At 40.4% G+C, this 72,089-nt stretch overlaps 1 long non-coding RNA gene across 1 annotated transcript; it reads left to right on the plus strand.

The window, feature by feature from the left end:
• The first annotated feature begins 11,518 nt into the window (after positions 1-11,518).
• On the plus strand, positions 11,519-40,211 carry LOC137614779 (uncharacterized). Its single transcript, XR_011039155.1, has 3 exons — positions 11,519-11,650; positions 26,867-26,971; positions 39,959-40,211. It is a non-coding gene; the product is annotated as an uncharacterized lncRNA (long non-coding RNA).
• Positions 40,212-72,089: the final 31,878 nt, after the last annotated feature.

Genomic DNA, 72,089 nt, shown 5'->3' on the forward strand with positions numbered 1-72,089 from the left:
GAAGGGGGAGGGTGAATTCTGGATTTAATTGATGATAACAAAAGATATATGAGGTATGATATTTCAGAAATATATGTAGATACAAAACACACACACAGACACACACACACACACATATATATATATATATATATATATATATATATATATATATATATATATATATATATATGCACAGTATACTGTCTGTTGACTTAAAAGTGCTTCACTAAAGCATTGTTTTTTCTTGCAGGAGCATTAAATACAATTTTAAGTCAATTTCATTTTGGATGTTTTAAGCTCAGATATTTTCTGTATTTATGATGGTAATATAATTAAAAAAGCTTGAGTGATGAGTCTGTGATTACTGCAAAGAGAGAGAGAGAGAGAGAGAGAGAGAGAGAGAGAGAGAGAGAGAGAGAGAGAGAGAGAGAGAGAGAGAGAGAGATTTAACTAATAAGAAATTTTAATTCAATGCTCTATGAAAACAAAACTTGTATTCAAGAAACATGCTTTTTGATGTACTAAAATAATCAAAGATGTCATTCACACAACTTCAACTGAAAAATTGTCAAAAATTGTATAAACGACCAAAAACAGAAAATATTTACCCCCCCCCCCTCCCCCCCAAATTGACCTCTTTATCAACGCCCTGTTCCAAACAGAATGATCTTGGATGAGATATGTGATTCAATAGGTTGTTAATTGTTGTTAAAATGGTGGCGTACATGTGCATATACTTGTCTTAATATACTGTACATGGAAAGCATGTCATTATTAATTGTACTCCACCGAAGAATGGTTGACCTATCTTGAATTCGAGATGCAAGGTCATTGTAAATAAATAAATGGTGTTTATTAAATTAGCTTGTTTACTTTCCTTTTAGGTTTTTTATTTATCTGTTTAATATGATTTCCTCGCAATTCTTCAAAATGATTTAAAATGTGTATTAAATCGGCCTGTTTACTTTCCTTTTTAGATTTTTTATTTATCTGTTTAATATGAGTTTCTCTTAGTCCTTCAAAATGATTTCAAATGTGTATTAAATTGGCCTGTTTAATTTCCTTTTAGGTTTTTTATTTATCTGTTTAATATGATTTCCTCGTAATTCTTCAAAATTATTTAAAATGTGTATTAAATCAACCTGTTTACTTTCCTTTTAGGTTTTTTATTTATCTGTTTAATATGAGTTTCTCTTAGTCCTTCAAAATGATTTCAAATGTGTATTAAATCGACCTGTTTAGTTTCCTTTCAGGTTTTTAACGTATTTCTTTTTTAATGGGAGTTTTTCTTAGTCCTTAAATATTTCAAATGCATATACATCATCGAGGTACTTTAAAGAGTACCAGGAAATTATTTTTTCACTCAAATCTTTAAAGTCCTGAAAGTCCTCGATAATGGCATTCAAATCATCTCCATCTGCATTAACATTAGTCCAATAAAACACTTTTTAAAGGAGATATTGTAAGGTAAATTTATTTACTTCTCATTAAAAATTAAAAACAAACTGTGCTATAATGGCTAATTTTATGTAAGTTTATTCATCCGTCCAGGGGTGAAGTCTTGAATTTTATAACTAATTATAAATTAATATAAACATTTTTTCAATATATCTCAAATAGTCATTAATGTTGCTTGCTGAGGACGTGCCCCATATGGAAAAATGCTGAATAACGTTCTAGTTAGTGACGTATTCTACACAGGTAATGTTTTAAGTATCGTCAGGTAAGTACCAAGTACTTCACAAGTTTTTATATTCTTATATTTTTTCTCTAGTTACGTAGGTTTGTCTGGAGTCTTATTCTCTTTCTTTAGAGCTAAGATTTTCCCCTTAATCCTAAATGTTGTAATATAACATCCAGTTTCACTAGTTCGGGTTGAATAACGCCACCTTTTACCATTGACGTCAGACAAGATCTCAGCAATACTTTCTTTATAATTCTACTTACTAAATATTGTATATCTGTAGGCCTTCAAATCTGTAGTTGATTCATCTCTTACTCACTTTGAGGCCATGGTCCCACAGCAAGCTTTGTGTTTCTTTTACCCAGAAGCCTTACCAAAATGCTTGATTCTTAATTCTGGGTGAAGGAGAAGAAGAAGAAGAATCAGTGAGGTTGATCAGTGTGGGGATCTGTGTTTAACTTGTGGTTTAATCAGTCACTGGCCTGACGAATCTGTGTTTATTTAGTGGTTTACTCAGTCTCTAACCTGGCGAATCTGTGTTTAACTAATGTTTTACTCTGTCACTGACATGGCCAATCTGTGTTTGACTAATGGTTTACTCAGTCACCGACCTTGCGAATTTGTGTTTAACTAGTGGTTTACTCAGACACTAACCTTGCGAATCTTTTAACTAATGGTTTACTCAGTCATTGACGTGGCCAATCTGTTCATACAGTAGCTTACTCAGTCACTGTCTTGCCCAATCTGTGTTTAACTAGTGGTTTACTCAGTCACTAACCTTGCGCATCTGTCTGGTTTACTCAGACACTAACTTTGCGAATCTTTTAACTAGTGGTTTATTCAGTCAATGATGTGGCCAATCTGTGTTTATATAGTAGCTTACTCAGTCACTGTCTTGCCCAATCTGTGTTTAACTATTGGTTTACTCAGTCACTGTCTTGCCCAATCTGTGTTTAACTATTGCTTAAGGCTGCGTTTACACCAAGCGAATCGAATCGATTCAATTCATGGAGAATCATTTGACTCGAGTCATTTTGAATCGGTATAGTTCCAACCTACCGAATCTAATTAACGCATCATTCAGTACCAAGGCAGCCTTCGAGGAGTATGGACGTCTTTACTGTTGCAGAAATAGCATTGTTGCTGTGGCTGAGAAAGCGTAGTCGGAGGCGGAAACAACGAATATGGGTGCATCCAATAAATTCCAGAAGACTTGAATTTGGGAGCTTTGGACATTTGTTCCCAGATTTGGTCAATACTCCGGAGAAGTTTTATGACTTCTTTAGGATGACCACAGAACAATTTAAGATGTTGGTTGAGTTGATGGGACCCTCCATCAAGAAGCAGAATACCAATTACCGTCTTGCAATTCGACCTGACTCGCCTTGACTGATGAAAAAATGGAACCGCACGCATCAGTGATTCTGAATCGCCATGAATCTCCATGATTTGAATTGACTCGATTCGCTTGGTGTAAACGATTCCATTGAATTTAACGTGGCGAATCATGACGAATCATGAATTGGGATGATTCTTCATGAATTGAATCGATTCGATTCGCTTGGTGTAAACGCAGCCTTACTCAGACACTAACCTTGCAAATCTTTTAACTAATGGTTTACTCGGTCAATGACGTGGCCAATCTGTGTTCATATAGTAGCTTACTCAGTCACTGTATTGCCCAATTTGTTTATCTAAAGGTTTACTCAGTCACTGTCTTGCCCAATCTGTGTTTAACTAGGGATTTACTCAGTCACTGACTCACAAGTCTGTCAGCCACTTCGTTACTACACTATAGTCCATTTCTTTTAGCGATGCATATTTGCACCGACTCGCAGCGGTGCCCTTTTAGCTCGGAAAAGTTTCGTGATCGCTGATTGGTTGGAATTATCTCGTCCAACCAATCAGCGATCACGAAACTTTTCCGAGCTAAAAGGGCACCGCTGCGAGTCGGTGCAAATATGCATCGCTAAAAGAAATGGACTATAGTGGTTTATTCAGTCAATGACGTGGCCAATCTGTGTTCATATAGTAGCTTACTCAGCCACTGGCTTGCCCAATCTGTGTTTAACTAGAGGTTTACTCAGTCACTGGCTTGCCCAATCTGTGTTTAACTAAGGATTTACTCAGTCACTGACTCACAAGTCTGTCAGCCACTTCATCACTACACTAGTACAGGCTTTCTGTCCAAGAGGTGAGTATACTTAGATGTTGGTTATCAATTTACTGTTGTCTTTCTGCACAGCTAAAAATTACCCCCATTCGTCCTAAGCACTGGAATATGACATTGTTTTATCAGATCCAATTTATTAACTCTACTTTTTACTATTTACGTCAGACGGGGTCCAAGCAATGCTATCTTTATAATTTTACTTGTCTAAAGTTTTTTCGTCGTCATTTTCGCGTCTAGGCGAAAGTTTTTTAATAAACAGGAGTTGGAAATTTTGTCATGGCATAACTTTCACTCGGGCATATTAATGTAAAGTATACAGTGAAGGTTATTTTAAGCAGAAATTTCCCATCCTTATTTTTTTATACTTAGAAAAGGTTAGTTATACTGCAAATATATGTTGAATAAATTCAGATCTCATGATGAAATAAAATGAAAACTAAATTAACAAAAGCCTTGTACGATGTATATTGATTTTTAAAGTAGAAAATCATCTTTAGTCCATCGCATTTTACATTTGAATAACTCGTTTTCTTTAGTCTGTGTAATAAAACAGATCTCATAATAAAATAGAATAATCAAACAAAAGCCTTGTACGATACATATTTTTTTTCTTTTTTGAAGTAGTTAAGTACGTAGGCCTTTGCAACGGCGCCTCCAAAGATTATCTCCTTATACTGTCTTATCTTTTCCTCCACATCGGGTTTCATACTTCTTTTTTTTATATTTGTATCACTAAATAAGAATAATCCTACTATTTTCTTTAGGTCTTCCTCATGGGGTTGTTGAAGTAGCAAATCATCTTTAGTCCCTCATATTATACAATTGAATAAACCGTTTTCTTTATTTCATGTAATAAAAAGAAAACTTTTTAAGGGGTAACTTTAGTATTTGTTTGATATTGTACACAAACCAAGGTATAGTTTTCCTGTGTGGTATCGTTGTATAACTAGACAAATGTTTAATTCACATTTTTTACGGTTTTTAGATTAAGATATGAAACTGAATTATTTATGAATGTGTGTTCTGCATGTCAAGGTATTATATAAAGCAGGAGCAGTCTATGCTGTAGCCATAGGTACAGTTGAGGTACAGTTCCGGTCTGGAGGAAATGTTACTACATCGTTCAACTTATATATATCGAATTATAGACTGTTCAGATAACCTTATCTAAGAGATAACCTAGCCTACGTTTTTATTTTTATCTCTGACATAATTATATGGTATATATATGTATGCTTACCTCATTATCATTTATAGATACAAATAGTATTTTATTAACACCTCTGTTTTTATCATTCGAGTTTATACTATCAACCTTCCCCAGGAAACACCATTTTTCCTAAAGGTAGTTAAACAAAAAATAATTCAATGATACTTAAAGGCTAGAAGTGTCACAGCCCATGGTTGGGTTAGGTTAGGTCTGAGTGCCTTAGATTGGTAGGCTACATATCTTCTTAATATCCTTAAAACAACGTAAAATTTCCTTAACGGCAGTTACCATAGAAAACAGGATTGTAAGAAATATGGCAATACTGTTTATATTTACCTTTATTTAGGTCAGCATACTTTTTTGTAATACTGTAGTTTGCTTAGCCAAGATATAGGTGACCCGTCTTACTATCTACTCATAGGTATGGTGGATGGAAAATGTTATTTGTTTGAAGCTCACTCCTGCTTTGGAATTTTTTTTTTTCTGTATAATTGAGTTTTGCTTAAAATCATGTTTACCGTAAACATACTGTAGTTTCTTTGATACTCTTTGCTCCAAAGAGGATTAGTTTTGTCAGTGCACCTCATATGGGACAAGGTAGTCCTAACTTAGGATCTTTGCCTCACTCACTGAATATCCTTCTACCTATATTGTACTTTACTTCTATTCCTATTTCCTTTCATCCTTTCTTACTTCTTGCTCTCCAAGGGTTGTGGTGGCCAGTGTGGTAACGTCCCTGACTGGTGAACGCCAGACTGCGGTTCGAGTCCCTCTCAGACGCGTTGGTTTCTTTGGTCGCTGCAACGTCACCATCCTTGTGAGCTAAGGAGTGGGTTTGGGGGCCTATAGGTCTATCTGCTGAGTCATCAGCAGCCATTTCCTGACCCTACTTGGTCCTAGCTTGGGTGGAGAGGGGGGCCTTGGGCGCTGATCATATGTATATATGGTCAGTCTCTAGGGTATTATCCTGCTTTATAAGGCAATGCCACTGTCTCTTGCCTCTGCCACTCATGAGTCACGAGTAGCCTTTAAAACATTAAACCGCATCAAGTTTTTGCTTTATAGTGCAACTACTGGGTTTTCTCCCAGAATTGCACTTAGGCGTTAAATGGAGTCGCACGCCCCGGCACCAGGCTATGTAACCTAAGTTCATAAATCCAGTCCAATTTGCCTCACTGAATGGCTTCATAGCGCCCAGTAGTTGACTATTGTACAATAGCACTATAATAATTACATAATTTGTTCCTTCACAAATACAAACCTTCATTCTTTACTAAGAGATTGATTCAATCCCAAAAGGAACTCGGGAAGTTAAAAACTATATTAAGGTGTTGGCAATAACCAGTACAATTACCGGCCAGCAGCGGGGAAGCCTCACCCCTTCTGCCGGTACAATAAACAGTCACTTTGATTTCTGCTGCCAAATAACACAGATGGATTATCAGCTTCTCTTCAAACTTGGCTAAAATGTTCTTTCTTTAGCTCGAGGACACTTGTTCCTGTTGACAATGCTGCGCTGCGCCTTTGGACTTCATCCCTCAAAAGGGAATAAACTTCAGCATTGTATGACATTATCATTGGGTTTGAGCTTGAGCAACCGGCTAATATCCCAACTTAATGGCTATCTGATTGGAAATAATCAAATCTTGAAAAAGAGAAGTTTTAATAGCCTTTGGCAGCAAATTAAAGACCCCACCTCTTTGGCCATGCATAGGATGTAATAGCCTACTACATGATAATTTTCTTTATTGATGGACAAAATTAGTTTCTACTTGTACCAAGCCTAATGTATGTTTGGTGGCACTCTTAGTCGATGATATATGAGGAATTTGCCAAGATGTCTTATACTTTTGAAAATGTCTAATTCGAGCATTGAAGAATAATTCTAAACAAAAAGCCCTTTTAATTCTTTCCATATACAGTATACCTTTAAATAAATTTCAGCCGTTTCATATTTCATAGTCTCCCAAGTTGCCTCTTAGTATTTTATGTCCACATCATGAATTAAAAAATTTTATATTTGTTTGGCAGTAGGATAAGTAATCTATGAATGCTCTTAAGATCCACTACAGCCCATTCTGCCTTAGGACTTTCTTAATCCAAATATAGTGGAGAGTAATTAGCCTGGAGATGACATCATATACTTGGATATAAAAGAAAACATACAGAATTGTAAGCAAATAGTCCTCGTGACCAAAACGTAAAATAAAGTATGTTAATTATGTCCATGTTACATAGTGTAACTAACAAAGGAATAAAGAAACTGGAAATTTAATTAGAAAGTTGAATAAACTTCATACACAGTTACATCAACAAATGACCGATCTTCGTATGTTTAATGGTGATATACTGTAGGTCATATTGGATTGGATTGATCAGGGAGGTTATTCGCCACTTGTATGTAATGGGGGAAAGCCACAAAGTTAGTGTGAATATCAGGAGGAGAGTGATAGAAATGAAGGTACGGGGAACGAGAAGGAGAGGGAGACCAAAGCGAAGGTGGATGGACTGTATCAAGGATGACCTTCGATCAAAGGGATTAACCGGTGATGAAGTGTGGGACAGAGGTAGATGGAGAACGCTGGCCAGAAACATCGACCCCACGTTGGAAAAGATGCAAACAAAGAAGAAGTATAATGATGACAAGGGGAAGATAATATAAAGGAACCATATTAAGAAAGATGGCCTAAAATTATACAAAGATTTTAAGTCATACCTATAGTTCACAATTTGAGATGGCACAGCATGTATTTGTTGTATCACTTATTTACTCACAGAACAAGAAAGGCAATAAATAAGACCACTAAGACCTATCCATGCTACACCATAGGTAAGTAGGCTACTGCTACAATATTGCCTGTCAAATTACCATAATTATATCAATAATTTTACTGCGACATGAGATTAATTATTTAATAGAGCAAGCTTGTTATAGTTCCCACCAAGTTACTTCTAATAGAGAGGGTAGATTTTTATACCTAGACTATAACTTTACGGAGTTAAGGCATGCCAATTCACCCTGTCCAAGAAGGCAAGTTGGATCAACTTCCCAAACGTCTTGGATAGTCTACTTACAGTAACATTAATCTTACTACCTTAAATAATTTGACTATTATATAATTGCATGACAAAATATGCTCTTTAGAACGAGTTATTATTTTAGATAACCAGAGATCCAGATATTCCCGAACGATTTATCAGGAAGGAGATTAATTGTGACTGTAAGTCAACTCATTTGTTTGTTTACATTTTCAATAACTGAAAGAAAGGTTGCCTGAAGTATCTAAGGCTTTGGTTAAGTCACTTGTAAACAAGCTTGGTGGTGCAAATCAGTACTGCCAGTGAAGTCGTTGGACGAAGGTCGATGGAGATACTCAAAAATAGCAAGTTAAGTGAGCTACATTTCCATGAGGTCAGTGTTGTGAGTAGGACAATTTTCTGTTTCAAACGGTGGAGTTATATTTTGTCTACGATATCTGCATTTTCAGTCTTATATGGAAATTGTTAAAAATAATGAATTACGGGCTGCAAATTTTTAGGAGTCGGTGTCAGGATTTGAAGGGCCAGGTAATGAAAATGAAAATGTAGGAAATAATTTATAACATATAAGTTATTCTTTACTAACTAATGCGGTGTTATGCTGTGTCGGGAATGTGAAATTATTGATAAATCTGTCAGCGAAGGTGATCGTAATATTCCCTTATATGATGAGACAATAGGGATGGAGTCAAATATACTACAGATAGATGTGGAGGGTGCAATTGTGTGGATAAGAAACAACCGTTTTGCAATAATTGCTTTAAAGTTTCGATGCTCTTCACCTAGCTTCAAAAGTATACCAGCTTCGGTATTGTGTTTGTCTTGTAAATGATGAGAAACCAACGAATTAGATTATCAAGTGAAAAATGGTTGGCAGTGGTTTCTAATGTGAAAATGCGCTGTTATGAATAGACTTTATACATGAATATGATCAAATATAGAGACAAATTTTCTCACTAGGTGTGTTTCTTTAAATTTTCTAGTTTGTATATGAAAGATCTAATTTAATTTTGTTACTGTTCATAAAATTCATTATCTTAATTGTCCATTACTTCTCTCGTAGTTTATTTATTTCCTTCCCTTCCTGGACTAGTAGAAGCCCATGGGCGTATAACATTTTACCCATCCAACTAGGGTTGTAGCTAAGATAGTAATAATAATGATAACAATTGGCATCGTAGCTGCCACATAAAATCGTTCATGTATTTGTCTTCTTGAATTAATCTATCAACCTATCTATCTAGGTGCCATGTCCTCAGTGTTGGCTGTCAATTGCCTCCACCTGGTCCTGTCTTTAGCTTTCTGTATAAGTTATCCAGCTGTTACATTCTCATTTATATCTTCCATTAAGCTGTCAAAAAAAAAAAATCCTTTGCTGGCATCTTGCTCTTCTCCCCTCTATCTTTCCCGTAAGGCACAAAAGTTCGATATTTTTCTCCTCTTATTACATGTTCCAAAAGTTCGATCTTTTCTCTTCTTATTACATGTCCAAAAAGTTCGATCTTTTATCTTATTACATGTCCCAAAAGTTCGATCTTTTCTCTTCTTATTATATGTCCCAAAAGTTCTATATTTTCGCTTCTTATTACATGTCCCAAAAGTTTGATCTTTCCTCTTATTACATGTCTCAAAAGTTCGATCTTTTATCTTATTGCATGTCCCAAAAGTTCGATCTTTTCTCTTCTTATTATATGTCCCAAAAGTTCTATATTTTCGCTTCTTATTACATGTCCCAAAAGTTCGATATTTTCTCTTCTCATTACATGTCCCAAAAGTTCGATCTTTTATCGTATTACATGTTCAAAAAGTTCGATATTTTCTCTTCTCATTACATGTCCCAAAAGTTCGACCTTTTCTCTTATTACATGTCCCAAATGGTCGATCTTTTATTTTATTACATGTCCCAAAAGTTCGACCTTTTATCGTATTACATGTCCCAAAAAATTCAATCTTTTATCTTCTTATTACATGGTCCAAAAGTTCGATCTTTTATCTTATTACATGTCCCAAAAGTTCGATCTTTCCTCTTATTACATGTCTCAAAAGTTTGATCTTTTCTCTTATTACATGTCCCAAAAATTCGATCTTTTCTCTTATTACATGTCCCAAAAATTCGATCTTTTCTCTTCTTATTACAGTTACCAAAAGTTCGATCTTTTCTCTTATTACATGTCCCAAAAGTTCGATCTTTCATCTTATTACATGTCCCAAAAGTTCGATCTTTTATCGTATTACATGATCAAAAAGCTCGACCTTTTCTCTTCTTATTACATGTCCCAAAAGTTCGATCTTTTATTTTATTGCATGTCTCAAAAGTTCGATCTTTTCTCTTCATATTACATGTCCCAGAAATTCCATCTGCCTCTTCCTTATCACTCTTAGAAGTGATCTCTCCTGATTCGCTCTTCTCGATACTTCCCCGTTTGTTAGAAAATAAAATATAGACATTAAATAATTTCAGCTCATTTCAGGGATATTCCTCAGCATAGAAATAGGACAGTATAGACAAGATCACTACTTCATGGCTATAATTACTTGAAGTATTGCTCACTTTGGCTAAAATTAGGCTATATTCATTCGAAAGCTTAGCTCACTGAATGTCATTTTTAGTTATATATAAAGAAAATAGCTTTTCTATTTAATATTAATACCAAAGTAGTTTCTTTTATAAAATTAAACAATCATAAAAGGAATAAAATATCAGACTGATTTTTGTTTTTACACAAAATTTAATCCTAAGTCAAATCCAATGTAGGCAGTCGAAGAAAATGCATTTCCTTTTGGCCAATAGGAGAGTCTAGTACAAAGCGTTTTAGTCAGTGGATACGTTTTTGACCAATCAGAGAAGGTAATACATTTCCCTCTGTCAGTGGATGTCCATAGTGTTTCTGTGCTACGATTTTCTAAAAATAAAAGATGCTATTAAAAATCATGGAATTCCCATTAAATTGTTGTATATATTATATTGATTATATACTCAAACTACAAATGTGTAAAGGGAGGTGATGTAAAAGCCAAAAAGAGTTTCTTAATTTTGTATTTATAATTGGAATTGATCAGAATATTACTGGAACCGCTGTGTTGATCCAAATCAGAGACAGGCAGACAGCTACTCAGGGGTGCCATTCGTACGATAAATATCATACATGTACATTACTTTAGGTCCAGTACGATGTTCGATACATACCTTAGGTATATACAAATGTGTGTATGTTTGATTAAATAATTTTTGCTAAAATACCTTGAAATAAGTTATATATGTTACTTAATCATGTTGAAAGTGTGTAGATAATTTTGGTTTAAAAAACGATAATTTTAAGGTTCATGTACGATAATCCAGTGGAAATAATCTGGTAACCCTGGTACAGACTGTCATTACAGAGTTGGACAGTCACCTGTTAACACCTCTCTGACAAAGTTCGGGTTTTATTGACAGCCAAGTAACACCGGACCGGTGACTTCTACCATTCCCCGCTCTCAAGCATCGAAGTTTTTTATGCATTTTCCTCCAAAATTCTGGAAGAAATTCCTTTGTAGAAGGAGAATGCTTCTCATATGGAACGTGAGTAAAATAGGTTTAAAGTGTAGAGAATATATTTTTAAAAAATTCCGGCTGCATTGGTGTGCTACCATCCTACTACCAAGATGGCCGCGAGTCCTTGACTTATAACTTATGTCCGGTGGGTTAACTAGTTGTTTTATTATTCATGTACTCGTTACAACGTTGGTGCATTTTGACATTACTTTGAATTATTCTTAGAGTTCATTGGTACCTAAATTTTCCTACGCCATGAGTCGTGACGTATATAGGCTTGGGTACCAGGTTCCATGGTGTGGTCGTACTTTAGATTTAAATTTGATGTAAGCCTTTGAGGTCATGGGTCCCAAGGTGGATTAGGAATGGTATTCCAGCATGTATAGTTACTAGGACATAGTAATATGTATTTGACATATTGGATAAAATTGTATGGTATTACGGTTTCATAGTAGAACAGCGCAATATTAGTTAGAACATTGGAACTCTCTTAATTGATCAGATCCTTGCAAATGCACTATTTTGAATCCCATATACTACTGAAGGAAACCTTTATTGATAAAGTTACGGCACTTGGCTAATTTTGTCTCTGCATGGGCCATAGGAGTCGCCTCCTGCCCAGCAGCTCGGAAAAAAAAAAAAAAAAAAAAAAAAACGCTTGATAGCTGGTGCTTCTGTTGTAAGTTACTTGTTTTAACAAAATAAATGGCCCAACATGCTAGGTAAAATTAGTTTCAACCAAACTCGGATACCTGATATGAAAATATAGCCTACATTTTTAGCTTAGTGTTTTCAATGTATTTGACCTTTATTTCTGCCGCAAATAATCAGATTTTGAGATTTTGTAACAATACGGTCTAAACATTAGAGGTTTTGTATGCCAGACATCCGGACGCATAGAAAACAGGATTTCCCATATCATTTTCTATGGTGTCGAGTCGTTCATAGCAGACTTCATTATATTGATTTTACAAATATGTCGTTACTTAGGCTAATTGAGCTAATTATTGAAGGGTTTTTGCTCTGCCGTGTGATAACTTTTCTCGCGATTAAACATTGTCTCGCTGCTCTTAAGTTCTTGGTAGCGGATTTTGTTTCGCTATGCGTTTTTCCCAGGGACTAGCATTTCATTGTTAATTATCAATTATATACGATTCCTCAACAAATATTTATACAATCCTTAATTTTTTGGAAATCGTCACTTTTTCGTATGAATCGTTCAAAAAATTTATATAAAAAAAGTAGATATCCGAATTTGGCTGAAATTGTAATAGTACCACATTTTACATTTATACCTCTATTTGTTTTCAATATTGGAATGTATAGTGCAATTTTAACCCTTATTTTATGTAACATGTTAATACTATAAGCCGAGGGCAGAAACGTATTTGATATATTTAGCCTGATAATGGGATACATGGAAGTAAAATCGTTGTTCAAATAGAGGCTGGAACGTGAAGCTACGACTTGCCCCATTGTTAAGATTATATAATTGATAACGCGGAAATACTAGTCCGTGGGGCCTAGATGCACAGCAAAATATGTTCTGCTTGCCAGAATACGGGAGCTATGAGATGTTTAATTGCAAGTAAAACAAGCTAAATCATTAGCTCAATTAGGTGTGGAGGTATTTTGTTGTTATATGATCAACTCTGCCACGAAGGACTCCCTGGAAAATGGGATGGAAAATCGCGTTTTCATACGTCTGGGAGTCCTGGCAAACAAAAGCTCATGTTTTGACCATTTCTCATTACAACTACTCTAGTTGGTTCTAATTACAGTAAGATTTTTTTTTATTATGTTGACTGGTCATTATGATTATGACTGGTAGAAACACCAAATTTTAAAAAAGTTAATTTAAATAGCATGCCATTAGACTGGCACAGTATATTTTAAGGAGTTGTTAACTTAATCCCTTCAACCCCAAAGGACGTACCGGTACGTTCTTGCAAAACACTTATTTACATGTGTTTGCATATTTTTGATAACTTTGAGAAACTTCGGGCATTTTCCACAAGAATGAGACCAACCTGACCTCTGACAAAAATTAAGGCTGTTAGAGCAATTTAAAAAAAAATATATAGCAAAATGTGCTCGAAATTTAACCTTATCTTGGAGGTAAAAGGCATAATAACGATGCCTAGCGCAAACCCATAACATGGTAGTTAACCTACCATAACTTCAAAACTAGGGATTTCCTCCAGAAATCATTATAAAAGAAAGTTCAAAATGACATAAAATGAATTGGAAAATATTCTTCAAACCTTTTGTTCTTTAATTTTACTCATATCAATTTTTTTTTTTATGCCAACAATGGTGGTAGATGCATTGAAATATATGCCTCAACTAATGTGACTTCAAGCTGCTCTTTCCTTATTTGGGCCAGAGGCCCTCTCCCTCAGGAAACCTACCCCTTTCCCTTTCGCTCTGATTCTGGGTTCCATTATTAAGGGGAAGATTAAGTCAATTATTCTGGATAGTATACTTTAATTTCTGGAATTTGTTCTAGGAACTGAAAAAGTTCTGGGTATTCTGGCATTTTGCTCTCTAAGTCGTCGGCGCCCACTCGTGTCCGAGTATTGGGTTTTGTCATTAGCCATCAGCCTCCTATCTTTGGGGTGGGTGCTTATGTCTGATGTGGCTGTTAAGTCCTAGTCTGTGGTGGAAGAGTCGCGGACAGTGTTCACAAGGGAGGGTAGGTGGTGGGCGGGGCTGTTCTAATCGCTCTATCCTTCTCCTCCTAGCCTCCTCATTTTGTCTCCTCCTCTCCTCGAAGTCCACGGTGCCATGGTGTACTGTACTCCTCCAGGTTTTCCTGCCCCTGGCTGTTTCTTTCCATGAGGAAGGATCGATGTCAGTTAGAGCCAGGGTGTGCTTTAGTTGATCTTTATAGCTCATTTTTGGGGCTCCTCGTGGTCTGGTGCCCTGGGTCAGTTCTCCGTAGAATATCTTCTTTGGGAGCCTAGATGGATCCATCCTATGCACGTGTCCTATCCAGCGGAGGCGGTGGTGGATAATGGTGGCCTCCACGCTGGTCAGCGAGGCATGTTAAGACTTCAATGTTGGTGGTGTGGCTCTCCTAGGGGATTTTCAAGATATGCCTGTTTAATTTGCTGGAAGCGTTCTAGGTTTTTAATATCGCTTCTATATAGCGTCCATGTTTCACATGCATACAGGGGCATGGAGAGGACTACTGCCCTGAACACCATTATTTTGGTCATTGTCAGTGCGTGGTTGTAAAATACGCGGCAGTTGAGGCGACCAAAGGTGGAGTGGGCTGCCCTGATCCTGTTCTCCACGTCCTTTTTGCTTGTGGGAGCTGATGTTAGGATTCTCCCAAGGTAGGAGAACTGGTCCACATGTTCTAACGGTTGGTCATTCACTGTGGTATTGAAGTTGGGGAGCATCAGTCCTGGTGGATGTTGGACGACGGTCTTGGTTTTGTCTGTGTTGACTTGCATCCCAAAACGTTCGTAGGCAGAGTTGTATGCATCAGCTAACGACTGCAGGTCCTCTGCCGTCTGACCTGGGGTGGCATTGTCGTCGGCATACTGCAGTTCTCGCACTGCACACAAGGTGGCCTTGGTTCTGGCGCGGAGTCTAGCGAGGTTGAAAACGCCTCCATCCATGCGGAAACGTAGGTCGACTGAGGGTGTGTCTGGGGGAATCTCGTTGAGCATTGCTGCGGTGTATAGCGAGAAACACGTTGGGGCCAGAACACAGCTCTGCTTCAGGCCGCTGTTGATGGGGAATGGGCCTGAAAGAGAGTTCTGGTGCCAGACTCTCCCAACCATTCTGTCATGGAGGGCATGTTAAGACTTCACTGTTGGTGGTGTGGCTCTCCTAGGGGATTTTCAAGATATGCCTGTTTAATTTGCTGGAAGCGTTCTAGGTTTTTAATATCGCCTCTATATAGGTCCATGTTTCACATGCATACAGGGGCATGGAGAGGACTACTGCCCTGAACACCATTATTTTGGTCATTGTCAGTGCGTGGTTGTTAAATACGCGGCAGTTGAGTCGACCAAAGGTGGAGTGGGCTGCCCTGATCCTGTTCTCCACGTCCTTTTTGCTTGTGGGAGCTGATGTTAGGATGCTCCCAAGGTAGGAGAACTGGTCCACATGTTCTAACGGTTGGTCATTCACTGTGGTATTGAAGTTGGGGAGCATCAGTCCTGGTGGATGTTGGATGACGGTCTTGGTTTTGTCTGTGTTGACTTGCATCCCAAAACGTTCGTAGGCAGAGTTGTATGCATCAGCTAACGACTGCAGGTCCTCTGCCGTCTGACCTGGGGTGGCATTGTCGTCGGCATACTGCAGTTCTTGCACTGCACACAAGGTGGCCTTGGTTCTGGCGCGGAGTCTAGCGAGGTTGAAAATGCCTCCATCCATGCGGAAACGTAGGTCGACTGAGGGTGTGTCTGGGGGAATCTCGTTGAGCATTGCTGCGGTGTATAGCGAGAAACACGTTGGGGCCAGAACACAGCTCTGCTTCAGGCCGCTGATGATGGGGAATGGGCCTGAAAGAGAGTTCTGGTGCCAGACTCTCCCAACCATTCCGTCATGGAGGGCACGCACCAGCTTGACAAAATCGGGTGGGCAGCCCTATCTTTTGAGGACAGCCCACATGGCAGGTCGAGGTACGTACTTTGTCGAAGGCTTTTTCAAATCCCAGAAGATGAACATATGGGCTGTTGTTGTTAGAGGCTCTTCTCTTGTAGTTGTCGCACGCAGATAATGTCTATGGTCCCGCGGGAAGGTCGAAAGCCGCACTGGGACTCTGGCAGGACGTCTTCTGCGAGAATAAGGAGGCGGTCAAGGAGAATCCGAGCGAAAATCTTGCTCGCGATGCTTAGTAGTGATATTCCCCGGTAGTTGTTACAGTTCTCCCTGTCTCCCTTCTTGAAGATGGTAATGATGTTTGCATCGCGGAAGTCACTGGGGAGGGTCTTGGTCTCCCATATTTTCAGTATAAGGAGCATCAAACGGTTCCTCAACCCAGGGCCACCGTGACTGAGGAGCTCCAACGGGATGTTGTGTGGCCCTGGGGCTTTGCCGGGCTTCATGCGCTGCAGGGCCTTGTTGAAGTCCTGGATGGAGGGTGGTAGTGCCATCCAGTGACGGACGGGATGCTGCGGGGTCATTCGCAGGAGATCGTCTGGGGTGTCTTCTTGGTCATTGAGGAGGTTCTCAAAGTGAGACCTCCACCTGGCCAGGATGCCTTTGCTGTCGGTGATGGTCGTGGCCCCATCCGCGTCCTTCAGGACGCCCACTGATGACCGTGTGGGACCGAAATTTCATTTGTTGCTGCATAGGAGCTGCGCAGGTCATGTTTGTCAGTGAAACTATTTCTGCAGCTTTTCTTTGCCACCAGGTGTTCTGGGCTTCACGGATCCCTCTTTGGCAACCAGCTTCAGCCACCTTGTGAGCACATTTGTTAGCTGCTGTTGGTTGGTTTTCCAAAGTCAGGCGTGCTTGTTGTTTGGTTTCAATGAGAAGAGAGATGGTAGCATCATTCTCATCAAACCATTCCTGCCGTTTCTTGGTGGTGTAGCCTAGTGTTTTCTCCGCGGCATGGGCCATGGCGTTTCTGAAGGTGGTCCAGTGGTGCCGAAGGTGTCGTTCGCAGGCCTCCTTGTAGTTCTGTGCCACCTGTGGGTTGCGGAGCTTGCTACAATCAAAGCGTTGGTGTGGTACGCTGTCAGGTGCCCTTCTTGGTGGTCGTAGGGTCGTCACGGAGAGTCGGGAGATGAGGAGTCTGTGGTCCGTCCAGCAGTCGTCCGCTCCGGGCATGGATCGGGTGATGCGGACGTCTCCTCGGTCTCTGGCTCTGGTCAGGACGTAGTCCAGGGTGTGCCAATGTTTAGACCGTCGGTGCCTCCATGTGGCCTTTTGTCGCTTTGGTAACTGGAAGATGGTGTTGGTTACCACAAGTTGGTGTTCTGCACACAGACCCAGGAGGAGTTGGCCATTGGCGTTGCAATTTCCAATGCCATGGCGGCCGATGATTCCCTCCCTCAGGCGATGGTCTTTGCCTACTCGGGCATTAAAGTCGCCAAGCACAACGAGTTTGTCGTTGGCAGGCACTGCCTGGATGGTGCGGTCGAGCTGGGTGTAGAAGGCAGCTTTGTCATCATCGGTTGAGGTCATAGTCGGGCCGTAGACAGAGATCAGGGTGAGGTGTCTGTCCCGCGTCATGGGGATGCGGGCAGTCATCAGGCGCTCACTGATGGCCTTGGGTGCGAGGTTGTGCTGCTGCCCTAGCTGGGAACGGATGGCGAACCGACACCGTGGATGCGAGGCTCCTCTAGGGCCTTGCCTTTCCAGAAGATGGTGTATCCTGTTCCAGCTTCCCTGATGTTGCCCTCTTCGGGTAGTCTGGTCTCGCTAAGAGCCGCCACATCAACATTGAAGCGGGCTAGCTCCTTGCAGATGAGGGCTGTATGTCGTTCCGGGCGGTTGGTGTTAGTCACGTCTTGGAGGGTGCGGATGTTCCACGCACCTAAGGTTAATATTTTTTTCTTGTTGTTTCGACCGCATTAGTGGTATGTCCGCCAGCCGCGGTGAGCTGACCAGACGGGTTTGCTGTGTCCGATGTTTACCCCACCTTTTCTAGGGGCCTCCCCTAAGTGGATGGGCCATAATAACTGAAGTATTGATCAACTTAAAGATGAACACCATTTCGTTGTCAAAGTATAATTGGGGATCACCGCGCATTTGTATTTTGCTGTCACTTTTTGGATGGCTTTTTTATCCTGTAGTATTTATTTAGTCGAGGACAGTGGCTCCTCAATACCGAGATCTATGCACTGTCAATATCGCTCATGGCTACAGTATTTATACACAACTCGTTTGAAGTTGTGCGTGATTTTTACCGCAATTTTACATTTCAGAAGCTCAGCCGTCTGGTTTCTTCATTAGCATCAAATATTGTCTTATAAAGTCTTTAACATTTTTGCTGATCAATTTTTATATTCTTTCATTTTACCATATTTTGAGCATTATTCTCCTTCCTGGTCTTCAGCTATGACACACTTAGTAATTTGTTGAACAAACAGTTATGGTCTTTTCTTAATCCCTGATCTTGATAATATCCTCTTTGCACGGTGGTTCAGTAAATTCTTGATGCATGTTGCATAAGATTTTTCATAAGTCTGACTATTCTTTGTACTGTATTCAGATCTTTCCAAAATTGTACCATCATGTACTACGTAGTACTAGGTATGGAATTAATTCTAACAGTTAATCCATGTCTATCACAAGGCTCAACACTGCACAGGATTCTAGAAGTTTTATTAAGGCTGTGACCACATTTTTGGAAATGATTTTCCTAATTGGGCAGTTGAATCGGTGTAACTTCAGAAGTGCAAACTTACAATGAATTAATGTTGAAACAGGCTAACATGAGTCTGTTAGTAGCTCATATATGACAATCTATTTTAATATTGTTACTGATCTTAAAATATTTTTTTAAACATATAACTTACCTGGTAGTTATATATATAGCTTTAGTCCCTGACGTCACGGCAGAATGTCAAAACTCGCAGCAATCGCCAATTGGGTAGCCAGGTGTACCACCTGTGTGCCCTCTACCCAGGTACCTGGAACCATTCCAACTATTCCTCAGATCTTCCATGCTGCCTCACTGGTGACATCGTTGGAATTTCACTCTCTGTGGCCTGTGTTATTTGCAGTTACTTTGGTGAAGTTCACTTTGGCTATTGCTCGTTTTGGATTTTTTTTTTGTTTTTTTCTTGGCCCTGATTAGATATTGTTGTTTTGATCTCTCTAGATTTTTTCATGATGTCTGACTCTTCTTTGAGTGTTAGGTTTTTGAGAGGTTGTAAGACCCGGCTTGTTAAAGCCTCTTTGGATACCCACTCCATTTGTGTAAAATGCAGAGGTAAATGTTGCGAGTTGGACGATCAGTGTGATGAATGTGTAATTTTGACTGAGTGAGTGGTTGGATTATGACCGCTACACTCGTAAGCTTGAAAGGGATAGGACCAGGAGAAGTAAAAGTATGTATCGTTCTTCTAGGGATTGTTCCCCTCCCCGTGTTAACGAACGTATTGATCCTTCCCCTGTAGTGGTAGTTCCAGATCCCACTACTGTTAAATCTATTAAGCCAACTCTTAAGGACATGATGGTAGCCATTCAAGCCCTTGGCGAAAGAGTGGAGTCTCTCGCAGAGGATAGGACTAAATTATGGTCCGATGTCAAGGAGTTAAAAAGTGCCTGTCTGTGCCAAAATCAGTGCAGTGGAGGGTGCGGCTGCTTGGACCTGTCATTCTCCTAGCCCTAGACCTCTTCCAAGCTCCCCAACCCCTGGGAGAAGGAATGTCGACAGGCGAAGGGAGGCGAGAGGCGTTGGCTCCCGAGCAGTCGTCCCCTCGAGCGTACCTGTTGACGCTTCCCAGGACGCTCGCCCTTGCCATGGGAAAGGCGAGGTAAAGGTGTTTTCTTCATCGCCGGATGATGCAGCGCCCGGATGGGGCTAGCGTCTTACGTTGAGACCTCTCGAGGAAAATTTCCGCTGTTGAGCAGCGTCATGTTATGACGCCTCAGGCTCCAGGTTGCAGCCATTGGAGCAGTCCTGAGCATTTTCCTTCCTGCTCCGAGGAAAGTTCTCCTGCCAAGCGGCCATCTACTTGGTAGGAAATACAGTAAACAGTTGTCGGAGGTTTGGATGACTTCTGTGCATGCTCCTCCTCCCCCTATGGATTGGTACTCATCTCCTGAACGTTCTGCAGTTTCCTTGAGCGACATGGAGGGAGAATTAGTTGAGGAAGCAGCGTCTCCTGTTTGTCCACAGCAGCGAGTTGCTCCGAACTTAAGCGCACCTCAAGATATGCAGCAAAAACTCTCCTCCCTCATGAAGGTCTGGTATCCCACAGACAAGAAAAGAGTTGCTCGCCAGGACTCCGAGCATCAAGAATCTTCACGCCATGACGCCAAGCGTTGAGAGGGTCATGACGCCAAGCGTCGAGAGGTTAAACATCACGCCGAGCGTCGGGAAGCTGGAAGTCATGATGCTGAGCGTCAAGAAGTTGGATGTCGAGACGCCGAGCGTCAAAACCTCGAATGTCATGAAACTGGACGTCATGGCTCAGAGCGTCAAGTTTTTGGAACACCGTGACGCCAGGCGTCATCCAGGAGTCATGATAAGGAGGAGTTGACGTCGAGGAAGCAGAACGTGTCTACTTCGATCCGAGAACTGTCAGAAGAAGGGAACGACAACTGTCTCCTTTCCCCTAGTTATCCCTTAGAGGTGGTTTCGGAAGAAGAGGACCTGAAGAACCACCATTAGTCGGCGGACTTGAAAAGACTCATAAGAGTTTTTTCTGAAGTTTTCCCTGAAAACTTTGTTACTGCAGCTCCTCGTTCCCTGCCTTCAGAATTCACGCTCGGGAAAGCTTCGAAGGAGTCCCATTTTATGAAGATGGTGTTGTCTCGCTCATCCAAAAGAGCCTTAAAGGTGATGGGGGACTGGATGCAATTTAAGGACCAGGGGAAAACAGTTTTTTCTTTTCCCGCTGGCCAGATTAGCATCCAGATCTAGCGTTTGGTACGAGACTAGAGAAGCTCTCGGCCTGGGAGTCCCTGCCCCTGCCCAAGGGGACTTCTCGAGTCTGGTGGACGCCCCACGTCGGACAGCCATGAGGAGAAAGTGTTTGGTCGATTTTTGAGTTGGATCACCTTCTCAAAGGCATTTTCAGAGCCTTCAAGGTGTTTAATTTCTTAGACTGGACCCTAGGAGCCTTGGGGGAAAAGATGGTTTCGTTGAAGGATGTGGACACAGAAGGTCTCATCCACATTGTCTTGTATGGACAAGGCTTTGAGAGATGGGTCCAATGAGTTGGCGGAACTCTTCTCGGTAGGTTTCCTTAAGAAAAGGGCCCAAATGTGCGCTTTTCTGGCGAATGGGGTTACGCCCATGCAGAAATCTGAATTACTTTATGCACCTCTCTTTTTCGCTCCTTTTCCTGCATGAACTGGTCAGAGAAGCCTCTTCTGCGTTATCCCAAAAGGCCACACAGGACTTAGTGTCTAAGACAGCAAGGAAGGTTCTGCTTACATCCTTCTCGAGTCGTAAACCTGAGGAGGAAGCACCATCCAATCAGTTTTCTCAGCCCTTTCGGGGGGAAAACCTTCGGAAGAAGTAGTACCAGACCCGAGGGAAGGAGAGGGAAGAGGAGCGGCTCAAGACCAGGTCGAAGTAGGGTCTGACAGTATTCGCCTTCAGACAGTGGTAGGAGCCAGACTAACCAACTTCTGGCAAGTATGGGAGAGGAGAAGAGCAGACCTTTGGTCTGTTCAGTTACTCAAGGAGGGATACAAAATCCCTTTCCTAGGAAAACCTCCTTTAGTAGTAACTCTGATAGACCTCTCGGTCAGATACAGAGAAAAATCAAAGGTACCGGCGATTCAACAGCTAATGTCGCTCTTATTAGAGAAGGAGGCAATAGAGAAGGTGCAAGATTTAGGGTCACCAGGAATTTATAATCGCTTGTTCCTGGTTCCCAAGAACTCGGGGGGGGGGGGGGGTGGAGACCAGTCCTGGATGTGGGTGCACTCAACGTCTTCGTACGGAAGACAAACTTGACTATGGAAACAACAAAATTAGTCCTAGCAGCAGTCAGGAAGGACGACTGGATGGTCTCGTTAGACCTTCAGGATGCGTATTTCCACATCCCCATCCATCCGGACTTCAAGAAATACCTGAGGTTCGTGTTCAAAGAGGAGGTATTCCAGTTTCGTGCTCTTTGTTTTGGTCTAAGCACCGTGCCTCAAATCTTCACAAAGTTAATGTCCAATGTAGTGGGAATGCTGCATTCAAGAGGTATCAGAGCCCCTCTGTATCTGGACGACTGGTTCCTCAGAGCTCATTCCTACTGTCGCTGCCTGGAGGATCTGCAGATGACGAATTTATCAGAGGAACTGGGTCTTCTGATAAACAAGGACAAGTTGCAACTGACCCTATCGCAAGAGATTCTGTACTTGGGGATAGAGATTCGGAGTGGAGCTTTTCGGGCTTTTCCGTCTGCCTCAAGGACAGAACAAGCCCTGGTGAAACTTAAGCTTTCTAGGGAAACGAACGTACTCTGCGAGGGATTGGATGAGCCTACTGGGGATCCTTTCCTCGTTGGAGCAGTTTGTCTCCCTGGGAAGACTGAATCTTCGCCCTCTTCAGTTCCACCTCAATCTACATTGGAACAAGGGAAAGGAGCTGGAGACAAAGTGTATCCCCATTTCAGTCCACAAAGCAATGTCTTCAGTGGTGGAACAACCCCGTCAAGCTTTAAGAGGGTCTTTCTCTGGAACAGAGAAACCCAGACCTTGTGTTGTGTTCAGACGCCTCGGACTCGCGGTGGGGAGCAACACTGGGAAAGTTGAAGATCTCGGGTTCCTGAACAAAGGAACAGGAGATCCTCCATATAAATCAGAAGAAGCTGTTGGCAGTCCTGTTAGCCCTCAAAGGATTCGAAGATTCAGTTCTGAACAGGGTGGTTCAGGTCAACTCCGACAATACTACGGCGTTGGCCTACATAGACAAGCAAGGCGGAACCCACTCGAGGTCTCTTTAAGAGACTTCGAGAGAACTCCTTTGCTGGTCAAGAGAAAGGAATGTGACTCTTGTCACAAAATTTATTCAAGGGGAAAGAAATGTAATGGCAGACTGTCTGAGCAGAAAGGGTCAAGTCTTGTCTACAGAATGGACATTTCATCAGGAAGTCTGCAAGAACCTGTGGCAGACGTGGGGTCGTCCTTGCATAGAGCTGTTTGCAACAACGAAACCGAAGAGGCTGGAGACTTACTGTTCTCCAGTACCAGATCCCGAAGCAGTTCACATCGACGCTTTCCTCGTGAACTGGTCCCACCTAGACGTGTACGCTTTTCCACCATTCAAGATAGTACACAAGGTGATTCAAAAATTTGTGTCGCACGAGGGCGCCAAAATGACTCGTGGCCCTCTTTTGGCCCACAAGAGTGGTTCATGGAACTACTGGAATGGATGGTTGACACACCGAGGAGCCTGCCTTTGAGAGTAGATCTACTCAAACAACCCCACTTGGAAAGGTACCATCAAAACCTCCAAGTTCTACATCTAACTGCCTTCAGACTATCGAAAAACTCACAAGAGCTACAGGTTTTTCAAAAGAAGCAGCTAGTGCCATTGCGAGAGCAAGGAGATCTTCCACAATCAATGTTTACCAATCCAAGTGGGAGATTTTTAGAGAATGGTGCAGACACAACTCTGTTTCCTCTTCCAGTACCTCTGCAACTCAGATAGCTGACTTCCTTCTGTACCGTAGAAGGAGGCGTAAGTTTTCGACCTCAACCATCAAGGGATACAGAAGCATGTTAGCAGCTGTCTTCAGACTTAGGAATTTGGATTTGTCTAATAATAGAGATATCCAGGACCTTCTCAGATCCTTTGAAACTACTAAGGAAGGACATCAGGAATCTCCAGCTTGGAATGTAGATATAGTCCTGAAGTTCCTAATGTGTAGCAGGTTCGAACCTTTGCTTTCAGCCTCGTTAAAGGACCTCACCATGAAGATTCTCTTTTTAGTCAGTTTGATGACAGCAAATAGGGTCAGTGAAACTCATGCCTTCAACAAAAATGTAGGCTTTAGAGATAACAAGGCTATCTGCTCCTTACAGCTGGGTTTTCTGCCAAAGAACGAACGCCCTTCACAACCCTGGCCCAAGGCTTTTGAGATTCCGAACCTTTCGGATTTAGTTGGAGAGGAATTAGAGAAGGTCCTGTGTCTTCGCATTTAGTTGGAGAGGAATTAGAGAAGGTCCTGTGTCCAGTAAGAGCCCTGAAGTTCTACCTGGAGAGAACGAAGGATTTACGTGGTAAGTCAGAAGCACTTTGGTGCTCAGTCAAAATGGCTTCTCTACACATGTCAAAGAATGCGCTATCCTTCTTCATCAGGCTCTTAATAAGGGAAGCTCATTCACATTGTAGTGAGGCGGACCTCAAGCTTATGAAGGTCAAACACATGAGGTTAGAGCGTAGCAACCTGTGTAGCCTTCAAACAGAGTAGGTCCTTGCAGAGTATCATAGACACGACATTCTGGAGGAGCAAAGCAGTCTCTGCCTCAGACTATTTTAAACAAGTTCAGACTCTTTACGAGGACAGCTACACCCTGGGACCATTCGTAGCAGCGAGTGCAGTAGTGGGGGAAGGATCTACCACTACATTCCCATAACCTAATTCCCTTTTTCTTCTCTTGGAACTATTGTGTTTTTATGTTTGTTTGTGGAGATTGGACGCAGTCTTCCACAGTCATTGATTTGCAGTCAAGGTGGTCAGTTTGTTCCTTGGGAGTGCCCGGAACAAGGGTATTGGAGGTGGTCCTGTCACATAGAGGTTATACACCGGTTTGACAGCTCCTAGAGGTCTTCAGCCCCCTGGGTGGATTGCTGGATCTCTTAAGGAAAGCGGACATAATGAGGCAGGAGTTCATTGAAGTCGGCTTCCTTAACAGGTACGGACCCTTAAGCTTGTTTATTAACCGTTAGGTAAATTCCAACGATGTTGGTTGTCCCTGACCCTCCACCAAAGGTGTCAATCAGCTATATATATAACTACCAGGTAAGTCAGATGTTTAAAAATATTTTTCATAATAAAAATTTTTGAACATACCTGGTAGTTATATATAATTTAATTCCCACCCTCTTCCCCTCTAGAGACCAAGGGCATGGAAGATCTGAGGAATAGTTGGAATGGTTCCAGGTACCTGGGTAGAGAGTGCACAGGTGGTACACCTGGCTACCCAATCGGCGATTGCCGCGAGTTTTGAAATTCTGCCATGACGTCAGGGGCTAAAGCTATATCTATAACTACCAGGTATATATGTTAAAAAATTTGTTTTATTATGAAAATATCATTTTACTAATTTTTCTTTTATTTCCTTTTGCCAATGTGCTATTTTTCCCTGTTGGAGCCCTTGGTCGTATAGCAACCTGCTCTTCCTACTAGGGTTGTAGCGTAGCTAGTAATAATAGTAATAGTATAGCTAGAATGGATGCCAGATCATGTGGGAACCTCAGTTCTCAGAGTTATCCTTATCTAGCTTCAGCTATTGCCATAGTAAACAATGAAGGGTTAATTATTGATCCTTTGAAATTAATACTTATCTCAAAATACTCATCACTCTTGACCTTGTGTAATGATGCTGTACCAGCTAGGGCTGGGGAGTCGGGACTCAGAACATCCGACTCCTATAATTTTTTAGAACCGTCTCAGACTCTAGTTTAAAAAAAATGAGAATAATTAAATATTTTTGTAATTTTCTTATGTTGCCTATTAGTCAAAATAGCATTTCATCATTACTAGCCTACTAGCCTAGTAAGTAATTACTTTATTGAAAACATTTCACGTAATTTCTTGGATTCAGCTTTTCCTAGGTTACACGAAACTGTAATCAAAACACCCATCATTTAGAGATGTTTACATATAAATAATGACTTAATTCTAAGATTATTCATATACGTGCTGCATAAAACTATGAATCGGTAACAACTCCTACCTTTTAAATGGCTAATGGTGATTAAATGAAGAGTTAATCATCAAATAAACTTTAATGTCCAGAGACTCGTGCGTGGAGAGAACAGCTGATCGCATGTATAATATTATTGTTTTGGTTTGGCTTATGGATGAGAGAAGGCAGGAGCTATATGTGTTTCCCAGTGACTGCCTTTATTTGAGAGGGTTTTAAAGAAAACGGCGGGTAATATGAAACGGTTTTTGAGCGACTTTGAAAAAATGTGACTTAGGAGAATATTTCTTCAGCGCAAAGATTTCATTTTTGAGGAGTCGCAGTCGGTGGAATTTTACCGACTCTGACTCCTCTAGTCCATAAATTGGCCTCGACTCCCTCCCCAGCCCTGGTACCAGTAGTTGTAAAAGAAATCTTTGGGGCTCTGGCTCTGCCAACTTTGACAGTGATTATGTTATTACTAGTCATTTTATTTAATAAGAAAATACTATCATGCAGTAACCTCTCACATTTTCTAAGTGCTCCTTCTGTAATTAATTCATTACAAAGATTACATATATGCTTTTATGTTATGAACCCAAACTTGTAATTGTTAATAATGGCATATTTTCTCAAACTTAATCTATATTAGGATCTCCACTTATTTTATTTTTGTAAAATAAAAAGCATTACATTTTATAAAATTTGTATAAGGAATTTTTCATTTCCAATATTTTTCTCTTTCAGGTGTTCTACAGTTGGCGTTACATATTTTTAAAGCAAGATTTTTAGTTATATCTTCATCAACAGATATGAAACTAATGCATGGTTTCAATAAGGATTTTTTGTACGGTACATACAGTACATTCAAGCTTATTTCCCTGTGTGTTTTTTTATTTGAATTAATTTTTTTTTTTTCCATAAATTTGTGTAGGGTTAACAAAGTAAAAATTTGAACTAAATCTAGAAAAATATACTTATTCCTACAAGAATATGAACCTTCGTCCTTTCAGCAAAGTTGGATACAGCTTTTAAATACGCAAGGTGGCGGTAGTTAGTTGGAAAGTGGCGGGTGAGCCGCCCACCTGCCAGGCCACTGATCTCCCACTTTGTTTTCGGCTACTAGATAGTATAGACGTACCTCCAGCGTCCTGTTTTTTATCTTTTGCTCTTTCTTTAGGTAAATGTGTTAGCAGGTATTGTACAAAGAATGTTCAGAAGGAAGGAATGATTTCCAGTACTTAACTGATAACTAGCTGCAGGGCGGATTTTTGTGTAATCTTGCCGATATGTGCATTATTGTTCCTGTTTGATAGCTTTTCTGTTTGCAGTTTATTCTGTCGCTAGCGTGGTCCTTTGTCGACAATGATAATGTAATGCTAAGGAGGTTGGCACTCCTTAAATATTTGTGCTCTTCATGAGACGATGTAGCTTTTGCTGCCACAAAGTGTAAAAAAGGAGGGACTATCAGTGTCTTTCCGATTCTGGAAAAGCACTAAGAACGTATCACCTGGGTGTGCTGTCTTGAGTACTTAAGGTTATTTCCCTTGAATGTTATCTGCCTTCAAAACCTAAGTTGCTCCTCCTCCTCCTCTGCTTCATTTTTGTCTCTTGACTGCTACTTCCAGAGGAGAACTAGTAGTACAGTAGTAGTCTAAGAAGACCGATCTACAGTACAGTACAGGGTTCATGTACTCTTGACTCCTGTCGCTACCTCTGTGAGAAAGACAGTGCAGTACCAAGAGCCTCCTTGTTTGAGCGAGTTCAGTGTTTTCTCTAATAGTGAGAAGAAACATCTGCCCACTCATTAAAGGTATTCATATAGCGTTTACCTATGCTTTGTCTCGTACTAAGAGAAGCAAGTGCCGTGAGTTGCCCCATAGCAGGAAGAAACTTTGGCATATGCAGCTTTCGTACGAAGCTGCACACACGCATTGCCAGTTGAGATGAAGTCCTCCATGCTTTTTCCCCTTTCCTGGACAATTTCTCCCTTAAATGAGATGTATTGTGTGACGAGAGATGTCCCTTAAGTGGAATAAACGTCGGTACTACATGATCAGAACTTACGCTCATTCTTTTGGGTGATCGTTAGTTTCAAGTCACCGAGGAACTAGGAAACTTAACTCCTGTCTTCTATCCCTTAGCCTGGTTGATGTTCTGGTGAGCATCTATTCTGATGAAACGAACTAGAACCAGACAACTTTAACATATTCTTCATATGGATACAGTATAGTGTCTTCCTTGACTGTCTACCAGTCCCCTGTAGTTATCTAGCCTAATACCTGCCTCGTCTTCATCCCCAGGTTGTTAGTGTGACTGGAGTCATGACCTTTGCTTCAGTACAGGACCAAGGGGCTTTGACTTTTCCCATGGAAGTAAACCAGCCAGTTTAGTTAATACGGACTTATACCCTCCCAACTACCGCCACTTTAATAAAGTTTTAACAGCAGTATCCAATTTGGTTAAAGCATACTCCTATGAAGACTCAAATTTGTAGTTAGGAAAAATACATATTTAATTTTAAAATTTTACGATATACAGTATGAACATCAAGAAAATTATTGTGCATTGCAGACCTCAAATTAGTACCTGATAGAAAATTTTCACCAAGTACTTGTACAGTACCTTTCTTGTAAACATACCCCAACGTACAAACTTTTTACATGCAGTGATTGAGGAAAAGAATTACAGTATAATAAAATAGGGGTTAATTTGTGGACGTTAACATAGTACCTTTATTGTAAACCTGTTCATCCTAACATACAAGCTTTTTATTTGTAGAATGAGTTAGGAAAAGAATTACAGTATAATAAAAATGTGGTTGATGTGGACATTTAGTAGTTTAGAAAATGGGGCTGATAACATGGAAGTCCTTGTTATATACAAGAAGGAAGTAATAAAATACATAAGGATTTCTTATATCATAAATTTTACTTAAATTCCTTAAACTATATCAATAAGTAAACAATTATTGTTTTCTTGAAAGTTTATGGACTATCATTATTATTGTGATAGTGAATAACAATTTTATTTCATTTAAGAAATTTTTATTGCTTAAACATAGTTACCCTTTATTCATTGCTTTATTGAGACTTAGAATAAATGTTTAAAACTGTATCCCAACAAGTAAGCTAAACTCCAAATTAAAGAAGTTGTGGGTAATGGAAATAGATAAAGTTTGAGGACTTGATGTGTTCATGTTTAATTCAATGGTTTATCTAAATGAAGTAATAAATTTTAGATGTATTTTTTTATCTTGAAAATAATAATTGAAAACTATCATGGGCAAATTAATAGCATGATTGAAGTTGTATCCTTTAGCAAAATATCATACACAATTTTTTTCAACACCTTTAGATGGATTGCTAGTAATGGCATTTAAGAGTACATATATATGATTATAGCAATGTGAAATGTTTTCATCAATGAATATGGTCTTTTAAGAAATTAGGAATTTAATACCTACAAAGAATAAGTCTTGGTTTAGGATGTACGACCAAATTCGTATTGTGTGTCACTTCAATGTTATTTCTTTCAGAGCAAGAAATTGTGTAAGCATTCTCCCATTGTTAGCATTTTTTCTCTCTCTCTCTCTCTCTCTCTCTCTCTCTCTCTCTCTCTCTCTCTCTCTCTCTCTCTCTCTCTCTCTCTCTCTCTCTCTCTCTCTCTCTCACACAGAAATATTACCTCAAAAATTTTTGTTCCATTGATATTTTGTTGTCAGGGTATGCTTTTTCTGTGCTTGTAATATGTTAAGTTTTCCTCGCAAGTGTTATGTGCACTTGCATTCTATGCTCTTCTGCTGTATATAATTTCTACTTTGCAAGCCAGGTAAACTCTTAAGAGTCCCAAGCCCATGTACAAATAGTGAGGGTTGGTGTCGGGAAACGCATTCTTTTGGTTGTAAATGAAATTTTAGCTGAAATTGTTGACACTGCCTCGTTTTGTCATGCACACTTCTTTATCAATTAGAATCTGTTTGCTTGTCTCCTCTTGTGTAGATTCCTTCCTCATGTATACATTGTTGGTTGTACTTTTCTTATGGTTTACATTTGTGCTATCCACAATCCTTTCCTCATGGTGTACACTGCTTTTTTACTAATCTGACTTCATAACACTGCTCTCCATTCCTTTAACATGAATACTCAGCGCTAGTTATACTCCTGTCATATACCTATTCTGCTCTCTCCCTTCTCTAATTATTTACACCATTTGCTTTTGGCTCTTGTTTGATATAACTCTTTGGCTCTCGTTCCTTTATCGTTTAGATACTACCGCTAGAGAGTTAGGGGGTCCTTTGACTGGCCAGACAGTACCATATTGGAACCTTCTCTCTGGTTACGGTTCTTTCCCTTTGCCTACACAGACACCGAATAGTCTGGCCTATTCTTTACAGATTTTCCTCTGTCCTCATACACCTGACAACATCGAGATTACCAAACAATTCTTTTTCACCCAAGGGGTTAACTACGGCAATGTAATTGTTCAGTGGCTACTTTCCTCTTGGTAAGGGTAGAAGAGACTCTTTAGCTATGGTAAGCAGCTCTTCTAGGAGAAGGACACTCCAAAATCAAACCATTGTTCTCTAGTCTTGGGTAGTGCTATAGCCTCTGTACCATGGCCTTCCACTGTCTTGGGTTAGAGTTCTCTTGCTTGAGGGTACACTCAGGCACTGTTCTATCTAGTTTCTCTTTCTCTTGTTTTGTTGAAGTTTTTATAGTTTATATAGGATATATTTATTTTGATGTTACTGTTCTTAAAATATTTTATTTTTCCTTGTTTCCTTTCCTCACTGAGCTATTTTCCCTGTTGGGGCCCCTGGGCTTATAGCATCCTGCTTTTCCAACTAGGGTTGTAGCTTAGCATTTAATAATAATAATAATACTATAACTCTTCTCTTTTTTTACTTGTCATATTCTGTACCTGTTTTGCTCCTCATTCTTATATCGTGTATATGATTTGCTTTTTGCACTTCTGTGCTCTACATTCCTTTATCGTCTTTTACTCTTCAGGTTTCACTCCTGGCATACTGTATACCTTTTCTGCTTTCTCAATCTTTTGTGCCCATTTTTGCAGAGGTATTGACAGTTTGCAGTCATCCTCCCTGTGACAAGTGCATGTTTTTGCAGTAGTGTGTGTATGGCAAAGGAAGGAAGAAGTCTTGAGACATTAGGGGTCTTGCACCCATAAACCTTTATCATGTATGCTGTTTGTTGCACTCCTGTTGTATATTCCTTTTGTGCTTTACCCGTTCCTTATCCCGTATGGTTTTTTTTTTTTTAATTTTTTTTTTTTTTTTTTTGCAATCCATTCATATATGTTTTCTGCTCTCCATTCCCATATCAAGTGCATTGTGTTCTGTACTACTGTTGTCATTCTCACCTAGAATTTACTCCTCTGTTGTATACCTTTTATTCATTGTTGTTTACTTTGTTTCATCCCTACTTAATCTGTCGGCGTGTATTTTGTCTACATTTTTTAACTCTACTTTTTTGTCAGGGCCATTTCGTTATTCTAAACATTTTTACCCGAGTTCTCAACATTCTCTTCTACTCTGTAGTCTTTGAACTTCCATCTGTGCTAGCCCTACATGCATGACCTCCTTCCATAATTACAAGGACTTCCCACTTGTCTTCAAGCCTTTCATTGTCAGTTTCTATTGTATTCATTATTGTATATGCATTTTGTTTCTATTTCTGAACTACCTTGGACTAACTGCAGTTGTTCATCTGTTATCCTATTCTCAAATCACTAGCCTTAGCTTTAGCAGTCAGACCGCCACTATATCCCTAGACATCTGCATAGCAACTAACCTAGTGGACTATTTTTTTTTTTTTTTTTTTAAATCATATTGCCACCTCCCAGTCTTTATTATTATAATTGCTAATAAAGTAATGTTGGACAACCTTTTCTCCAGCACACTGGAACTGTTTCAAAAGAAACGCCATTGAAGTTGCACACAAAACAAGCTCATAGGACAGACAAAAATATTTAATTTTATTGATTGAAAATCGCTTTTATTTTCCCACTGGTTGACAGGATTTTTTTTTCCTGTTCATTGAAGATATGTTAAATTTAGAGATTTGTTTTAATTATTATATACAGTACCTACCTGTTTCTTTTGTGTTTTTTCTTAGTTTGTGAAGTCCTTTATTTTTCTTAAGGCAGAGCCAAGTTCTGAATCCTCGTTACCCAAGATTTTTCATTATTTCTTTCTTGGAGATATTTTCAAGTGAATTTTTATATATGCATTATACAAGCCATTACTAGGCACTTAATTCTAATTCAAATATATGACTATATGGAAAACCAACGGTGAGTAAAATCTAACCAACCTGGAGGTTGAAAGGATTATAATGTTTATTCCTTCACTTCCTACATTGCTTTGTCGTCTTGTCAAACTGTCCCCTTTTTCTTATTTTTCTTTCTCATATATTCACTCAAGTTTTATCAATACCCATTTGTAATTTAGTTTAGTCATGGGTGTCTCCTTACATGAATATGAAATTGAGTTGTATTTTTTGCCTAATACCTATTATAGTTTCTTGAGTGGACTTATAATCTATTTTACTATTACACACGTAATGTATTCCATACTGGATTCTTCTTACTTGTAATTGCCTAGTAGTAAGTTCTTTTCTCTTGAAGTTACCAACTACCAAATTGTGCTTGGAAGTTTAGTTGGCTAACAAATTGCTGCACCTTGTATGCAGTGAATCACAGCTCCTTCCAAGACACAAATGCCAACAAGTGGTGACTAGTAGCTCGGATGTATATTCTATTACAAGGTCTGAATCTCTCCTGTCTTTTGAATTCTCTTATCTGATCAGGTCTGTCTTTCTAAAACTCATTGAGATGTTGAAGGACATTTCTCGATCTTAATACTTATATTTGTCATCCTTTTTTTGGTTCCTTTTGTCATCCTTTTTTTGGTTCCTTTTGTCATCCTTTTTTGGTTCTTTTTGTCATCCTTTTTTGGTTCTTTTTGTCATCCTTTTTTGGTTCTTTTTGTCATCCTTTTCTGGTTCCTATTAATAATTTTCTCTTGTGTATTGTATCTTTTCTTTTGTTTATACAGAAAACTGTTTCGTTCAATCTTCTAATTTTCATGAAACTGTTGTAGAGAGTTTTGTGCTCAACCAACTATTTTAAGAAGTATATACTTATGGTTACTTCTAAAGATAAAACTATGTATATCACATACTGTACAGTACTGATTTGAAGCCATTTTTATCCTACTGTAACTAAGTAGAAGCATGAATCTGTTTATAGTGATGAGCAAAATTTCTGCTCATGATGCAAGCATTACTCTTGTATACAAGGTGCATCTCCTGAGATTCCTGTTAGGTTCAACAACAGAAATTGAGCTATTGATTATTTTCCCTTGGGCTACTAATATATTGGTAGCTTTTGGTTTTATTTTGTTAAACAGGAATAATAAAGCGCATGGAGACCAGGATTATTTAAATGCCCCTTTGCCGCTACAATTAGGAATCCAGCATGTCCCCTTAAGTTAGGCAATTTTCTCTTTTCCTTTCAAGTGAGGAAAGGTTGGTGTTGAGAAAAATACTGATCTAAAGCTAAGAATTTAAATGTAGCAATGTATGCCCTCCTGTTAAGATGGACACTGATTTATAGATGTCCACTGGATTTTCCCTTGCCAAATAACCTGAGGTATTCTGGTAGGATTCAGGTTTTAGTTTTTCATTAATTGTGAATTGACATTCCACATCTTTCATCCGTTTCCACTTCCATTTATGGAATATTGCTCGGGATATTTTCTCCAGACAAATGGAGCTAATCATTGCCATTTTGATTTGTCGAATATCTTTGCTCTTGATTGCTTGATTTCATTTTGTCGAGCCACTGATACCCATAATTAGCTGTAGAAATTAATAGACCTGAGTCTTCCTCTGCAATGGTTGGCTTGGTTTACATAAAGCTTGTCATTCATCCTTCAACAGGCAGATAGGGATTAAAGGAAGTTGGTTGTAAATTTCAATGTTCTCTATATTTCAAAATGATTATAAAACTCAATAGATTCTGGGTACTATTACATCTTCTGTCGAGTTGATATATACCAGTAAAGTATTCTCACTTGAAGGTGATGTTGCTGTCTTTGTTGGTGAGGTAATGCTTGCATTGTTTATCTTTCCTTGGGAAGACGGGTCTGAGTTTCTGTCAAGACCGTGAAGTGTACTTAGATTTAAATCTTTAAATGTCCTTTAATTCCTAATTAATAATATCAAGGTCCTTACCTCTTCTCATTTGGTCTGTTGATTCTTTTGTACCCAATTAGATGTTATCTAATAGTAAATTCTTTCTCTTGAAAGAAAAAGGTTTCTTTACTAAGCTCCATTTTTTATGAAGGCCCTTGGACTTTTAAGGATTCTACTTTTGCAACTACAGTTTTAGTTGGTTTATATTATCTTGTCATCCCTTGTCACGCGGATAGTAAAGGCGAGACTTGGGTCTCTTGGTTAACAGCTTGGTTATCTGTACCACACTGTGTGCGCCACAATAATTGCTAATAAAGTAATGTTGGTCAACCTTTTCTCCAGCGCACTAGAACTGTTTCAAAAGAAACACCGTTGAAGTTGCACACAAAACAAGCTCATAGGACAGACAAAAATATTTAATTTTATTGATTAAAAATCGCTTTTATTTTCCCACTGGTTGACAGGATTTTTTTTCCTGCTCATTGAAGATATGTTAAATTTAGAGATTTGTTTTTATTGAAATGTTTGTTTTAATTATTATATGCCTACCTGTTTTTAAGTTTGTGAAGCCCTATATTTTTATTAAGACAGCCAAGTTCTGAATCCTAGTTACCCAAGATTTTTCATGATTTCTTTCCTGGAGATATTTTCCTGTGAATTTTTATATATGCATTGTATAAGCCATTAATGGGCACTTAATTCTTATTCAAATATAAGACTATATGGAAAACCAACCATGAGTAAAGTCTAACCAACCTAGAGGTTGAAAGGATTATGTTTATTCCTTCACTTCCTACATTGCTTTGTCATCTGTCAAACTGTCCCCATTTCTTTTATTTGTCTTTCTCATATATTCGTTCGAGTTTTATCAATACCCATTTGTAATTTAGTTCAGTCATGCGTGTCTCCTTACATGAATATGATATTGAGTTGTAGTTTTTGCAAGTTACCTATTATAGTTTGAGTGGACTTAATCTATTTTACTATCACACACTTGTAATGTATTCCATACTGGATTCTTCTTACTTGAAATTGCCTAGTAGTAAGTTCTTTTCTCTTGAAGTTACCACCTACCAAATAGTGCTTGAAGTTTAGTACATACATACATATACCAAAGGCACTTCCCCCAATTTTGGGGGGTAGCCGACATCAACAATGAAACAAAACAAAAAAGGAGACCTCTACTCTCTACGTTCTTTCAGCCTAACCAGGGACTCGGCAGAGTTTAGTTGGCTAACAAATTGCTGCACCTTGTATGCAGTGAATCACAGCTCCTTCCAAGACACAAATGCCAACAAGTGGTGACTAGTAGCTTGGATGTACATTTTATTCCAAGGTCTGAATCTCTCCTGGCTCTTGAATTCTCTTATCTGATCAGGTCTGTCTTTCTAAAATTCATTGAGATGTTGAAGGACATTTCTCGATCTTAATACTTATATTTGTCATCCTTTTTTAGGTTCCTTTTGTCATCCTTTTTTGGTTCTTTTTGTCATCGTTTTCTGATTCCTTTTGTCATCCTTTTTTGGTTCCTCTTAATAATTTTCTCTTGTGTATTGTATTTTTTCTTTTGTTTATACAGAAAACTGTTTCGTTCAATCTTCTAATTTTCATGCAACTGTTGTAGAGAGTTTTGTGCTCAACCAACCATTTTAAGAATTATATACTCATGGGTACTTCTAAAGATAAAACTACGTATATCACATACTGTACAGTACTGATTTAAAGCAATTTTTATCCTACTGTAACTAAGTAGAAGCATGAATCTGTTTATAGTGTTGAGCTAAATTTCTGCTCATGATGCAAGCATTACTCTTGTATACAAGGTGCATCTCCTGAGATTCCTGTTAGGTTCAACAACAGAAATTGAGCTATTGATTATTTTCCCTTGGGCTTGCCAATATATTGGTAGCTTTTGGTTTTATTTTGTTAAACAGGAATAATAAAGCGCATGGAGACCAGGATTATTTAAATGCCCCTTTGCCGCTACAATTAGGAATCCAGCATGTCCCCTTAAGTTAGGCAATTTTCTCTTTTCCTTTCAAGTGAGGAAAGGTTGGTGTTGAGAAAAATACTGATCTAAAGCTAAGAATTTAAATGTAGCAATGTATGCCCTCCTGTTAAGATGGACACTGATTTATAGATGTCCACTGGATTTTCCCTTGCCAAATAACCTGAGGTATTCTGGTAGGATTCAGGTTTTAGTTTTTCATTAATTGTGAATTGACATTCCACATCTTTCATCCGTTTCCACTTCCATTTATGGAATATTGCTCGGGATATTTTCTCCAGACAAATGGAGCTAATCATTGCCATTTTGATTTGTCGAATATCTTTGCTCTTGATTGCTTGATTTCATTTTGTCGAGCCACTGATACCCTTCATCTGTGGTGGATAATGTGGGAGGGTGGGCTGTGACACCCTAGCAGTACCAGCTGAACTCGGTTGAGTCCCTTGTTAGGCTGGAAGGAACGTAGAGAGTAGAGGTCCCTTTTTTGTTTTTGTTTCTTTGTTGATGTCGGCTACCCCCCAAAATTGGGGGAAGGGCCTTGGTATATGTATGTATGTACTGATACCCATAATTAATTGTACTAATTAATAGACCTTACTCTTCCTCTGCAATGGTTGGCTTCTCGTGCTGCTAATCTTCGAAATTCTTCTGTTATTGGGTACATAAATCTTGTCATTCATCCTTCAACAGGCAGATAGGGGTTAAAGGAAGTTGGTTGTATATTTCAATGTCCTTTATATGTCAAAATGATAAAAAAAAACTCATAGATTCTGGGTACTATTACATCTTCTGTTGAGTTGATATATACCAGTAAAGTATTCTCACTTGGTGATGTTGCTGTCTTTGTTGGTGAGGTAATGCTTGCATTGTTTATCTTTCCTTGGGAAGATGTGTATGAGTTTCTGTCAAGACCATGAAGTTTACTTAGATTTAAATCTTTAAATGTCCTTTAATTCCTAATTAATAATATCAAGGTCCTTACCTCTTCTCATTTGGTCTGTTGATTCTTTTGTACCCAGTTTGATGTTATCTAATAGTAAATTCTTTCTCTTGAACGAAAAAGGTTTCTTTACTAAGCTCCATTTTTTATGGAGGCCCTTAGACTTTTAATGATTCTACTTTAGCAACTACAGTTTTAGTTGGTTTATATTATCTTGTCATCCCTTTGTCAAGCAGATAGTAAAGGCGAGACTTGGGTCTCTTGGTTAATTGCGCGGTTATCTGTACCACACTAGATGTGTGCCACAATATCAGTTTTTATCAACTGTTTTAGGTATCTACATAGATATTATGACTTGCATTTCATTGTAAACATTTTCCATTTAACAGGTTTTCATATTGTATTACTCATACTGATTAAGCTTTGCTCTCAACTTTAGTGTTCAAAATTTCTTTAAAGTATTCCTGTTGCATCCTAATTCATCCAGTAAGGCTCACTATTTTTAGGTCCTGTTTTTTTTTTTTTTTTTTTTTTTTGGCTAATTTTGAAATATTTGTTGTTAAAGGTCTCGTTGCTAAAGTTTAGACCATTTATTAAGTTTCATTGGGCTATCATCTTGGTTACACTATCCATTTTAGCCATGCACTCATAATGCCAAGTATCATGCAACCAAATACATAGTTTCCTTCAACCCTTTTTTGATATTTCTTACTTTACCTCTATATCTTCTCTCCATCACATTAGTTTCCCTAAATTTTGAAGTATGCTCATATTCCCTTTTTTTTAGCTGAATCAAGTTCTTGCCTCATTACTTTTATGCAGTGGTTATGCTTCTGTAACATTCAACAATTTTACAGCTTAAATTACTTGAGGTAACATCAGTGCCTTCTCTCCAAGACTATTATTTGTCTTCCCCTCAGTATTTAATAAAATATAGTGATGTTATCAGTCTCAGGCTGGGAAGAACGTAGAGAGTAGAGGTCCCCTTTTTGTTATGTTTCATTTGTTGATGTCGGCTACCCCCCAAAATTGGAAGTGCCTTGGTATATTATTATTATTATTATTATTAAATGCTAAGCCACAACCCTAGTTGGAAAAGCAGGATGCTATAAGCCCAAGGGCCCCAACGGAAAATAGCCCAGTGAGGAAAGGAAACAAAGAAAAATGAAATATTTTAAGTATATTAACATTAAAATCATGTATGTATCAGTCTCACTTTTGTCCATGTTTGTTATTGTGTTACCCACATTTACCCATTCAGCTTCCCCATCTGAAAGTAATCTATGGTCAGGCTTAGTATCATCGCCTGTATTCAGTCATGTTTTTGAACACCAAAATTTGTTTATGATGAATTACTACTTAAAATCTTTATGTATCCACCAGTCAACAGCTCATATTTATTTCTTTAAAGCTATATGTATCCACCAGTCAACAGCTCATATTTATTTCTTTAAAGCTACATGTATCCACCAATCAACAGCTAATATTTCTTTAAAGCTATATGTATCCACCAGTCAACAGCTAATATTTATTTATTTAAAGCTATATGTATCCACCAGTTAACATTTCATATTGATTTCTCTAAAGCTTTATGTATGCACCAGTCAACAGTTCATATTTATTTCTTTAAAGCTATATGTATCCACCAGTCAACAGCTAATATTTATTTCTTTAAAGCTATATGTATCCATCAGTCAACAGCTCATTTTACAATAGAGTGCGTCACTTTCTCTAGAGTTCTATCAGATGCCTTTGACAAACCCGGCAACTTTCAAGTTTCCATACAACAAAAGATGCATTTGCAGGCCTGTTTTCATTTCATGGAATTAAATTAGTTTTCCACTTGGGTCTTTCCCATTAGGTCTGTCCGCTCAGTCACTTAAGACTTTAGCTTCTTATTTTTTTAAGCATATTTCTTTACGTATAGCACCAAGTCTTGTGCGTGCAACGTATAGTTTTATTGTTGGGAGTTATTTGTTGTACCTTATCCAATAAGTTCATTGTACCTGTTTTTCAAGTTTACACTAACTTCTCTCACTCGAACATCTGAATCGCCTGCCATCACGTAAAAGGTCTTCAAATTTTGTTCTTAGCTATGCGCACCTAATAAAAAGTAAGGTGTTGCAGCAGTACTTGATCTCTAATCTGATTTCTTTAGTCTTTCTGTAAAGTTACTGTCCATTTATCTGCAAATCTTTTCTTTTTCATCTCTTCAATAAGGTGTTTGTAATGACAATCGGTAATTTTTTTTTTCTTACCTAAAGGGGTGCACAAGTCAATTTGAGAACTTGGCAAGATTGAAGGAATAAGCTCAGGGTATATCTGAGTTAATAGTAGACCATAAAGGTATTAGCACTGGTAATGTAAAGAAGTGTTTTTGCATCCCAATATCTTTTGGTTTACAGTGTGATAGTGCATCTTTAATGGTAGCATATATTTTAGGGCCGTAATTGCATAATAAAACTTTTTATGCTAAAATAAGTGTTTTATTGTAATGAGACAATTTATTATTATTTTGAATAATTGTGGGAAGGTAATGTTCTATATATTTGCCATTTAATAGGATACAGAACTTGGGTAACTTGTTTAGATCAGTGAAGGCTTAAGAGTGATGCTTATTACTGTTAGTGTTTCTCTGTATTTAACCAACTAATATCTCGCTCTCCCCCCAGGGCTTGACTGAACTCTTGACTCGAGCGAAGCTTCCTTTAAGAAACAAACAAATGTATCCAGGACCAAATTTAGATAAATTGCAGCTTCTATCTCCTTCCCTTGGTCGTCATCGAGTGCTCTTTGGAGAGCTTCATCTCATCATGTCCTGTGTATATAACCTTATCATGATTTTAATCATAGTCCGCCAACACATAGAGCCCATGGTCCACCTTAGTTGCAGCCTGATCTAACTTCATCATCATTCTCTCTCTCTCTCTCTCTCTCTCTCTCTCTCTCTCTCTCTCTCTCTCTCTCTCTCCACAACTGACCTACCTCTGCTATCTCACCACAACTGACCTACCTCTGCTCTCTCTCTCTCTCTCTCTCTCTCTCTCTCTCTCTCTCTCTCTCTCTCTCTCTCTCTCTCTCTCTCTCTCTCTCCACAACTGACCTACCTCTGCTATCTCTCTCACCACAACTGACCTACCTCTGCTATCTCTCTCACCACAACTGACCTACCTCTGCTCCCTCTCTCTCCCCACGACTGACCTACCTCTGCTCCCTCTCTCCCCACGACTGACCTACCTCTGCTCCCTCTCTCCCCACGACTGACCTACCTCTGCTCCCTCTCTCCCCACGACTGACCTACCTCTGCTCCCTCTCTCTCCCCACGACTGACCTACCTCTGCTCCCTCTCTCTCCCCACGACTGACCTACCTCTGCTCCCTCTCTCTCCCCACGACTGACCTACCTCTGCTCCCTCTCTCTCCCCACGACTGACCTACCTCTGCTCCCTCTCTCTCACCACGACTGACCTACCTCTGCTCCCTCTCTCTCCCCACGACTGACCTACCTCTGCTCCCTCTCTCTCACCACAACTGACCTACCTCTGCTCCCTCTCTCTCACCACAACTGACCTACCTCTGCTCCCTCTCTCTCACCACAACTGACCTACCTCTGCTCCCTCTCTCTCACCACAACTGACCTACCTCTGCTCCCTCTCTCTCACCACGACTGACTGACCCATTCTGCTCCCTCTCTCCCCACAACTGACTGACCCATTCTGCTCTTCCTCTCCCCACAACTGACTGACCCATTCTGCTCTTCCTCTCCCCACAACTGACCAACACATTCTGCTCTTCCTCTCCCCACAACTGACCGACCCATCCTGCTCTTCCTCTCCCCACAACTGACCGACCCATCCTGCTCTTCCTCTCCCCACAACTGACCGACCCATCCTGCTCTTCCTCTCCCCACAACTGACCGACCCATCCTGCTCTTCCTCTCCCCACAACTGATCGACCCATCCTGCTCTTCCTCTCCCCACAACTGACCGACCCATCCTTCTCTTCCTCTCCCCACAACTGACTGACCCATCCTTCTCTTCCTCTCCCCACAACTGACTGACCCATTCTTCTCTTCCTCTCCCCACAACTGACTGACCCATTCTTCTCTTCCTCTCCCCACAACTGACTGACCCATTCTTCTCTTCCTCTCCCCACAACTGACTGACCCATTCTTCTCTTCCTCTCCCCACAACTGACTGACCCATTCTTCTCTTCCTCTCCCCACAACTGACCGACCCATCCTGCTCTTCCTCTCCCCACAACTGATTGACCCATCCTGCTCTTCCTCTCCCCACAACTGATTGACCCATCCTGCTCTTACTCTCCCCACAACTGACCGACCCATCCTGCTCTTACTCTCCCCACAACTGACCGACCCATCCTTCTCTTACTCTCCCCACAACTGACTGACCCATTCTTCTCTTCCTCTCCCCACAACTGACTGACCCATTCTTCTCTTCCTCTCCCCACAACTGACTGACCCATTCTTCTCTTCCTCTCCCCACAACTGACTGACCCATTCTTCTCTTCCTCTCCCCACAACTGACCGACCCATCCTGCTCTTCCTCTCCCCACAACTGATTGACCCATCCTGCTCTTACTCTCCCCACAACTGACTGACCCATTCTTCTCTTCCTCTCCCCACAACTGACTGACCCATTCTTCTCTTACTCTCCCCACAACTGACTGACCCATTCTTCTCTTCCTCTCCCCACAACTGACTGACCCATTCTTCTCTTCCTCTCCCCACAACTGACCGACCCATCCTGCTCTTCCTCTCCCCACAACTGACCGACCCATCCTTCTCTTACTCTCCCCACAACTGACCGACCCATCCTTCTCTTCCTCTCCCCACAACTGACTGACCCATTCTTCTCTTCCTCTCCCCACAACTGACCGACCCATCCTGCTCTTACTCTCCCCACAACTGACCGACCCATCCTTCTCTTACTCTCCCCACAACTGACCGACCCATCCTGCTCTTCCTCTCCCCACAACTGATTGACCCATCCTTCTCTTCCTCTCCCCACAACTGACTGACCCATTCTTCTCTTCCTCTCCCCACAACTGACTGACCCATTCTTCTCTTCCTCTCCCCACAACTGACTGACCCATTCTTCTCTTCTTCTCCCCACAACTGACTGACCCATTCTTCTCTTCTTCTCCCCACAACTGACTGACCCATTCTTCTCTTCCTCTCCCCACAACTGACTGACCCATTCTTCTCTTCCTCTCCCCACAACTGAATGACCCATCCTGCCCTTCCTCTCCCCACAACTGACTGACCCATTCTTCTCTTCCTCTCCCCACAACTGACTGACCCATTCTTCTCTTCCTCTCCCCACAACTGACTGACCCATTCTTCTCTTCCTCTCCCCACAACTGACTGACCCATTCTTCTCTTACTCTCCCCACAACTGACTGACCCATTCTTCTCTTACTCTCCCCACAACTGACCGACCCATTCTTCTCTTCCTCTCCCCACAACTGACCGACCCATTCTGCTCTTCCTCTCCCCACAACTGACCGACCCATTCTGCTCTTCCTCTCCCCACAACTGACCGACCCATTCTGCTCTTCCTCTCCCCACAACTGACCGACCCATTCTGCTCTTCCTCTCCCCACAACTGACCGACCCATTCTGCTCTTCCTCTCCTCACAACTGACCGACCCATTCTTCTCTTCCTCTCCTCACAACTGACCGACCCATTCTTCTCTTCCTCTCCTCACAACTGACCGACCCATTCTTCTCTTCCTCTCCTCACAACTGACCGACCCATTCTTCTCTTCCTCTCCTCACAACTGACCGACCCATTCTTCTCTTCCTCTCCTCACAACTGACCGACCCATTCTTCTCTTCCTCTCCTCACAACTGACCGACCCATTCTTCTCTTCCTCTCCTCACAACTGACCGACCCATTCTTCTCTTCCTCTCCCCACAACTGACCGACCCATTCTTCTCTTCCTCTCCCCACAACTGACCGGCCCATTCTGCTCTTCCTCTCCCCACAACTGACCGGCCCATTCTGCTCTTCCTCTCCCCACAACTGACCGGCCCATTCTGCTCTTCCTCTCCCCACAACTGACCGGCCCATTCTGCTCTTCCTCTCCCCACAACTGACCGGCCCATTCTGCTCTTCCTCTCCCCACAACTGACCGGCCCATTCTGCTCTTCCTCTCCCCACAACTGACCGGCCCATTCTGCTCTTCCTCTAGTCACAACTGACTGACACCCTTTCTGCTCTTCCTCTGGCCACAACTGACTGACCCATTCTGCATACTCATTACAACAAGCCATTGCACCAAGAGACTTTCTCATATTTCACCATTATTGACTGCCTGTTTTAATAGCTGACCTACCTACCTTGCATATTCCTGTTAGTAAGATAAATTGTGTGAATGTTATGTATTGCTTTTATGTACCATAAATTTTGTAGATGTAAGTAGTATTTGCACCAAAAAAAACCTGAAATTCAATTACTATAAGACTTATGTGAAAGTAAACTATGTCGTCATTGTATTGATTTAAGTGAAAGGTAAAGTATTTAGTTATAATGAACTTACATTAAACAAGACCATACGGCCAAAGTTGGCATTGACATCGAGGTAAATCAGTCTGTATGAAAGTATTTCTGCTTTAGTTATAGAGTAGAAATAATTTCATACAAATGCTAATTTATCTTGATATAATTGCCAACTTTGACCTTTAGCTATTGTATTGAGAAAAAGTTTTTATATAATGACATACTAGTCTTATTGTAATTGAATTTCAGTGGGGTTTTTGTGCAAATACTATTTACATCTCAAATTTAGTGTACATATTAAGATAATTAATTCTTATGCAAGCAACGGGTGCATAACATGTTATGAAGAGAAAAAGGTTTACACTATAATTAATATTGACATGAAGGGCTATTGAAATTGCCAGGATTTTTAGTGTTATAAACTGTAATGAGAAGTTAAAGGAAAATAAAATTTAAGGTATCAGACTAGTTTAAACTGTAATGAGAAGTTAAAGGATAACATTTAAGGTTTCAGACAAGTTTTATTCAAAAGACTACTTTACCAGAAAATGTATGAGGTATGTTTTTACCAGCCAACATGTGCTGCTTAGGAAGAATAAAAAAAAAAAGTTAAGTAACAAATTTTTTATTAAATCCAAAAAACTATACAAAGGTTTCGTTCTTGGAGCCTGCATTGCTGTAGTCAAGGAGAGATTTGTTCTTGGCAGAAGGTACCCAGTAAGGTGCAGTCTTTCACAGACAAAGGTTTTGTTAGCCGACTGCTGAGTGGGTTAAAGTCCTTACTTCCCTTAGTTTTCCATTCAATCCCGTTTTCTCTGACACTGCTAAAGAGCTAGTCCAATCATAGAAAATGAGCCAAGCACAAAGTATCAGGGAGTTGGGTAAGATGGCCTTGACGAGAAGAGTTTAGCCTATACTCTCTCATGGATGAAACTGCTTGTGATTAGGCAATTTTCATTTGACATTTTATGAATTGGGCATGAAAATCAAGTATAGTTTTACCACCAGAATTTTGTGCCTGAGTAGATTCATATGCCAGAGTAAAAAATTTATATGAATTATTCCAAAAGACACTATGGGGTTTAAACATATTTTAGTAATCGGAATCTTCTCACAGGAGAATGACTCTTAATAGGTTTTCTATAACAAGGCAGCAATAAATATACTGTTGTCCCTAACTTATTAGCCATTGTGATTTTTAAAGCCTTCATTAGTAAAAACTCTTCACTTAGAGCTTCACACTATCATACTTATAACCTAGAAATTATCTTATTTTCACTTACTATTCAAACAAAATTACTATTTTACCTTTAAGAGCAGGCTAAAATAACTGGTTAATAGTTACTAATATGGATAACTCGCCAGGAATGGCTACTTTATCATGAAAAGAGGGATCTCCAAACATTACTAAAATCAAGATAAATAGCATTCCCTTAGGTTTTAATTTCTTTTTCCTGACCAACTTTTCAACAATTTAACGCTATATTCATCTCTATCATTTGATATGGTGCATTCTGGTTTAAGTATATTTGACTAAATTTTTCACCAAGATCAAACTTGGATACCGTATTTGATTGAAAACTAGGTACTTGAACTTGTAGAATACTGTATGCCTGAATTCTGCTTTGTCATAATTGCAAAATAATGAAATAAATATTTACACGATTTCTCAAGCATATTAATCAGTCTCACTCTCAGGCTTAGCCTATTCAGAGTGAGAAAAAATGTGTAATTTTTACAAATCAATTAAACTTTGTCATCTACAGTACTGTACTACATTTGGGGCACCATACGTTAGCAGTTTACATGACTATACTTCAATCTAAAACATTAAAAGGCCAAACATTGAATATAAATTTATATCATCAGATGTCTTTTGAAAACCAGAATCGCAGGAATTCCACAATAAACTTTATTGAATTTAAACTTACAAACCATCCTCCAGTCTGTTATGACAACACAATTAATTACACCAAAACACATACAGTTCCCCCCAAAAGCAGACAAGTGACCCAAACATCTAAATCGCCTCAAGGCCCAACACCATTCCATGTAAATGATTGAGTCGGGTAAATGGTTGGAGACGGGCAAGGCTACTATCCTACTACCCCATTCTTCCACCCCCAGCAGGGCAGCAGGTCGGACTAACGTCAGCCTTCACCTTACACGCGAACCACCAGGCCATTTTAGGTTCTGTGAGATAAGTCTTACGAAATTTATTACATTGCCAGGTAATTAAGAGGGATGTCCAATGCCTATTTCAGACATTACTTCAGGTGTACTAGATATGTCGAGCCATTTCCCCCTAATCTACAGTTAACATCAAAATTGTGTTTTGTATTTTCCTATAATCAAAGCAATAGTCTATTAAGATTGCTATCTTATATTGTTAACCAATTCATCTTTAAAATATGCAGGAAAAAAACAAGACAAACTATTGACCTTATCAACTAATCAGGGCTACAGACCTAAGCATACCTATATAACTATAAAGATCATTAGAACAGGGCCACACTTCTAACTTCATGAGTAATGGTCTGGGGAAAAAGTTATTCTTCAATATTAAGTTTACTATATACAAAATGGTCATAAAATGGTGCTGATATTTATTGTCTGGCAAGAGCAGCCAGACAAGTTCCTACTCATGAGCAGCCCATCAATGTAATGAGTGGCATTTCCTGCTGTCAGGGAGCAACCTTTGCTGGTTTTGGATCCTTAACTTATTTTTCTCCCTTTCCACAACCCTGCAGGGATTTGATATTAACTGCATGTAAGCTTTAAGTAATTAAAATAGTAAGATCCACAGTTTCTCTATAAACATTATTTTGCCATAATTAAAAGGGTAATATTCAGCTTAGTTTGGTGCATCAAAAGTTAAATGCTACTCCAGTCCAATATCTATATTGTCTGCATAAGTACCGGTTATTATGCAACTCTGCAGCTATCAAGCTCATGAATGGTGAATGAACGAGTTATTGTAAGTTATCCAGTATTCTAACACCTCTAGAATGATAATGTAATCATAATCTGAAGTAACTGCTACCTTTCTTTGATAAAAACCCTGATGTAATTGGAACTTTTAGATTACCACTTTCATTTATTTGCCCCTCAAAATGCTGAGCCTATAGTACTAGTTTCCCATTGAAAATACACTTTCTAAACAAAGAATCCTTTGAAAACTAATGAATTTTAAAAAATCAAACATCCTTGGGAGATGGACATTCCTAGCAGAATTAACTAAACAGATTACAAACATTTCAATAGGTAGTGATGTCACAAACTTGAATTCTTAGACCTCATCACTAGACAAACATCAACTACCCATTAAAAGTTATAATCTTGTGAATTAAAAACTATCAAGGCAAAACATGTTGGCGAGTAAGAAATTCTAAATAATCCTTGTAAAACAAAACTTAAACAAAAGATCAAGACTTTCTAATTTCAATAATTTTTGTATATAACCCGCTCACTTGCGACAACGTCGTAACTCAAAAAAATTTATTTTTGAGTTATCCGTATAGACATATTCATCTTCAAATTCTGATTTTTTTTTGGCAAAAGTGTCATAATTGTAGCTAAAAAATTGATCGCTAGAGGCGCAAATGTCCTAACAACATAACAGTTTTTTAATTGATTGAAAAGGCTCTCCTGAAAAATAGCTATTTTTGAGTTATGACGACGTTGTCGCAAACGAGCGATTGTTGCAAACAAAAACCACTTTCTATGCGCAAAATATTCAGAAGTTAAAAAACTTTCTGAAAGCAATATCACTATCACAACAAAATTGACTTCGAGAAAACAATAAAGAAAACTTTTAAAACCACTTATAAACCTTCAAAAGAAAAAACCTGGGAACTCTACAAGCTTTAAAAATAAACAAATAACCAACCATTCTTAAAGCATTAATTGCAGATGAACAGGTCCGAAACCAAAGCCATCACCAGCTAGACCTTCTCAAGTTATAAAATATGGGAACATACTTTGAAAAAGTAACAAACAAACTTTATTATGGCAATCAGATCGCAGAACAGACTTTCAAAAATCTAATCACCATAAAAGACCATGTAAAAATCTATTTATATACCATGAAACTTCCTCCGACATCCAAAAAGAAACAAGAAAATTTTTTCACTGTTCCTCTTTACTTGACGACGGACTCAACAGAGTTTGGTTGGTACTGCTAGGGTATCACACTCCCCCTTATCCCCTGTCTTCCAACACAAATCAAACTTCATATGCCGACTCCCCTACTATTAGCTACCTCAGCAGTCACCTGGTAGCTGCAGAAACTTTCAGAACTACATCACAATTGCTCGCCATTCGTATCTATTCCTACCACACTTTTGCCTCACACACCTATTCTTGTCACCTAGAGCTTTCTTAACTCCATCGATCCACCCCAAACCTTGGCCTTCCTCTTGCAATTCTCCCATAAATACCTACATTCACCACCTTCTTCAGCAGATATCCAATTTCCATCCTCCCTACATGCCCAAACAATCTGAACACATTCGTATCCCCACTAGTTGCCGATTCATTCTTCACATCCGTTCTCACTCTTACCATTTCATTCCTAACAACTAAGATCTACCAAGCCATAATCCTCAGACACTTCTCAAATACATTAAATTTCTGTCTCTCCATCACTTTCATTCCCTACAATTCAAATCCATACATCACAGTTGGTACAATCACTTTCTCATACAGTACTCTCTTTACATTCATCCCTAACTTTTTTTTTATTCTTTACTACCTTCAGTGGCCCAACACTAAATCCTTCATTCACTCTTTGATGTATATCTGCTTCCACTCCACCATTTGCAACAACAACAGAACCTAAGTACTTAAACTGATCTACTTTCTCAAGTAACACTCTTCAACATGACATTCAATTTAGCAACACCTTCCTTTTTGTGCATCTCACAACCTTACTCTTACCCACAAACTTGCAACTTCTTTCTCTCCACACCCTTCCAAATATCACAATAAACGACCAAGAACAAAGGAAAACTACACTAAAAAACCAAAAGGCTATAAATTTTCAAACTAACAAGCCTACTGAACTGAGACCACCATTAATAAACAGACCACCTTGAGGTATAAATGCTGCAAAATAACAAAACAAAAATTTTAAACAAAACACACCAAAGGTAAAACTGGTTGTCAGTTAGCTGGAAGCTAACTGACAACCTAAAAACAATCCCAAACCAACAGACCTTTTTAAGGCATGTTTTACTGAGCAACCTCCTTTCTAACCAGAAAAAGATCTTCAGGTAAAAATAACAGACTAAAAAGACTTTTCTAACCTAAAACACCACCAAAAAATAGGCTTTGTATTAACGAGCCCTCCTACAGTAAATGATCAGCAACTGAACATACAGCCAGAATAGTTAGAAAAGATCAGATGGAATTTGGAACTATGTAAGAAACTATTACTTTACAATGTTAAAATCAGAAATCTTTAAAAATTTTTCTTTCAAACTAAACAAAACCATACTATTAAAGGACAATGGTTTATAAAACCACATATGCCTTACTAAATTGTCTGACTTTAGTTTCTGAAAACTAAAGACCCCCACCAATATTTGAATACCAAAGTAAACTTATTAACAAATATACGATTACTAAACTATTATGAACATGTTCTGGATACCAAACACAAATACAATAGACTAACTTTGAATTCTATGTTCTATGTACCCATCACAAAGTGACTCCTAAATCAAGTGCAAGAACAATACCACTGAAAACAAACACTGTAAGTCCAAGAGAAGAATGAACAACATACACGTGAAAATCCATCTAAACCTACACTTTTAGATCCCAAAACTTAAGATATTATCAAGACCTGGTAACATAACTTCAAAACACTTCAACTACAATCGCTTACCAATATTTCAAAAAGAAATAGACTACCACTTACAACATCTTATAAATGGCAATCTCTGTTTTACTAACTGCTAGGATACAAAAAAAAAAAATACTTGAAAGTCCTTAGCATAGGGTAAATATACCATCGAGAAAAAGTCGCCAAGAATCAGAACTATATGACTTTAGCAGGAATCCAACAATATAAAGGATTTTGACGAAGGAAAAATCTATTTCTGGGGAGAGACCTGTAATGCCCGGTGAAAAGGGTCCTTCTTACACTTTTCTAATATAAATCTTTCAAATATACTAGAGAAAGATAAAAGCATGGAATGCAGAGGTTACAACCCTCGCGTGAGCACCTTGTTGGTGTCGTATATTTAACAAGGGCGTGTGTAAACCACTATTCACAGGCTGTTTTCCATTTAGATAATCCCTTCATCAAAGGGGAGGGCCGTGACAGGCCCTAGAGAATACAGTTGGGCTACCCTACCGACACCTACTACTCGCGCTCTCCAGGTCATCCTTCTGTTTTGGACTTGCCAAAACAGGAGAGTTACTTTGCAAAGTAAAATCAATAACTTTGATTACCAAAGCCCTGACTACTGCTTTGAAACAAGTCAATATAAATCAGATGTATCACCTATTAAATCTATAATCACTTCAGTTGCTGTCACAATAATGCACAACAAGACAACTTTGTATGGTAAAAAAACCAACACCATTTCTATATCTTAACAACCTAATCCTCAAAAGGAGGGGAAATATTTCACATCAAACAACAAAATTGCTCATAAAAACACAAAATCCTGAGTAAGACTAATTCTTAAGGGACAAATTTTCCTCCAAGAGCCAACATTATGAAATTTTCCTCCAAGAGCCAACATTATGAAATTTTTCTCCAAAAGCCAACATTATGAAATTTTCCTCCAAAAGCCAACATTATGAAATTTTCCTCCAAGAGCCAACATAATGCTAATTTAAAAAAAAAAAAACTCTTAACACCTACAAGTAATTCGCCTTTGTAAAGTACATCAAAAATTTCTAAAATTGTCTTATTTGTGTGTTACTTCAGAACAAAAAAAAAAAAATTATACCTAGCTTTTCCATAGCCTTTCCCTGATTACAGTTTTATCAAGATCTCTATGGTAATAATTTCAAATTAATCGGGTTCCAAATTAGAAAAAAAAATAAAAAAAAAAAGTTTTCTCACCCTAACAGCATAAACATTTTTTTCAATGTCTACTTTTTCATTCAGTGAATTCTGGATACTTCATAGAAAATTTTTTTTTCAATAATCCCCTTTCTAGGACATCACAGATTACATAATTACATATTACATCGTTAATACCTGCCGAATAGGATTGCTTCTGTCCCTTTTAGGATCAAGACCTCAATCAGAATTTCTCGATATGTAATAAACCTTTTTTTTTTTGCTTAATTACTGGACTGACGATGTAATGAATTTGTAATCTTTCTCACATACTTCTAACGATGGCCATTGTGGTATTTATCCCTCCTACTATGTCTAAGTACAAAAAACAGTGTTTAGCCTGAGACGAGAAGCTATTTAAGCCCCAAGCTGGTACCACCTCTTGAAACAACTGTATGTGTCAGAAATTCAAGTAATTAAAAGTATGTCATAATGACCAGAGGATTGCATTTCACCTCTTAAATTTTCTAGTACAGTAAACCTCATTACAACCTTTTCAGACATCTGACATGATATAAATTGTATTCAATACAGTAATTAATGCTTTCTAGAACATAGTTTCATGTAAACCACTGAAAAAAAAATTGCAAATTGTAATAAAGAAAATAAGCTTTTTAACCTGATAAATGTTCTACCATTTTAAAGTTTTCCATAAGAAAACATCTACAAAAAGTTGGTCAGGAATTAGTAATTAAAAGATTAAAGCTAATCATTTACATTGAAGTACTCTGATACTGCGAGTAATGATTAAGTAAATTCATCTGTTAAGCTTTAAGGAAGACTTTTGTTAGCAGGAAAGCTAACTACACAATGAGTAATACATTTGAAAATATATGCATTGCAATATGCCTTTTGTTTAAAGATTCTAAATTTTCTAGAGATTAAATAAAATCTCACTTTAAATAACTAGTACTGTAAAATATAAAAAAAATAAACAATGACAAAATTATGTTCAAACCCAAAAGTAATTATTTTGGAAAATATTTGACGAAAAATTAATTATTTTGGTCACTCCAACTCTGGCATGGCATTCAAGTGGTAAAACTCTTGATGGGGTTTCATGCCGTATTTTCACAAAATAGTCTGTCAAGAAAAATTGCTTAATTACAAACTGTTACAAACACAAGTGAATATATACTAAACTATCGCAACATCCACCTTACCCAACCCCCTGGGACTTCTAGTGCAGGACTCACTTCCTATGAGTGATCTAATTCTTCAGCAGTGGCAGAGAAAACAGGAGTTTAACTGGAAAACCACAAGGGAGGCAAAGACTTTTCCCACATCATCAATCAGCTGTCAAAAACAGAGTCAGTCTCAAAGAAGACACCTGACTGGGTACCTCTTACCAAGAACAAACCTCTCCTTGAGCTTTGCAATGCAGCCTCCAAGGAGACTTATTTTAAGTTTTCTCTGAATACAATCTTCTCAGTTTCTCTGTGTACAAAATGCAAAAAGAAGAACTTCTGTGCTTCATTCATGTCTCGAACAATGAACAATAATTCATTATTTTTTAAATTGCAAAGGTTAATGTTTTATGATAATGACATAGATCTCACCTTCCTAAACACTGAAAACACAATGATCCCTTTACAAAAATTGTAACCAAAAAGGAAACCAACTACTGTACTTAAATTATGGCACTAACAATTAATTATCCAAAACTAATAGCAACAGGCACTAAGCACTATACACCAAAGCCCTACTAAAAACTAGAATCACTCTCAATATATTGATGCTGAAAGAGATAATGTTGAATGTGAAAATTTCAAGAATGTATGCACTGTGTGAGAGAATATGAGGAAAATTATGTACTACTGTTAGAACTATTACCATAAGTAACACAAGGTGTGCAGAGTACCTGTGGAATAGATGAGTGTATGGAATATGACACCTATAACCAAAAGTTGTGGTGGAAAGGACAACAAGATGGAAGAGAGGAACCAGAAATGGAAGGAAAAAGAGAGAGAGAGAGAGAGAGAGAGAGAGAGGAGAGAGAGAGAGAGAGAGAGAGAGAGAGAGAGAGAGAGAGAGAGAGAGAGAGAGAGAGAGAGAGAGAGAGAGAAATTTCAATTTAGAAAAATCTTAACAGTCCACCCTTCCCTATGTATTAGCCTGTACAGGAGGATGAAAAAATACCATTGAACTTGCAAGGGCCTTAAAGTTTACACAAAAGTTTAATATGAATGGAAGTGTGTGAAGGGGAAACCTAGGAATGTTAAAAAAATTATCTTTACCACCATTTCTAAGACTTTAGCTAAAACTAACCGAAAAGTATTATAAATTCACATTTCTAAAGATTTTGCTCAATGACGAGTTGAATTTTTTAACTGACCCGAACCCAAAGCTAAAATTTAATGGCCACATGGTATACCATAACCCTAGTGATTAAATGGCAACAATTTTTTAATTGTCCTACTACTCTAATTCATAAGCTTTTATACTTCTTAAACAGTTTTAACCTAACAGGCCCTTGTTAAGTTGATGAGACCTGAGCAGAAAGACGAAACACAGAAGTTGTTTTACAAGATAATCAATAAAAAATTTGAATTAGAATACTAAACTTTCCCAATATCAAGCTTTGTAAGTTAAACTTTTCATAATACAAGAGCTAACAAAAGATTTTAATTCAAATCAATGGGATTTGGATGAAATGTATCAATACTGTATTCACATATAATATTGATTTACACCTTAACCAACATAAAATAATAAACAAAAGGACAGACACCAAGCCACTGCTGCATATACCATTATTGAGAAGGATTTTGTCTTTAAGGCAAAGGTGAGCTCTTCCAGTTGAATTTCAATTCCATTGATGACATGAAATTATCTATGCAATGAGGCCACTAGCTTATAAGGCTTCCCACAAAGTAATTCCTCGAGAATTTACACGCCTTACATAATCCCCCAAACCTCAAAATTTATTCCCTTAACTTTCATAATTTCCCTCTAATCTCTTCCTATTTAGCTATCTAAATTCTTTCTCAAACTAAACATGGCTCTAATAATCCCAACTTGGATACAGTGATGACACTTCTTGAATATTTAACCCTTTTATCCCCAGGCTATTTGGAACTTTCCAGCCCTTAACCCCCAGGGGTTATTTTTTTTTCAAGCACATTTTGCAGTATATTTTTTTTAAATTGCTCTAACAGCCTTAATATGATATCTTAATTATAAAATAAATTTTTGAATATAATTACCCGGTGAATATATAATAGCTGCAACTCTGCGGCTCGACAGACAACATACTTAAAAAACTCGCGAGCGATCGCTATGCAGGTTGCGGGTGTGCCCACCAGCGCCAACTGTCGGCCAGATACCACTCTCGGATGTAAACAAAACCTTCAATTCTTCTCGTCCCACTGCGTCTCTATTGGGGAGGAAGGGAGGGTCGTTTAATATGTTATTTTTATTAGTAAAATAAATTTTTGAATATACTTACCCGATAATCATGTAGCTGTCAACTCCGTTGCCCGACAGAATTCTATGGAGGGATACGCCAGCTATCACAATACTAGAAGGGGGTGTACTTACCAGCGCCACCTGTGGCCAGGTACTCAAGTACTTCTTGTTGACACCTCCTCAATTATTCCTCGGTCCACTGGTTCTCTATGGGGAGGAAGGGAGGGTCGATTAAATCATGATTATCGGGTAAGTATATTCAAAAATTTATTTTACTAATAAAAATAACATTTTTCAATATTAAACTTACCCGATAATCATGTAGCTGATTCACACCCAGGGGGGTGGGTGAAAAACCAGTGTACAAGACTAAAGGATAGCTAAGTATCCCGTATTTCATATAATCAGTTATCCACAATAACAATGAAATAATAAGTACCTGGTAAGGAAGTCGACTTGAACCCTTACTCTGCCTTTAATAAGATCGTCTTCCATACTGAGCGCAGCGTTCCTCTTGGGAGGCTGAATCAACTCAAAGGTGCTAAAGTATACAGGGCTGCAACCCATACTAAAGGACCTCATCACAACCTTTAACCTCGGCGCTTCTCAAGAAAGAATTGACCACCCGCCAAATCAACAAGGATGTGGAAGGCTTCTTAGCCGACCGTACAACCCATAAAAAGTATTCAAGAGAAAGGTTAAAAGGTTATGGGATTATGGGAATGTAGTGGCTGAGCCCTCGCCTACTACTGCATTCGTTGCCACGAATGGTCCCAGGGTGTAGCAGTACTCGTAAAGAGACTGGACATCTTTGAGATAGAATGATGCGAACACTGACTTGCTTCTCCAATAGGTTGCATCCATAACACTCTGCAGAGAATGGTTCTGTTTGAAGGCCACTGAAGTAGCCACAGCTCCCACTTCATGTGTCCTTACCTTCAGCAAAGCAAGGTCTTCTTCCTTCAGATGAGAATGTGTTTCTCTAATCAGAAGCCTGAATAGTAAGAAACTGAGTTCTTAGAACTTGGAAAAGAAGGTTTCTTGATAGCACACTATAAGGCTTCTGATTGTCCTTGTAAAGGTTAAGACCTTTTTAGATAGTACCTAAGAGCTCTAACTGGGCAAAGTACTCTCTTCAGATCATTCCCCACCAAGTTGGACAGGCTTGGGATCTCGAACGACTTAGGCCAAGGACGTGAAGGAAGCTCGTTTAGCAAAAACCGAGCTGCAAGGAACATGTAGCCGTTTCAGATGTGAAAACAATGATCCTGCTGAAGGCGTGGATCTCACTTACTCTTTTAGCTGTTGTCAAGCACACGAGAAAAAGTGTTTTTAATGTGAGGTCCTAAAAAGAGGCTGATTGGAGAGGTTCAAATCTTGATGACATAAGGAACCTTAGGACCACGTCTAGATTCCAGCCTGGAGTGGACAACCGACGTTCCTTTGAGGTCTCAAAAGACCTAGGGAGGTCCTGTAGATCTTTGTTGGTGGAAAGATCCAAGCCTCTGTGGCGGAAAACCGCTGCCAACATACTTCTGTAACCCTTGATCGTAGGAGCTGAAAGGGATCTTACTTTCCTTAGATATAACAGGAAGTCAGCAATCTGGGTTACAGTGGTACTGGTTGAGGAAACTGCATTGGTCTTGTACCAGCTACGGAAGACTTCCCCTTGAGACTGATAGATTCTGAGAGTGGATGTTCTCCTTGCTTTGGCAATCGCTCTGGCTGCCTCCTTCGAAAAGCCCCTAGCTCTTGAGAGTCTTTCGAAAGTCTGAAGGCAGTCAGACGAAGAGCGTGGAGGATTGGGTGTACCTTCTTTACGTGAGGTAGACTTAGAAGGTTCACTCCTAGAGGAAGAGTCCTGGGAATGTCGACCAGCCATTGCAGTACCTCTAAGAACCATTCTCTCGCGGACCAGAGCGGAGCCAACCAACGTCAGCCGTGTCCCTTTGTGAGAGGAGAACTTCTGAAGTACCCTGTTGACAATCTTGAACGGCGGGAATGCATACAGGTCGAGATGGAACCAATCCAGCAGAAAAGCATCCACGTGAACTGCTGCTGGGTCTGGAATCGGAGAACAATACAACAGGAGTCTCTAGGTTATCGAGGTAGTGAACAGATCTATGGTTGGCTGACCCCACAGGGCCCAAAGTCTGTTGCAAACATTCTTGAGAAGGGTCCACTCTGTGGGGATGACCTGACCCTTCCGTCTGAGGTGATCTGCCATGACATTCATACCGCCCTGAATGAACCTCGTTACCAGTTAGCTTTCGATCTTTAGACCAGATGAGTAGGTCCCTTGCGATCTAGAACAACTTCCACGAAAGAGTCCCTCCCTGCTTGAAGATGTAAGCCAGGGCTGTGGTGTTGTCAGAGTCCACCTCCACCACTTTGTTAAGCTGGAGGGACTTGAAGTTTATCAAGGCCAGAATAACCGCCAACAACTCCTTGCAATTGATGTGAAGTGTCCTTTGCTCCTGATTCCATGTTCCCGAGCATTCTTGTCCGTCCAAAGTCGCACCCCAGCCCGTGTCTGATGCGTCCGAGAGGAGACGGCGGTCGTGTTTCTGAACAGCCAAAGGTAGACTTCCTTGAGAAGAAAGCTGTTCTTACACCACGCGAGAGAAGACCTCCTCTCTTCGGAAACAGGAACTGAGACCGTCTCTAGCGTCATGTCCTTTATCCAGTGAGCAGCTAGATGATACTGAAGGGGGGGGAGGTGGAGTCTCCCTAACACGATGAACAGGGCCAGCGATGAAAGTGTCCCTGTTAGACTCATCCACTACCTGACTGAGCATCGGTTCCTTCTCAGCATGCTCTGGATGCATTCTAGGGCTTGGAAGATCCTTGGGGCCGACGGAAAAGTCCGAAAAGCTCGACTCTGAAGATCCATACCCAAGGAGACAATGGTCTGGGATGGAACGAGCTGAGACTCCTCAAAATTGACCAGGAGGCCCAGTTCCTTGGTCAGATCCATAGTCCATTTGAAAATCTCCAGACAGCGACGACTTGTGGGAGCTCTTAAAAGCCAGTCGTCTGACGGAGCTGGACACAAGATCATGGTACTGCTGCACAGTCTGTGAGCTGTCAATCATGGGCAAGCGAGGAAGTACAGTGACAACCCGAATCTGTCTAGACTGTCTGGGTCGTACAGACAACTCCTTATCGGGTTGCTGAGGTTGCCGCACTGCGTCACAACAAGTCACTTCTGTTGGTTGTTGAACGTCTTCCCCGTGACACATTGACTCCGTAAACAAAAAATCCTCTAACAAGGACTAAGCTTGGACTGCATGTCTTGCAACACAGCTCAAGGTCTATGGGAGCAGGTGTGGTAACAGACGGGATTAGCGACTGAAGTGGAACCATTACCTTCCCTGGAAGCATGTTACGCTTAAATAAAAGTCCATAGGAGGCTATGCAGCTAAAGGCTCCCTCCAAATGACAGAGTCCTCAAGGGAATATCAGAAGGAGGGAGAAAAGAACTTTCTCATCTACAGGGACCATATCCTAGAAAAGCTAAGTTCTCTCAGTGAGGGTTCACTGGTGCAAAAGCAGCAGACTAGAAGGCAACGTTATGAAACTGCTTGACAGTCTAGTGAGTTGGCAACAACCAAAGATGTGTGACTGAGAAGCATGCGGTAAGGTATGCAGAGCATGTTGTATGCAGAGTATGCTGTATGCAGAGCATGCTGAATGTAGAGCATGCTGTATGCAGAGCATGCTGAATGCAGAGCATGCTGTATGCAGAGCATGTTGTATGCAGAGCATGCTGAATGCAGAGCATGCTGTATGCAGAGCATGTTGTATGCAGAGCATGCTGTATGCAGAGCATGCTGTATGTAGAGCATGTTGTATGCAGAGCATGCTGAATGCAGAGCATGCTGTATGCAGAGCATGTAGTATGCAGAGCATGCTGTAAGCAGAGCATGCTGTATGTAGAGCATGCTGTAAGGTAAGCAGAGCGTGTGCATGGCGTTTAACATTTCTCAGAAATTCCATGACCAGTGCTAGAGTGCTTTATGCATGCTTGCATGGGTCTAAATATCAACATAATATTTACCTTACATTCATAACTCATGATTCATATTTTTTGCCATATTCTGCGATATTGTTAAAAATATATTGCAAGGAATACAAATATATTTTCATAAGTAATACAAATAACCTCCATTATCATAAGGTTTGAAAATGGAGGTAAGGTATGCTGAACAGCAGAGTCAGAACGAGCTGGAACAACAATAGTTGTGGTTTCCTCTTCAAGACTCTGTTGAGGGAACACCTGAGGCTCAGTCTGCAAAGGCTGATCAAAGGAAGTAGCAGAAGGTAGGTGCATGGGTGGAGGAGGCTGACTCCTGGCATGAGTAGCTGAACCCAAGGGTTGCGCTTGCTGAGCAGTTGGCGGAAGCGGAGTAGCAAGTTCCTGTTACTGTGGTGTGAGCGGAGCGCGATGAGGTAGAGGCTGCGCAGAACAAGGTAAATGTCTCGCAAGCTGAGGCTCCTGAGGCGCAAGGCTAAGGTGTAGTGGTGCTTGCCTTGTGGAGGGTTGAGCTCGCTGCAGCGAGAGCTGAGGAGACTGACTCAAGGACGGGAGAGGTTGTTGTACCTCAACCGAGTGTTGCATCACTGGTGGAGCAGCAAGTGGAGGCGGAGGAAGAGAGGTATAATCCTCCTGATCCCATTGTAAAGGTTGCCTTAAAGAAGGCGGAGGCTGAGCACCACTGGGAACAGCCAACTCAGAACGTGGCTCAACATCGTACGCCTGGCAGGTGGTACTGCGATCAGGCGGAGCGAGCGCAGGCGGAGCGAGTGTAGGCGGAGGCGGAGGCGCAACACTCTCAGCCCGACACTCACGCATCAAGACCGAAAGTTGTGACTGCATGGACTGCAGTAGAGTCAACTTGGGGTCGGCAGACACTAAGGTCTGCTGAGGTAAAGCCTTAACAGCAGAGATCTGTTGCGGCAGAACCTTACTCCTCTTAGGCGGAGTGCATTCAACTGATGACTGAGGAGAGTCAGAGCTAACCCAATGACTGCATCCGGGTTGTAGAACTCTAACTTCGTACGTCTGGCATAGGTCTGGACTTTATGTTTAAGAGGTCTTGAGACCTGAGACCAGCGTTTTCTCCCCTAAATTTCTTCTGCAGACGAGCAAAATAAGGGCTCAATCGTCTGCGGGTGGGAGTGACGGTCTCGGTAAGACACGCCCACAACCACCGAGGATACTTCTGTGCGCCGATCAAGGCCTGCTGAACCCTTTTGTCCTTCGACATTGCTTCTCCCCTGGGCTTGGGAGCTTGCAAGAGGTCCCGGACTGGGAGAACGACTGGCGCGCACAGAAGTACCCTCACGCACAACACTGACACACTTTGCGCTAATCACTTATCACTTTGATTTTCTGTTTGCACTTATTTCACTGAACTCGAAACTTTAAGTGGTTTGTACCTGAAACACGCAATTCTATCCTTTCTCAAAAGTTAGTAATTGCGAAAACAGAATTACAATGTAACAGAAAAATCTAATGAAAGATAAATAATTCAGTGGCTGGAAAGAGACTAAACACTAGATCACTCTAGAAACGTTTACTTTCTTCCCCTAAAGAGACTAGGGAGAAGAGCAAAAACGATAACAACGTTACTCGTACGCCTGGCAGGCTTGAATGAAACGTTTATCCTCCTCTTTCTCCCTCCGTCTCTATCTCTCTCTCTCTCTCTCTCTCTCTTGACTTAGAACCTGAGAGAAGAGCCCAATCATATATATCGTTAAAACATATTATTGTTAAAGGAAAAAACTGAAATATTTCCCAAAATGAAAAGTTCCTTTATTAGGATTAAAACCATTAAGTTAAGAAAGAATGAACAAAACGCTAGACACGGTTACTCTTACTGCAATGTGAAACCGTGAAAATTCTTTCTCTATCGTAACGATAGAGTGCAAGTTGAACGTTCTGAACGTCAACAACTGCAGAGACAAAACAAAACGTTAGTTCAACTTTGAAAACAGTACTAGACTATCAAAGAAATTCTTTCAAAGACATTAAAATAGCATAATATGTTAACAGGTAAAACCGAAATGACGGGCTCAATGTTAATTAACTTCGGTACCAAGAAAAGACCGCCTACTATTAGGAAGGTCGAATATAAACAAATATAAAAATAAATTTTAATAAGTTTATAAAAAAAGGAAGTTAATCGAAGAGGCCTATAAGAGGCGGAGAGATATAAAATAAATCTATAACTTTTGTTAAGCAAAATTAAGAAAGAGAGTCTATACTCTCTTAGACACCAACACTTCCGTCTAAGGGAAGGGTCGGCCATTTAAAGGTGAAAGAGAGTTCATACTCTCTTCGTCACCATAATTAATCAAATTAATTCCAAAAGCTAACTAAGCTAATATAGAAGTTTCCAGTAAAGCGACAGCCGAAATCAAAGAGAAATACTTCACCAAAGTCGTGAAAATACTCCAAGAACATAAGCGTATCCCAGAACGTCTTGCCGGAAGCACGACAGAGGAATAATTGAGGAGGTGTCAACAAGAAGTACTTGAGTACCTGGCCACAGGTGGCGCTGGTAAGTACACCCCCTTCTAGTATTGTGATAGCTGGCGTATCCCTCCATAGAATTCTGTCGGGCAACGGAGTTGACAGCTACATGATTATCGGGTAAGTTTAATATTGAAAATTATATATTCACCGGGTAAGTATATTCAAAAATTTATTTTATAATTAAAATATCATTTTTAAATATTTAACTTAGCCGGTGAATATATAATAGCTGATTCACACCCAAGGAGGTGGGTAGAGACCAGAGTTAAATATGTTTACATCGTATAAGCTAAGAGTTTCTTCATTTTGACAGTTATCAATATAACAAAACCAAAATAAATAGGTACCTGGTAAGGAAGTCGACTTAGACGATTACTCTGCCTTGTAAGTCTGTCTTCCTTACGGAGCCCAGCGATCCTCTTAGGATGCTGACAGACTCCCAGGAGCTGAAGTATCAAGGGCTGCAACCCATACAACAGGACCTCATCAAACCCCTAATCTGGGCGCTCTCAAGAAATGACTTTGACCACCCGCCAAATCAACCAGGATGTGAAAGGCTTCTTAGCCTTCCGAACAACCCATAAAAACAACATTAAAAAACATTTCAAGAGACAGATTAAAAGGATATGGAATTAGGGAATTGTAGTGGTTGAGCCCTCACCCACTACTGCACTCGCTGCTACGAATGGTCCCAGTGTGTAGCAGTTCTCGTAAGGAGTCTGGACATCTTTCAAGTAAAATGACGCGAACACTGACTTGCTTCTCCAATAGGTCGCGTCCATGATACTTTGCAGCGATCTATTTTGCTTAAAGGCCACGGAAGTTGCTACAGCTCTAACCTCGTGCGTCTTAACCTTAAGCAAAGATCGGTCTTCCTCACTCAAGTGTGAATGAGCTTCTCGTATTAACAATCTGATAAAATATGACAAAGCATTCTTTGACATAGGTAAGGATGGTTTCTTAACCGAACACCATAACGCTTCAGATTTGCCTCGTAAAGGTTTAGTACGAGCTAAGTAGAACTTAAGAGCTCTAACAGGGCATAATACTCTTTCTAGTTCATTGCCTACGATCTCCGATAAGCTAGGAATATCGAAAGATTTAGGCCAAGGACGAGAAGGCAGCTCATTCTTGGCTAGGAAACCAAGCTGCAGAGAACAAGTAGCTTTTTCTGACGAAAACCCGATGTTCTTGCTGAAGGCATGAAGCTCACTGACTCTTTTAGCCGAGGCCAAGCATACTAGGAAAAGAGTCTTAAGAGTGAGATCTTTCAGGGAGGCTGAATGTAAAGGCTCAAACCTGTCTGACATGAGGAATCTTAGGACCACGTCTAAATTCCACCCAGGTGTAGCCAAACGACGTTCCTTAGAGGTCTCAAAAGACTTAAGTAGGTCTTGCAGATCTTTATTGTTGGAAAGATCTAAGCCTCTATGCCGGAAGACCGAGGCCAACATGCTTCTGTAGCCCTTGATCGTAGGAGCTGAAAGGGAGCGAACTTTTCTCAGGTATAAGAGAAAATCAGCTATTTGGGCTACAGAGGTACTGGACGAGGATACGGAAACTGACTTGCACCAGTCTCGGAAGACTTCCCACTTCGATTGGTAAACTCTAATGGTAGAAGCTCTCCTCGCTCTAGCAATAGCACTGGCTGCCTCCTTCGAAAAGCCTCTAGCTCTCGAGAGTCTTTCGATAGTCTGAAGGCAGTCAGACGAAGAGCGTGGAAGCTTTGGTGTACCTTCTTTACGTGTGGCTGACGTAAAAGGTCTACTCTTAGAGGAAGACTTCTGGGAAAGTCTACCAGCCATCGAAGTACCTCGGTGACCATTCTCTCGCGGGCCAGAGGGGAGCAACTAACGTCAACCTTGTCCCTTCGTGAGAGGCGAATTTCTGCAGTACCTTGTTGACAATCTTGAATGGTGGGAATGCGTAAAGATCTAGGTGTGACCAATCTAGGAGAAAGGCATCTATATGTATTGCTGCTGGGTCTGGGACTGGAGAGCAATACTGTAGATTGGAAGCCTCTTGGTCAGCGAGGTTGCAAAGAGATCTATGATGGGTTGACCCCAAGTCGCCCAAAGTCTCTTGCACACATCCTTGTGGAGGGTCCATTCGGTTGGAATTACTTGACCTTTCCGACTGAGACAATCTGCTAGGACGTTCAAGTCGCCCTGGATGAACCTCGTTACTAGGGAGATGCCTCGATCTTTTGACCAGATAAGCAGGTCCCTTGCGATCTCGTACAGAGTCAGTGAGTGGGTACCTCCCTGTTTGGAAATGTACGCCAAGGCCGTGGTGTTGTCCGAGTTGACCTCCACCACCTTGCCTCGAAGGAGATTCTCGAAGCTTATCAAGGCCAGGTGAACCGCCAAAAGCTCCTTGCTGTTGATATGCATGCTCCTCTGACTCAAGTACCACAGACCTGAGCATTCCCGACCGTCCAGCGTCGCACCCCAGCCCAAGTCCGATGCGTCTGAGAAGAGAACGTGGTTGGGTTTCTGAACTGCTAGGGGGAGACCCTCTCGTAGACTGATATTGTCTTTCCACCAAGTCAGACAAGTCTTTATCTTTTCGGAAATCGGGATCGAGACCGCCTCTAGCGTCTTGTCCTTTTTCCAGTGAAAAGCTAGATGGAATTGTAGAGGTCGGAGGTGTAGCCTTCCTAGCGAGACAAATTGCTCCAGGGATGATAGCGTTCCTACAACATCTTCTGGATGACGAGCAGGGCTTGATCTATTCTGGGGGCCGACGGAAAAGCCCGAAAAACTGGACTGTGAATCTCCCTCCCTAAATACAGAATAGTTTGGGATGGGACCAGTTGGGACTTTTCCAAGTTGACTAGGAGTCCCAATTCCTTGGTCAGATCTAGAGTCCAATTGAGATCCTTCAGACAGCGATGACTGGAAGAGGCTCTGAGAAGCCAGTCGTCCAAATAAAGGGAGGCTCGGATGTCCGATAAGTGGAGGAATTTTGCCACATTCCTCATAAGCCTCGTAAACACGAGAGGAGCCGTGCTTAGGCCAAAGCACAGGGCCCGAAATTGGTACACCACATCGTCGAAGACGAATCTCAGAAAAGATTGGGAATCTGAGTGAATGGGGATGTGGAAGTAAGCGTCCCTTAGGTCGAGAGAGACCATCCAGTCTCCCTTTCTGACCGCTGCTAAGACTGACTTTGTGGTCTCCATGGTGAACTTCGTCTTTGTGACAAAGACATTCAGAGCACTGACGTCTAGCACCGGTCTCCAACCTCCTGTCTTCTTTGATACTAGGAAGAGACGGTTGTAAAACCCCGGTGATTGAAGGTCCGAGACTTTGACCACCGCTCCCTTCTCTAGTAAAAGAGACACTTCCAGTTTCAGGGCTTGTCTCTTTGCTTCCTCGCGGTACCTGGGAGAGAGATCGATGGGGGACGTCGCTAGAGGAGGTCTGCGTACAAAAGGGATTTTGTACCCCTCTCTGAGCAACCTCACAGATTGTTGATCTGCGCCTCTCTTCTCCCAGGCTTGCCAGAAGTTCTTGAGTCTGGCACCTACTGCTGTCTGAAGTTGCGGGCAGTCAGACTCTGCCCCGCGAGGACTTGGATCCTTTCCTCTTTCCTCTCTTCCCTTCGGCACGAGCACCTCCCCTGCTGGGGGCTCTGCCACGAAAGGGCGGAATAAACCTGGACGCTGGAGTGTCTATCCTAGGTCTAGCAGACAAGGCAGGCAAAGGGGGAGCTTTGCGAGCCGAGGACGCAACTAAATCGTGGGTGTCCTTCTGCACTAAAGACAAGGCAATTTCCTTAACTAAGACTTCAGGAAACAAGCACTTAGACAAGGGCGCAAAGAGTAGCTCAGATCTTTGACATGGCGTCACTCCTGCTGAAAGAAAAGAGCACAGAGACTCTCGTTTCTTTAGGACTCCGGACGTGAATGAAGCGGCAAGCTCGTTGGATCCATCGCGGACGGCCTTGTCCATGCAGGACATAATGAGTAAGGAAACATCCCTATCGGCAGATGAGATTTTCCTACTCAGGGCTCCCAAACACCAGTCTAGGAAGTTAAAAACTTCGAACGCCCTAAAGATGCCTTTAAGAAGGTGGTCCAGGTCCAAGGAAGACCAACTAATCTTCGAGCGTCTCATGGCAAGGCGGCGGGGAGAGTCCACAAGACTTGAGAAGTCGCCCTGGGCAGAGGCAGGAACTCCCAAGCCGAGAACTTCTCCCGTGGCATACCAGACGCTCGATCTAGACGAGAGTTTAGAAGGAGGGAAGGCAAAGGCAGTCTTCCCTAAACTCCTCTTGGTTTCCAACCAATCGCCTAACAGCCGTAAAGCTCTCTTGGATGAGCGAGAGAGAACGAGTTTCGTAAAGGCTGGCATGGCAGCAGGAACGCCTAAAACAAACTCAGACGGCGGCGAACGAGGAGCCACAGAGATAAAGTGTTCAGGGAACAACTCTTTAAAAACAAGCATGACTTTTCTAAAGTCCATAGATGGTGGAACTGCTTTAGGCTCATCTAAATCTGAAGGCTGATCCTCAGGCTGTGGTTCAGCAACGTCCTCATCTGACAGTTCCTCATCTGATAACTGATGAGAAAACGGCAAAGGGGTAGGCAACGTTTGACTCGCAGAGTCCGGCCGCACTGGTGCATACGTGACGGAGCAGGACGCAGCGTCCTGAAACTGCTGAACAGTCTGGCAACTGTCAACAACAACAGGTGCGCGAGGACGCACAGCGTCCACCCGAGACTGTTTAGACCGTCTGGGTTGTGCAGTCAACACCATACTGGGTTGCGGAGGTTGACGCACCGCGTCAAAACAAGTCAACTTTGATGGTTGGTGAACGTCCTGAACGTCACCAGACGCATCAGTGAGTTGCCTAACGTCAACGTGCGGCTGGAAATCCACACGGGATCGCATCGGGGAGGTACAACTCCAACTGGTTGACGCAAGAAAGCTACATCAACGTCAACAGGACGCACAACAGAACGCTTGGATGGCTGACGGCCAGTAGGTTCAACAGAAACCTTCTCTGCGTTGTAGTCCTCCATAAGGGACGCAAGCTTAGACTGCATGTCTTGCAGTAACACCCATTTAGGGTCTACGGAAGCGGGTGCGGTAACAGACGGGGTTAGCGACTGAGACGGCACAACTTTGCCTTTCTTAGGCGGCGAGCAGTCATCAGATGACGGCAACGGGTCCGAACTGTCCCAGTGGCTACATCCGGGACGTTGGACTTGTCCTGAAGGGACCGACTTGCGTTTTAAAGGTCTAGAGACCTTGCTCCATGGTTTCTTACGTGAAACGCCTCGTCTGTGCTCTCTCGTCTTATGGTAGGGGCGATCTTGACGAGATACGCCTGATACCAAAGAGGGAACGTCTGTTCGCTGATCAAGGCCTCTGGAACCCATAAGTCGTACGACATTGCTTCTCCCCTGGGCTTGGGAGCTTGCAAGAGGTCCCGGACTAGGTGAACGACAGGCACGAACAGACGAACCCTCGGTCGCAACACTGTTCACAACACTTTGCGTAACACTAGGCACTTTCCCACTTTCCGCCGTGGCACTTTGGCACTTGAGTTCCTTCACGTCCGCCATGAGTTGATTACGGTCACTCGCTAAAGCTTCAACTCTCTCCCCCAAGGCATGAATAGCACGCATCATGTCTTGCATAGACGGTTCCTGAGTGCTAGGAGGGGGGTTAGGAACAACCACTACAGGGGAAAGATTAGGTTCAGGGGCATGGGGAGAGGAAAAATCTACGGAACTAGAAGAACTTCTCCTTACCCTATCTCTCTCTAGTCTGCGTGTATATTTATCAAATTCGATCCAATCAAATTCCGAAAGGCCCACGCATTCCTCACATCGATCTCCCAATTGACAGGTTTTACCCCGACAATTGGAACAAACAGTGTGAGGGTCGAGAGAAGTCTTTGGAAGACGCCTATTACAGTCCCTAGCATTACACTTTCGAAACTTAGGAACTTGAGAAGGGTCAGCCATTTTGAATTAGTCAAAGGAAATTCCAAAAAACGATCTAAGTCATCAACAAATAATCCGATTCAAAAAAGAGTTCAAGGGTTTATTTTGAAGAAAAACACCTGTACTGCGAAAGCTCAAACCAAATTAAAGTACTTCACCAAATATGATGGGAAAACTCCAGGTTCTACAGCGAGTAAAAGTACGTCTTGTCGTCAACGTCGACAGAGAAGAATTGAAGGTTTTGTTTACATCCGAGAGTGGTATCTGGCCGACAGTTGGCGCTGGTGGGCACACCCGCAACCTGCATAGCGATCGCTCGCGAGTTTTTTAAGTATGTTGTCTGTCGAGCCGCAGAGTTGCAGCTATTATATATTCACCGGCTAAGTTAAATATTTAAAATTTCATCATAGAGAGGTCAGGTTGGTCTCATTCTCTTGGAAAATGCCTGAAGTTTCTCAAAAAATTATCAAAATTATGAAAAAAAAATGTAAATAGCAGTTTTTTGCAAGGACGTACCGGTACATCCATGGGGGTAAAGGGACGAGTTTTGTGAAACGTATCAGTACGTCCTTTGGGGGTAAAAGGGATAATTATTCTAACTCACAACAGAAACTCCAAACTTTAGGTGCCATGAACCCACTACAAAATAATTAAAATACCACCTACCCTATGATTTAACAATACTCTCTAGAACTTAATATTTTTGAAAAAAAAAAAGAATAAACAGTAGAACATGTCAAATACTCTTTTGAAAAGGATACTGATTACTTTAAGAATTTAATTCGCTAAAGTATATCAACTAATTTTCCCTTAAGTTGAAGTAGGTTTTCTGACGTCATCAAATAATGTTCTTGAGAATTCCTAATAATGAAAAATTTTCTCCTTAAACTTTCCTCTCAAACCAAAACCCGTCTGCACAAAAAATACCTCCCCTGAAAGTAAACATTGTATACTTATTTACATATTGACTACAGCACTTTTAATCAAAATAAGTCAATTCATAATCCCAAACTCAATTTAAGGTCAAACTTTCAATCTGGAAGCTTCATATATGCCAGCAGTGTCTTGAAATATGTAAACATGCCAAATGAATAATGCTCCTGATGTAAAATATCATCTTAGAATATTATTTTCATAGCTACCATATCGTGTTTTTGGCTGAAAAGAACAGAAAATTATGTTTGTCACGAAAATTGAGATAAATTCAGGCAAATCAAATCCTAAAATATTTCCTATTTTGTACCTAAAGTACAGTATGTAAATACTTTGGTCTGCTATATCCCAGTAATAAAAAATTTAAGTAACCCAAGTCTTTAAAAGTCAAGCCTCTAAGTAACCAATAATATTAAAGTAGACGTAAATTTGCTAAGAACTTCTTGGCCTACAAAAGCAAGGCCTTGCAAATTATAAATTGATCATCCTTACTAACCCTCCCGACCAGAGATCAGAATTGCCCATTGCTAATACAACATACATTTCGATAAAAGTAGTGATGTATAGATAATTACTAACATACTATGTGAAAGCCAGTTAATTCTCTGCAATGATCAATTAACTCCCCAAAATTCTTTCCCTTCTCAAATTCCTTGTATTAAAGGGATTCTCTTCCACCAAACTTTTCCTCTCCATATCATCCTTCACCTTATCTTGCCATCTAATTATCTGCCTCCCTCTCAATCTTGCCCCCTTAACAGGTTCCTCCCCACTATCATTTATGAACACTAAACTTTCATTTAGTCAATATATTTCAATGATTACCAAACACTTTTCATTTAACTGCTAAGAACTTTATGTAAATTACCTGCATTATAAACTCCTTATTCTAAATCATCCTAAACCACTTAGTAACAAAACTTTTAAAATGAAATATTGATAAAAATGTATAGAATTCTGAAATACCCTTACTTGTTACCACTTAAAAAATTATAAATCAATAAGGAATTTAAGGTAAAAAAAAATGCAAGTGGAGGCCTATTTGACAAATATTTTATCATATACTGTATGTAAAAAATGTGCTGTATCTCAAGCCCAATCTAATCAATCTAACTAACAGACCATTATAGTTCAGATAAAATGAAAAAACTCAAATAATAAATTAAAGAAATATTTAGACATATTTAACGTTTGGTCCACTCCATAAATGAAAGATCCCTATTTCAAGGGCTATTCAACTGATAGTCCATTGCCATTTGTAATTACTACTCTGAAAATTCAAGCTTGAATAAAAAGAAGATAACTTGAAGCCAGAACTGAAGAACAGGGGACCAAAAAGAACTTGAAGCTGGAACTGAAGAACAGGGGCACAGCAAGTAAAAATAATAACTTGAGGCTGGAACTGAAGAACGGGGGCACAGAAGAATCCTCTATACTTTGAAATGTCCAATATTTCTAACTTGCCGCCCAGAATTTCTGAAAGAAATAGTAGTAAATTACATTGAGCATAATTAAACTGATTTTACTTGCATGGTATTAAAATAACACCTTAGCAATAGCCATACCCCAAAGCTTCCTATACCTAATTCCATAATAATCAAAAGGGTATTTATTTTGCATTTCATACCTACGAAATCAATAAAGTTTGTTATTAAGTTCTAAATCACTTTTTGTAAACAAATATTAAAATTTACAATGAATAGACTTGGAAATAATACTTCTAAATTCCTTGTACCTACTACTATTATTGTTTACTAAAAACTGCCCTTATCACAGCATTCAAACTCTGCGAAGTCTTACCTTCATTTACAGTCGTGTAGCAGTATCATCAATCATATGGTCTTCTTCAACAAGATGAACTAGTTGTCAACACTGAATGGCAGTTTTGTTTGCCAAATAGTACATAGGAAAAGTTTGATTTATGGTCCTCCAGTCTGAAATAAAAAGATGACTTTTCAAATTTCTTCCACAAAATCACAGGTAATTTACATAATCAAAAAATTTTTAAAAATAGATTGTACTTTTCCTAGCTATACAAACCTAAGTCCCTTATTTAGGGGGTGTTTTCAGCGTGAGAGCCGGAAGGCCGTTCAATTGTTCAAAGCGGTTAAGCAACATGTATGAGTGAAGGTGAGGAGCCCTGTCCCCTTACCTGCTAAAGTCTTTTCATTTATGAACTTTTGGCTCAGGGCTACAAAGGATGGTTGAGGGAAGTTTAATATATAGTAATAGATTCAGGCTTGCATAGCTAGGAAAAATACAAATTACTTTAAAAATTTGTGATTTGTTTCCAAGTGAATACAAACCCTCGTCCTTTATGCAGGAAGATTCATTGCCCCTAGAACCTTACTGGTAAGTTCTTCTTTCCTGGAAATGTCAATCAACCTTGTCCCATATGGGAGCAAAGGAGATGATTCCAGCAACTTCTTTTCTCCCTATCACTGGGATGAATAGCCTGATAGGGCCTAGCCGGTCCAAGATGATTGGTATGTAGTCAAAGGACAGATCCCTTTCCCCGGAGGGAAATCGCAGTCCGGAATACAGTAATAAACTAGGTATTCGACGACCAAAAAGTTAGTACTGTAAATATTCCACAACCGTCTGCCTCGTCTAGAGAGGATGGAGGAGAACTTCTCTAGGTTCTAAAGAATAGAGCTCAGAAATGTAGTTTACCAGCATTAAGTCGGATCTAGCAAGTAACGTTCCTTAGATAGGGGCAGCAAGAATGGAGAAGAACTTCCATAGACATGATGCTTATCTTCCCATATGGGATCTGAGCTAGCTACAGCCTACTTGAGCAACCACCACAAGACCCCAGCCCCAAGGCATCCAGGGTCTTGCGGGTACAGTACTTGTGTAGGTTAAGGGCCGTGAAGATGGTCTGTAGCATACACGCCACAGCCTTTACTCACAGGGCGACTGAAAGATTCCTCTTGAAGACAAGGGTGGGCCCTAGTACCTGGCTTCGCATGCTCTAGTCCTAGCTGGAACCTAGAATCTCTCAGCAGTCGAGACGTATGCATTGCGGATCAATTCTTGGGGTCAAAAAGATGTGTTCTAGACACCTCAGGACTGAGGTGTTGGGTCTTCTCCAGACAGCCCTGTAGAGCCCTTACAAGGAAAGGGCCCTTCCTATAGAGAAAGAATGGAGAAGTGCTCAAACCTGGGGCAGCAGGGTTAAAGTTTTGCCAAGTGCCCTGGTAGTAGACCAAGGAGCTCCCATTCCTGTTAGTAGGAGACTAAAGTATGACAAATTCGTAGATAATTTGTATTTTTCCTAACTATACAAACCTTAGCTATTTAATAGGGGTTATTACTTTCGGCGTAGCTGAAATGACGAGCCATTAGAATTTTAACGAGGGTTTACTACCCCACCGCTAGTTAGCGGGGGGATAGGGAGGGTAGCTTGCTACACTCCCCCCCCCCTCACACACACCTGTGCTTGAGCTCACTTTGCTTGGAGGTAGGACTTCAAGGGGGATAGGGCTGGCGGGCAAGTTTGATTAAATAGCTAAGGTTTGTATAGTTAGGAAAAACACAAATTATCTACGAATTTGTCATTTGTTCCGTAACTGACATACAAACCACGCTATTTAATAGGGGGTGACTCACCCATTAGGAAGGGTGGAAAGTCCCAGCCAGTATTGGCTTTTGGCTTTGCCCGGGGACTCATTATTTGAGTGTGTCAGCACTCAACAATAAGGAGTCCCTGCACCTCGCTAGAACCTTGCTACGAAAGGACTGCGGCCTACGCAAGCTGTGTGTGAAGCTATAATAAAGTGTGACTCGTCCTAGGAAGTTGACCTGTAGTCCTTTAGATGGAAACTTTAGGCTAAGACTCTCCCAATACCACCTCGTCAGGGTATGGGGACGTGACAGTATTAGCTTAATACTAGGAACACAAGGAAACATGGTTTACCTGCAGTGGTTTGAGGTCAGCAGTGCAGAGAGCCCAGGATGCTGCTTTCCCCCAAGAGAGGGGAAGATGAAGAAAAGAATATGGGCCAGACAAACCTTTTCATTCATGCAGACTAAGACCGGGTGACAATGCCCTCAACCTTCTGCTACTTGTCCACTAAGGAGACTGAGGTTCTAAACCAGCTGTTGTGCAGCCACCACAGGGCCGATAGAGAACATATCGAGCCTCTTGTGGGTCACGTCTTGCATGTAGTGGGCTGTGAAGGTCGTCTGACGCTTCCACACCCCAGCCTGAAGAACCTGCGTTACTGAGAAATTCTTCTTGAAGGCCAGGGACGTAGCTACGCCCGACATCATGTGCTCTAGGGCGACGTGACGGAGGAGGGTCTGGATTCAGGGACAGATGGATTAACCTGCAAATCCATGCCGAGATGGTGTTC

The sequence above is a fragment of the Palaemon carinicauda genome, chromosome 21 (assembly GCF_036898095.1).
Source record: "Palaemon carinicauda isolate YSFRI2023 chromosome 21, ASM3689809v2, whole genome shotgun sequence".
Lineage (NCBI taxonomy): Eukaryota > Metazoa > Arthropoda > Malacostraca > Decapoda > Palaemonidae > Palaemon > Palaemon carinicauda.